General features: G+C 45.0%; 1 protein-coding gene and 1 non-coding gene across 2 annotated transcripts; both read right to left on the minus strand.

Moving 5' to 3' along the window:
• Nucleotides 1-7,827: 7,827 nt before the first annotated feature.
• Nucleotides 7,828-60,557, minus strand: KIF20B (kinesin family member 20B). The gene is made up of 34 exons (XM_056849617.1): nt 60,411-60,557; nt 59,092-59,178; nt 58,885-59,004; nt 57,153-57,291; nt 55,853-56,041; nt 54,546-54,596; nt 53,848-54,021; nt 51,511-51,622; nt 50,184-50,252; nt 49,933-50,079; nt 48,708-48,870; nt 46,863-47,180; nt 44,349-44,488; nt 42,730-42,883; nt 41,643-41,865; nt 39,503-39,564; nt 39,245-39,364; nt 37,418-37,574; nt 32,423-33,551; nt 30,327-30,465; nt 29,530-29,652; nt 28,041-28,098; nt 25,587-25,712; nt 25,211-25,350; nt 23,493-23,648; nt 21,697-21,864; nt 20,838-21,002; nt 18,601-18,702; nt 16,939-17,139; nt 15,571-15,639; nt 13,808-13,882; nt 12,831-12,978; nt 10,445-10,587; nt 7,828-7,906 (listed from the first exon to the last, which is right to left on the minus strand). Exons 1-34 carry the CDS (start codon nt 60,555-60,557, stop codon nt 7,838-7,840), a joined length of 5,583 nt encoding a protein of 1,860 aa, XP_056705595.1. The 3' UTR covers nt 7,828-7,837.
• A 3,526-nt stretch (nt 60,558-64,083) lies between these two features.
• Nucleotides 64,084-64,152, minus strand: TRNAT-UGU (transfer RNA threonine (anticodon UGU)). Its single transcript has one exon. It is a non-coding gene; the product is annotated as a tRNA-Thr (tRNA).
• Between the last annotated feature and the right edge of the window lie 7,937 nt (nt 64,153-72,089).

The raw sequence follows: 72,089 nt of genomic DNA on the forward strand, positions 1-72,089 counted from the left end.
GGATTTTCTCACCACGATGGTGGGTTGAAGCTCTCCTTAGGCGCGGCAACTGGAGTGCAGGATGGCCTTTCCCATCTGGGTCTTCCTTCTCGCCTGCAGGTCTAAGGCGTAGTGCTTGATGAAGGTCTCTGCTGAAGACCATGTGGCAGTTCTGCAGATCTCCAGCAAGGGAATGCCATTGAGGAACACAGCTGAAGATGCTTGTGCCCTGGTCAAATGGCCTTCAGAGTTAACAGGCAAGGGGGACCTGCTAGCTCATAGCACCTATTTATGGTGAGGACTAACCACCTGGAAAACGTCTGGGAGGGTTGCTTTCTTCCCTTTGTTTGGAACAGAGTAGTTCACAAACAAGGCTGAATCCTTCCTGAACTCTTTGGATCTCTCCAAATAAAATAATTGGGCCTGTCTAATATTGAGGGTGTGCAACATCCTCTATCTGATGTTGGTGTAGCAGGGATACCAGCAAAATACTTTGCCCCTCTTCCGCACTACTCATTAGAACTGTCTGGCTGAGCTTTCCATCTTGTGATGGAACTTCTTCAACAAGGCCCCGTTAGCGTTAAAACAGAAGATGATGCGGATTACTGAGACTTCTTTGCTAGGCATTTCACAGATAATAGATTTGGTTTGACCCAGATGCCACCGCGCATCTACAGAACAATCTCAGTATGCTATCAGCTCCCAGTTTAGCCACAATTGCTGGAATAAATCTCAGCTAATGAGGTCTGAGGCTGTGGACAAATTGTTCAGAGAAGCACAACCTAACGCTTTTGTGCTTGATCTTTGCCTTTTACAACTTACTGCATCTAGTCAGATAGGATTGTGTGGCTGGGCCCGGGAAGCAATGACCACTTCACTGAAGGAACTGTTCCTGGCCCTCCACAATTTGGACAGTTGGTTGGTAGTGTAAACATCCCCTGCTGGGCTTATGTGCTTAAGGGGACAGCATTTAGGCAACTTTCTTGGGTAATTATCCAGACCCATTTCTATCTACTTGTCAGCCTTGTTCTGAAATGGAAACTGCTTTGAAGAAGAGGAAGAAGAAGAGTTGGTTTTTATATGTCAACTTTCTCTACCACTTAAGGAATAATCAAACCAGCTTACAAGCACCTTCCCTTCCCCTTCCCACAACAGACATCCTGTGAGGTAGGTGGGGCTGAGTTTGGAGAGAACTGTGACTAGCTCAAGGTCACCCAGCTCATGTGGAAGAGTGGGGAATCAAACCCGGTTCTCCAGATTACAGTCCACCACTCCAAACCACTGCTCTTAACCACTACACCACACTGGCTCTTCCTAATAATCTTTGGTCTTCCTAATAATCAGAAAGAGCCCTGGGGAGTGTGGCTTTGTTGATTCTCTTAGCTCTCTCAGTAACTGTTGATACCATTGAATATAGTTTCCTTCTGGACCAGCTGGCAGATTAGGCAATCAGGGGTACCAAGCTGAGGTCTACTGGGCTACTGCGTGTACGTTCCTCGGGACTTGTGCTATGAGGTGTTGCGGAGCTGTATCTTGTTCCCCCTGCTGATTAACTTCAGCACTGGAAACTGAGAGGCCATCAAGCGATCTAGAGTGTGGAGGCAAAAATGGGCTGAATGAGGCCGCTATCAACAATATAGCCAATCAGGAACTCTACATCTTGGAGAGTGTTTTAAGATCTGTGCCTACGTATGAAGAAGGTTCAGGTTTCAAGCCACCTTTAGTCAGCATGCCAGCTATCCATGTTCTGATCACATTCAAGTCACCTTAATGCACTCTTTGTAGAAATGTCTTGGTATGTTGCTCGAAAGCTTCAATCAGTTTAAAATGCAGCAGTGAGACCTTGAGCCAGCCCAACCTTTAGGGTGTATGTCTTGCCAGTTCTGAAAAACTGTGATTTGTTTCCAGCCACTGTACTGATTCTTGCCTTTAAATTCCTAAACTGTCCAAGACCACTGTGCTTGACAGACTTCCGGTTCCCCTATGAGCCAGCAATTAGAATCTGTTACAGATCTTCAGTGAGAAAGTGACCATCAGCAATCGGGCCTTTTCCACAGTAATCAATCAACTTTGAAACTTCCTCGCCCAACTATTTGTTGGGTACCAACCCAGGACAGTGAGTCCCACTCCTACCTAAACATTGGTGTATTTGTCTTGCTCCTGTTTTAGCTTTACTGCTGATTTACTGTTTTATTGTTGACTCTGCCATTTTTGGGCATATGTTTATGATGCTTCTGCTGATAAAGGGAAGTGGCTACCTGATAGTTGATGCTTTGGGGGGCGTTCCACAGCTTTAAAACTTGACCAACCACATCTGCCTTCCATCAGGAGCTGTTAACCTACTGCCACTGAAAGGATTGGTTTGGAAGGAGGTCAATATATTTCAAGCTTTATTCCTCCTGAGTATTCCTCCTGCATTAGTATTGAGGGTAATGGCTAGATTTTGCTGTTTAGTGAGGAGGATATCTTTAACTAAAATTGTCTTTGTGGGTGTTTAAGGTTTTGCTGGAGTTTGTGGGTTGGATTTTTTTTTAATGAGCAGTTTTCTTTTTATTTAACTGTAAGTTTTATATAATTTTTGATAGTTTCCTTTAGGTCTTCAGGGATAAGAAAAGTAAAGTTTTTTTTAAATACATATAGTAAAGGAACAGCATGGCCTACAACACACCTATGCACCCCTGCCCAACAACAGAAATCTCATTTATTTGCCCTTTGCACAGTTCTGCATGAGTATGTTCATATGTTCAGCTTAAAAAAAAAAAAGAATCCTCACCACCAGTATCAATGGGAAGGAAGACCCATGGACAGGAAATGTGCAGAGAACACAAGGGCACTGAAAGTGTGACATGATATACATGGCGAACCAGACAGAATTGCAGCTATATAGCCATATTCCTAAGCAACATCCAGCAGTTTAGCCCCAACCTCCATTAGCAGCTACAAGGCCTACACAGCCCTGTAGGGGGCATTTCTAATACTTCATGGGCTACCTAAGGTGACTGACAGAATATTTGTTGACAATGATGTTAGGGGACAGTCTCTATAGACACGTGGTTACGCTGATGCTTTATTAACAATCTCACACTCTTTTTATAGTTTTACATTTACAGCTTTAGGTTCTCTCCTTTTCACGGACAAAGTCAGCTTTCAAGCAGTGATTCCTCTCTTTAAGAGGGAGAATTCACAAAAGCAACAGAACAGCATTTGAAGGGCAAGATTGCAGTCTGGCCACTTGAAAGGGAGTTTTTGCCAAAACAGCTCCCAGTCTTTACAACAGCATCCATTCGTATTTTACAATAGCACCCCATGAACACACTTTCAACTAAGCTTGTATGTAATTTTACAATTTCTGGCCTGCTTTAAGGCCAGAAGCTGTGGAAATTGGACTAGCCTTTTAAAATAACCCATGGTCTTATATTTTAATGCTTTTGTTTAGATACTACAACATTTGCTTTTCCTGACTCAGGTTTAGGGACAAAACTACCCCTCCAAAAATAATTGATGTTTTTAAAAAGTGTTAAAGTGCCATCTAGTGGCTCATCCTTACTTACATTTGCAAAGTTTAACGGAACAGGTGGCTGTGGATGCACTTTTTGTGCAAGCATGTTGTAGAGGTAATGTTCTCTACATTTTGCTTAGCTGTATAACTTTACTTTGAGGTCATGCTCCCAGGACATCAGCTCTGAATGTTTAGCTCAGGCAAGGGTTATGCACAATGTTGAATTGGCTGGAAAAACATGACGTCACTAACCCACCTCTCCCCCTAAAAGATGAATAAAGGGAGACAGCATACATTTAAATTAAATACACATATAGGGCACTTCAAAAATAAAGACAGAACTTGCTGGAAGCGTGGAGAATGGGGCAAACTATTTCTGAATCAGCATTCAATTTGCTCACCTGCAGAGAGCCAGCGTGGTGTAGTGGTTAAGAGCAGTGGACTGTAATCTGGAGAACCGGGTTGGTTTTCCCACTCCTACACATGAAGCCAGCTGGGTGACCTTGGGCTAATCACAGTTCTCTCTGAACTCGCTCAGCCCCACCTACCTCACAAGATGTCTGTTGTGGGGAGGGGAAGGTGATTGTACGGTTTGATCCTTCCTTAAGTGGTAGAGAAAGTCGGCATATAAAAACCAACTCTTCTTCTTCTTCTGAATGTCTATCAAATGTACTGCAGAAGTGGGAAAAGCAGTCTGAGCTGTGGGAGAGAAAGCGTGACAGCACCTCCCCCTTGGTTTCTGTGCGCCTAAAGACATCCTCCTCTGCCGACCAATGTCTTTACACTCGCATCCAAATGTGTGTGTTCTAGCACACTAGGGTGATTGAGGGAGTCTGTATTGGATACAGGGCTATAAGTCTATGCAGGTATGATATGTGGGCAGAAATCAGGCACCACCACTAAATCATATGAAGCCAAGCAAATAAGCAGCAGGCAAGACAGCTGAGAAGGGACAAAACCCGCTGCTCCCAAGAAACGCACACTTGTCAACCATGGTTCCCTATCCCTACCCACTTAGAATGGCTGCTATTCGTGTCTCATGAAAAAAAAATAGGAAAATTGTCCCTGGCCCCTACTTGCACTGGACACTGGAGAAGGAGGAGCCTGTACCAAGGCCTTATTCTACTCTGGCTGCAGGAACAGGATTCAGGGTGGAGATGAGTAGAAGATGGGGCAGGCTTGAACCTGGAGGGCAGCTTAAACTATGCACCAAGGCTGTTAAGGCCAGCTTTATGATTAAGATAAAACTTGAATCCTAGGCCGAGCCCAATAATGGCTGTCTTCTACAGTGCCCCAAGGCCTAAAAGTGCCAGTGAGTCTTTCTACATTTCAGCACTAGAAGAGCACACAGACAAGCCCCAAGAGACAAGAAGTCAATCGAGGAGGAGCAGGTAAACAAGCATACTCTTCCAAGGGAAGACTTGCCTCATGTAAATATGTTTGACCCGACTGTGACAAGCCCTTTTTTTCCTATTGAGGGGACGCACACAGCCTCCTAAGATTTTTGGGATCTAAGTTTGTTTTGAACTATACACCTTCCCCTCAGTTTTCAGATATTCTTCAAGTGTACGGCTCAAGGTTGGCTCAGCCTTCCATCCTTCTGACGCCGGTAAAATGAGTACCCAGCTTGCTGGGGGTAAAGTGTAGCTGACTGGGGAAGGCACTGGCAAACCACCCCCTAAACATAGTCTGCCTAGTAAACGTCGGGATGTGACGTCACCCCACGGGTCAGGAATGACCCAGTGCTTGCACAGGGGACTACTTTTACAGGCAGCAAGTGTATAGGCTTTGGGTTCGCTGCTGTGAGGAACGCTTTGCGGTGCACAGGGAGATTGTTGAGATCACCGAGGCTGGATTAATATATAAACAGCTAAGAAGAATTGTTTATTTACAGGCTGGTTTTAAAGGAACAAACCAGCAGCACAGGTCTCCAGGTAGACCTGACTGAGGCACAAAAATTGAAACCGGTGATGACTTCTGAGAGTAGTTAAAACTTTTCTACCACGCTTTCAGGCACAAACAGACTTTTTATTAGGGTTGCCAGGTCCCTCTTTGCCACTGGTGGGAGGTTTTGGGACGGAACCAGAGGAGGGCAGGGTTTGGGGAGGGACTTCAATGCCATAGAGCCCAATTGCCAAAGCGGCCATTTTCTCCAGGTGAACTGATCTGTCGGCTGGAGATCAGTTGTAATAGCGGGAGATCTTCAGCTAGTACCTGGAGGTTGGCAACCCTACTTTTTATGGACTAGCCACTGGGTTGGATCCTCTCTCACACACAGGATTCCACAAGATAGAAGCCTACCCTTTCCCTGAGTCAGACTAAATGGTACAAGGTCTGCTCACCACCAGAGATATGCCTAACAATCGAGCTAAACCGCTCGGCCGCACTGCTAGGCAGAGCTGCCCTTCATTCTGTCTGATCTTTTCCTTGAACCAGGCCTGAGCAGTCCCTGCTCTCTCCCTGAGGTAGAACTCAACTCTCTCTTCTCCTCCTGTATCCCCTTCAGCATCTCTTCCCCCTTCACAAAGGTGATTGGACACTAGAGCAGCACTCCGATGGGCTCATCTGAGTGGTTGATTTTCCCTTCAGGGGCAGGACAGCCTCCTGCCCGTCACGCCAGCCCTCTAGCTCTTCTATACGGTGCTCGGGCCACTAGAAGATACAAAGAGCACACATTTTGGGGTTGGCTTAGGGCCTTCCCTATATAGGGAGAATTAATGTAGCGAGACTTTCGAAGTGCTTAATTTCATTCCCTGCTGGTTGCACAAATGTGCATTAGCGCAGCCATTAAAGTAAATATATACGGTTCAAATTTAGCCTGGGAACACTCATTAGTTTGCTTTTCTTTCAAAGTAGAGATTGTCCCAGGGAGAAACCAAAGCATTAGAATTCAGGGCAGAACAGCTCTAACCCGACTGAAGAGTTCTCGGGGAATTTTAGGTTTTTATTCCATATTTGAAAAGGCAGCAGACACAGCTGGAAACGCTAACCTATATCATCATTGTGACAAGCCAATTTGCAGCAGGGATCTATGGGGAGGGGCTGTGGCTTAGTGGTAGAGCATCTGCTTGGCATGCAGAAGGTCCCAGGTTCAATCCCTGGTATCCCCAGTTAAAGGGACTAGGCAAGTAGGTGAAGTGAAAGACCTCTGCCTGAGACCATAGAGAGCCGCTGCTGGTCTGAGTAGACAATACTGACAATACAAAGTCAGACAATACTGACTTTGATGGACCAAGGGTCTGATTCAGTATAAGGTAGCTTCATGTGTGTGTTCATGTATACACCTACAGCAATATACAGTGCATAGTTTGTGGTGAATCATACAGTTGGAAGGGACCACCAGGGTCATCTAGTCCAACCCACTGTTCAATGCAGGAAATTCACAACTACCTCCCACACACCCCGTGACCCATACTCCATGCCCAGAAGATGGCCAAGATGCCCTCCTTCTCATGATCCGCCTAAGGTCATAGAATCAGCACTGCTGACAGATGGCCATCTGGCCTCTGCTTGAAAACCTCCAGGGAAGGAGAGCCCACCACCTCCCAAGGAAGACTGTTCCACTGAGGAATCGCTCTAACTGTTAGGAAGTTCTTTCTAATGTTTAGATGGAAACTCTTTTGATTTAATTTCAACCCGATGGTTCTGGTCCGAACTTCTGGGACAACAGAACACAACTTGGCGACAGCCCTTCAAGTACTTAAGATGGTTCTTGCAGTAGTCATGGCCACTTACAACGTGGGGCGGGGAGAGATGAGTTTCTTTACCCACACAGAAGAGGAGAATATGGGTACCAATTCCCTGGAACTGCCGGTGCCTAACGCCAAGATCCATGTAAGACCATAACCATTGCTTGGCCTCACTTTGGCACCCAGGAATTCCCCTGGCATAGCTTGCAGGTTCGAAAGCCCAGCACCACAGTCCTAAGATCTAGAAACTTTCTTTTTAAAAGCGACGCAACAAACAATTGCTCTGTTGAACTCTTTACCGCAATAAACTTTAAAATAAGAATGGGCACAATTGTAGTCATGTATTATTGTAGCTGTGTGTTGTAGCTATGTATTATTGCCTCCGCACAAAAAAATCTCATATAATTCTAGCCTGAAAGCAAAGTGGTACAAAGTAATACATTTAATCTCTCTTCCAGTTTAGTACACTGCAGTGCAATAAAGAAAATCTACAGAGGAATTTTGGGGACATGAAACAGAGGGAACAAAGCCTACTATATACATGCAGTTGAGAGCAGTTTCCAATACACACTCGCATTCATCCACTTTGGAAGAGCTATGTTCCGGAATTCTACCGCCAAGGCTTTAAATTAGACACATGATTCTGCGGAGTGAGCGTGTGGAGCGGAACTCATGTTTTCTTTGTTCGGAGCCGCCGCTTGATGATTTCATGATCGCTTTCCTTTTGATCCATAACAATCTGTAAAGGAATTTACAGAAGTTCTCTTATTTCAGTCCAACATTCAATTTAACAAAAAGACATTTCATCTTTTTTTGCTACTCGGGCTTTCAACGCTGCTTACAAAAACACACTTGAACAAAGTGGGTGTAAGTCTCAACGTGGGCAGGCTCTGAATGTGTATCCGGCATCCTAGGAAAGAATCCACTCGCACTAGACCCAATAATTATTACTAGAGTGCACCAAGCCAACACAGTCTGGGGTCACTTGCCAACACTACCTTGCTGGCAGGGCAGAGAGCAAGCCTCCCCCCCAAGTATCTGCCTCCTGGAACAAACTGGTAGCAGAACAGATAACACATGGTTTGAAAGGCAGAGTTGCTCCTGGCAACAGCATCTTTCCATGGACTTGAAGTGAAGGCTGCTTGAATCTTCATAAGAATGGACTGGGTAGAACTGACCCCTCCACACACACAACCCCTCACCAACAACACTGACATTTCTTGCCATCTGTCTCAGTGATGGTGGTCCAATTTCTGCAAAGAGTTATACTCGCTGTGTAGTCACCCTAGAACTGGTGCTCATTGCTTGTTGAAACAAAAGGCACTGTCCAAAATGGTCTTGAGGTCCCCAGATTCGACCCTAGTTCATCCTAAATAGAATGGCCTCTTCACTCATAGGATCAAACTCAACAAGATGGAGATCACAGATCTTGGTCTTAAAAAAAATCCAAGTTACTGCCACTTGGGATTCCTAGAGAGAGCCAGCGTGGTGTAGTGGTTAAGAGTGGTGGCTAGGAATGGTAGATTATAATCGGAGAACCAGGTTTGATTCCCCACTCCTCCACAGGAGCGGCGGACTCTAATCTGGTGAACCAGGTTGGTTTCCCTGCTGCTATACATGAAGCCAGCTGGGTGACCTTGGGCTAGTCACAGATCTCTTAGAGCTCTCTCAGCCCCACCTACCTCACAGGGTGTCTGTTGTGGGGAGGGGAAGGGAAGGTGATTGTAAACTGGTCTGAATCTTCCTTAAGTGGTAGAGAAAGTTGGCATATAAAAACTAACTCTTCTTCTTATATTCTGATCAAGGTCTATGCATGGAGAGGAAAGGAATTTTAACCAACCCTACACATAGATTTGCTAATGGAAGCCCCCAGAACTATTCATTAGCTTTTTGGAAAAAACAAAACAAAAAACATGGGCACATTTTTTTCTTTCAAAGGACTAATGCATGCATATACATACCTGGGCTAATTTCAATTAATGTGGCTGTCCATGAATATCCCCAATCAAAAAACCAAAACAAAACAGGGGGCCACACCACGTATGTAATTTTCACAAGATAAACAGAGGTCCTGGATCTGTTTCATCTAGTTTAGAACCTTAAGCATCCCAAGAAACTGCTACTGTGCTCCAAAGAAAGCAATGATCTTGAATGGTTCTCATCAAATCATACTGAAACCAATTATTACTCCACACTCTGCTCACTTGGGCAGGCCAGCAGCCTCTGCTCATAACTAACTGCTTAGATTGGCTACTGTTTCACCATGTCCAACGATGAAATTGTTTCTGCACATCAAGACGGTTGCACCTGTCAGCTCAACACTCTAAAGACAAAGAGCTGGCTGTCATATCATGGCTCAGGATAAAGCTGAGGAACATCTACTGTACCCTCATAGAAATTCTTCATTGGGAACACACATTACCCTGATACAGCTGTTGTTTTTTCTTTAAGGGACAGTGGAGACAGGAAGAAGAGAACCTTATTTCATACTGCAATCACTGTCCTTTTATTCTAACTTAACCCAACTAGACTGAGTCAGCAGGTTCAATATATACAGCTTCATGTAACAAGAAATCTTAGAGAATGCATGCAGTGTAGAAAAAAAAAGCAATAGCTTCCTCCTGTCACATAATAATAGAAGAAAAACAGAAAAAGAAGAAAAGAAAAAAGAAGAAAAAATAATAGTTAATAATAGAATTGTAGATGGGCAGCAGATTCAGGACAGGGGGAAAGAAAGGTTGTATTTCTTCATCCAAAGACTAACTGGCTTGTGGAATTCACTAGGACAGGATGGTGTGATGGCCACTAGTTTAGCTGGGTTTAAAAAGTGATTAGACAAATTCATGGAGGACAGGCCCCTCAATGATTACCACCCACAATGACTAAATGGCGCTTCCGTGTTTAGAGGCAGAAACCCACTAAATCCCAGTGCTGGGGAACGACAGGGAGAACCTTTGGCCTCTGTGCCCTGTTTGTAGGTCTTCTGGGGGGCATCTGGTTGGCCACTGTCAGGAACACAATGCTGGGCTGGAAGCACCACTGCCAGTTCCAGCATGGCTGCTTTTATGCAGAAAGCAATTAAGACAATGGACAAGATGGACTGAGAATCACTGCGCTACACACCACCTTGGGCAGGCAAAGATAAGGCAGGATAGAAATATTTTAAATAATTCAGTTTAAATTAAATAGTTTTCACAATGCTGGAGCTTTAGAGTTGCTCCTACCTCTCCACCAAGATCTGTACTTTTAAAAGGGTTAGCCTCACAAAGTCACTTACCACATGACCAGAAAACTCCATTGGGGAAGAAATGTCTGTATTATACAGCCTTCGCTTGGCTCGCTTTGGCTTGAGACCGTTTTCTTTAACAGATTCCTCCTCTGTAGATTTGGGAAGCTTGATTGTTGCCATCAATTTCTTGGCTGGAAGACACATTTTCAAAAACTTTTTAACACTTTTGTACAAACATACTAAGGTGGCAATAAGCACTCAGCACTATTTATACTGCATGTTTATCTAAACGCTCCTTTAAAAAGGAGCTGCTCAGAAAAATTGTGCTGCAGAAGTCTCCCCCACCACACCACCCCCCAAGGCCTTGGCTCAAGCCCATTTTAAAACCAGTTCTTTCCAAAACTGGAAGGTGTACAGCGAAAAATGGGCTTAAGCCTAGACACTCCCCATCCTGCCCCCTTTATGCTAGGGCCAGTAGTGCCAGTGGCTGCTGTAGCCCCAGACCAGGAGGTAGGGCTGTTTCTCCTGTCCCTACTCTGCACTGAATAAAGGTTGAATGCATCATCAATAAGGATACCCACTTACTCTCCAGCCTCAATTTATTTATTCATTTTATTCAATCTTATATCCCGCCCTCCCCAGCAGAGCAGAGCTCAGGGCGGCTTCCACATCATAATCAACAAATTCCGTAAAATTCAAGTAAAATCATGTCAAAACCGCGCTTATAAAAGAAACCAGTCCCATAAGCATAATCAATAGAACATCCACAGTCAATGTATGAGACAGCACTCCCATAGTAGCATATAAGCCGCAGCAGGGCCTGTGAGCAGTCAGGGCCCCCCCCCCCCACACACACACACATAGTTCTCCCATAATACTAGAACACGGGGTCATCTGCTAAAGCTGGAGGGTGAGAGATTCAAAACAGATAAAAGGAAACATTTTTTCACACAACGCATAGTTAAATTGTGGAACTCCCTGCCCCAGGATGTGGTGATGGCTGCCAGCTTGGAGGGCTTTAAGAGGGAAGTGGACATGTTCATGGAGGAAAGGGGTATTCATGGCTATTAGTTGGAATGGATGCTGGTCATGCTGCATACCTGTTCTCTCTAGTATCAGAGGAGCATGCCTATTATTTTGGGTGCGGTGGAACACGGGCAGGATGGTGCTGCTGCAGTCGTCTTGTTTGTGGCTTCCTAGAGGCACCTGATTGGCCACTGTGTGAGCAGACTGCTGGACTTGATGGGCCTTGGTCTGATCGAGCAGGGCCTTTCTTATGTTCTTAATAAGTTCTGATGGAGATGTCGATGGGTGGGGAGCAGGGAGGCCAGCATTGGTGGAAACCCGTAGCTGGCCTCAACCATAGGCCTGGCAGAAGAGCTCTGTCTTGCAGGTCCTGCAGGACCTTAGGGATTTCCACAGGGCCCTGGTCTCATTAGAGAGACTATTCCACCAGGCAGGAGCCAGGGTGGAAAGAGCCCTGGCTCTGGTCAAGGCCAGCTGGACACTCTTTGGGCTGGGGACCATCAGCAGATTATTATTTGACGAACGTAATGTTCTTGCGGGGGGGGGGGGTCGCTCGCCCCACACCCCTAATCACTTTTCAAAATATTTTGACACATAGAAGTAGGGTTGCCAGGTCCCTCCTTTCCTCTGGCGGGAAATTTTGAGGTTGGGGATTGCAGCTCAAGGCCACAAGCAACGCTATCCTGTCACTTCTGGTTTATTTCTAGAAGCACCACAGCACAACGGGACGATTTACCTTTTTCCTTTTATTTCAGGCTCATCTGACCAAGGTCTTGAGCACAACGTGCACAGGAGGGACAGGGGTTTGAGTGGTAAATCATCCTGTTGTGCTGCGGTGCTTCCGGAAGTAAACCGGAAGTGATGGGATCGCATTGCTTGCGGCCACCCACACACGTGACCCTTGCTGTCAGGCAGCAGATGGATTGGCAGGCGATTGCCTGCATAGAAGGCTTGTAGAAGAAGCGAGGCAGTCTTATCTGCTCTGCTGCTTGGGGAAAGTAAAAAATAGCGCAAGATCTCCTCCTGCAGTCTCTTAGCTTCACTTCACCAGCAGAAACTAGAAAAATCCCTCCCGCTCCGCCTCGGCACTTGCAAGAAGGCCCAAGTGAAAGGCAGCTGCTGTCAGCCTTGGATAAAGATAAGCAGAGGAGACGACCCCTGACCTCCCCCAAATCACAATGCCACGTGCTCAATGGAGGTGTACTGCTGTAAGGCTACAGCCCCTTCCAAGAAATTTTGCAGCTACTTAGTCATTTCATTATCGCTAGCCGACAAACATTCGAGGGAACGGAAAGTCCACCACAAGCTTATTTCAAACCACCATTTATCATTGTTCAAACAGGAGCTACAGAGACATTTTTATAATCGGCTAGTATTTGAGGCGCTGATTTTCAGTTTCATTGTTTACCTTTGGACTGAATGACTGTAGGAGAGCTCTGCAAGAAAGAGCCAAGTTTGTGCAAGGATCCGCCATTGTTTCCAGGCCACGGTACACCTCCAACAAAATGCTTATTTCTCAGGGAATAATTTTTCTTAAGAGACGGATCAGGAACCATCTGAAAGAACATAACAAGTTAAAACACCACTTTGGATATTCAGTTTATAAGCAACCATTTGCTATGAATTGCCATTCTTTTGCCATCATCCTACATTATTGTAAAGCCTTTGTAATTAAAAAAAAAAAGTTGTGTGTAATGTAAACCAGAAAGCCTTTTCGGCACCCCTTAAGAAGCTACAGCTGCATTTCTCCTGGCAAATGTAAAAGGCGTTTCTTGTGTTCTATTGGAGTAGATACTGCATTAAAACTAATGTTCTACTATTGAAAGATGTGGCATAATCTGACACACACACACACACACCCTGCTCTAACATGAGAGCAGCCCCCACACTAATGCCTTCAAAGGGTGTGAAGGGCACAGATGGGTTATATTGAGAGGTATCACTTCAGGCAGTAACCATATAATCTCGGGAAATTTGTGTAGCCATAATGACTTGGAAAGTGCAACTATGAACATTGGAGCAAGTGCTTGTTGGATAAAAGCAGCAATCTAGACACTGGGATGTTCAGTCTCTCTCCCCTTCTTTTTGGCCAGGAAGATGCAAAGAAAAGAGTCCAGCTCTGGAGTAGATCACTATGTCCACCATCTCTACAGGCAGAGAAACCCAGATCTCAAGAGAAAGGATGAAGCTTCTCATTCCAGCCCAGCCCTTCCTTATACCCTTAGCTGCTTGACTTTGATGGTGTCAGAGGGGAAACGTGGTACTGTTGCTAGGTGGTTGTCTAGGGAAATGCTGCTACAGATACAGCTCTCTTCTTCTCAAAGACACACAGATGTAGGCAGATTATTGCAACACTCTCAGTGAAGGGTCTATGAACACACAAACCTTTTTCTTTTGTCTGCTGGATGAGCCATTTGCTGGGGATTCCGCATTCTTCTCGTTTTTATTCTTCACATCCTCCTTAAAAACAGGAGACCGTGTTCAGCTTCCAACAAGGGCTGACAGGCTGGCTTGTTAGTTATTAATTTTTCTCACCCAAAAATGGACTATTATTAGAAGCTGAATCAACGGCAACGTCCAAACATTCAGGAGCTATTAGACAACACAGCTGAAACTGCAGACGTGCAAAAAACATCCTCTAGTGAAATGGAAACTGATAAATGGCCGTTAATTTTGCCACCGCTATTTTTATTTCTTTACTATTCCATCTGTATAGCCCATTTGCCCAAGAAACACTTAGTTTTCTCAGTTACAGTGTTAAGCTGGTAGCAGTCTAACACTAAGCATGTGATATTTTAGGACATTTGGATGCAACATTTGTTTTTGGGGTGTATTTTTTTTTTGTACAAGAAGCCAAACTGATAGAATTGCTCTATCCAGCTTGGCTCCAACAGGCACTTCCCTTTTTAACCCATACCTTCTCAAGATTAGTCAATACATACTAGATATGTCGTAACCATTAAGAGACCATCATGTCTATGCCTTTCCTCTATATATTTGATTAAAGTTGGTAGGCCACAGGGATTTTAGTTTAACTGCACACAACTGAAAAGGGGTGCACTCCTACCCAATATGAACATACATGCCAAATGAAACCATGAGAAGGTTTTGAAATTGGTCACACCTAATGAATTTTAATAAGCCATGATACCAAGACTAAAAAACCCTGTGTTCATCTTGGGGTGAGTAATGTGTGGTATAGTGGTTAAGAGCGGTGATTTGGAGCGGTGGACTCTGATCTGGAGAACTGGGTTGGATTCTCCACTCCTCCACATGAGTGGTGGACACTAATCTGGTGAACTGGGTTGGTTCCCCCACTTCTACACATGAAGCCAGCTGGGTGACCTTGGGCTAGCCATAGCTCTCTTAGAGCTCTCTCAGCCCCACCTACCTCACAGGGTGTCTGTTGTGGGGAGGGGAAGGGAAGGTAATTGTAAGCCGGTTTGATTCTTCCTTAAGTGGTAGACAAAGTTGGCATATAACAACCAACTCTTCTTCTTCTCAGCTTATCTCACTTTGTCATGTGGTGTACATCCTGTACTTTAAGTATGAACTAGTACGAGTCTGAGTTTTAAAAGAGACCACCAATCCATTTACTACAAAGCAAGAGGCATGGGCGGGGGGGGAGAGAGAGAGAAGTTTAGGATGCTGTCACTGTAATTATGTAAAATCTAATTGCCTGCCACAGCTTCCACATCTGGGCTTTGAAAGCACCATCTCCAAAGACTTCATTACAGCCCCAAATTCAGTGTTCTGTTCTTCACGTTTGCAAAACAGGTAGCTGCGGGAAATCTGGCCTCACTCAGTGGAATTCATTTTAAGGTAAATAAACTCACACTGAAGCCTAGAGTAATTCACAGTTGCCTTAACCAACATCCTAGATTAATAACTGGCTAATTTTAATTGTTGCGCAGTTTCACTTATTAGGAGCACTGAGCTAGGATTGAAATAGCACATGGTATAAACATAGAGGTAAAGAGAGAGGCAAATGAAGGAGCAACTCTATGAGTTATTTCTATTGAAGTTCAGCCTTTCTAGTGATGTGACCTAAATCTACTACTAGATTAAATATGGATTCTGTTAAGTACTCTATGTTATCTATATTTCTACAGTAGTGAGAATGTCATAAAGTGCAAAAGATTCAGTACCTGACCAACACCATCAGAAGTGCCCTTATTTCTAAATTTGCATTTCCGGAGACTTGACAATATATTGTTCTTGAATAAAATAGTGGAAGAGACAGGTTATGGTTTCAATGAACCCACCTTCTCCAAGGATTAATGTGAAATAATGAATTCCAGTTCAAATGGTTCTTTTCTGCAAGTGTGATCCTCTTTATGTATAATATCGGGTGAAAAAACTGCTCTTCGTTATCCTTAAATACTACATATAATAATGATAAGTGACCCTCTCCCAGACTGGGCAATACTCCAATTCAAGAGGACAAAATCTGCCCCAGAAGCTCATGATTTCAAACAGCATCCTTCCAAAAGGTTGCAACCAGGTGGCAGGTCAAATCTTGGCTCCAAATCTGTCATTCTCTGGGGGGGGGGGGGGAAACTGCCCTCCACAATTTATAGTACAACCCCAATCAGAGTTGCACCTTTCTAAGCAGACTGATTACAAATAGTCAGAATAGTAAGTGATATGAAAATAGAGGTAAAGAGGCAAATGAAGGAGCAACTCTACAACATAGTCAGAAAGGTATAACTCTGCTTAGGGCTTGCACTGTCAGTCACCAAGTGCCTTTTCCGGATACAAAAGAACCAACACATTAAAAAAAAATGTATACCCTGCCTCTCCCCTTACTCCTGGTCTAGCGGTGGCTTGACAACTATCTCTCATGAATTGCCACTTCTGCAATCAGTATTAAGTGTCTTAAAGAGAATAATTTGGACTTACAGGTTGAATATCCCTTATCCGCACTGCTTGGGACCAGAAGTGGGCCATATTTCGCATCTTTCTGTATTTTGGAATATTTTTGCATATACATAATGAGGTATCTTGGGGATAAGCCCCAAGTCTAAACATGAAATTTATTTATGTTTTCTATATACTTTATACACATAGCCAGAATATAATTTTAAACAATATTTTTAATAATTTTGTGTACATTGAACCATCAATGGCGCTGCTGAGGGCTTGTGAGTAATGCCTGCTTGCCAGCTCAAAAGGTCCGGTTTTCAGATCAGTCTGGATATTGGATGTCCAGATAAGGGAAACTCAACCTGTACTATAAATTTAAAAGACAGGAAAATAACATATCCTCCCACATCCAGGTAAGATCCAATAAACATTGTACAAATGTTATGTTAATATAGGCAAGACATGTTTTGCAGCATCCTGCCTGTCCAAGTAATAGAGAGATCAAAGACAGCACAGCATGACAGACCAGTTGGGGAGACCCCTAGGCAATTTCTCTCTCGATGGTTCTCTCTTTTATATGTCGTGCTATCTACAGTTGTGTACAAACAAGGTAACAGCGCTTGTTTATAGCCTTTTTCAGATTTTAATACCTCATCCATTGTGCTGCTCTTTCTTTTCCTTGCCTTGGGCACTTTTATAGTCACGGAGGAAGGACTGCCTTGATGTTTCACTTCCATCTTGTTGGGTTGTAAAGGTGTAAAATGAATCTCCATTTCAGGCTTTGGAAAGCGGCTGGTTTTGTCATTCTCTGAAGACACCTCACAAGAATCTAGAATGATTTCTGACTGGTCCTGTGATTCGAATAAAAAGAGGGTAAAGATGGACAAATTGGGGCCTTGTACAAAATCACAGAGGAACAGGTAAGAAATTTTAAACTTTCTCCACAACCCTGCCCTACCATCCCTGGCATTATAAGCTGTTAAACATTTCAGCTGACCGAAGAACCCCCAACATTCTGGTGCCCTCAACAATGTAAGGTTTCCTAGAGGCAACGAGCATGAGATCAAGCCTCATCAGGTTGTTTATGAATGGCTTTGCTTCTGCATACCTTGTAAGCCCATCAAGTATGCAGAAAATCCCTACCATACCAATGAGTGACCCCATTTTGCTGCTCAATTAAATAGGCACCTAGCTATGAAGTTTGCTATTAAGGGAATGATGCGGGGGGGGGGGGGGAGGGAACAGCAAAATTGTAGAATGCAAGACAAAAGAGTTTTCCCATCAAAGTTTCTGGTAAAGTATCTTGCCACTCACTAGCCATTGCTTAAAAATATCATATAGGGAACCGGGTCTTGATAGCCTAAGAATAAGGCAGTTATTTTCAAGTTTCCTTTCTCCCCAAAGGGAACCAAATAAATAATTATTGTTGCTGGAAGAACGTGCATACAGGAGATGGCAGCTTCTGGTCTTTGAAATCGAAACAATTGACAAAGTTTAGGAGGTAGAACAGTCCACAAGCAAACAAGAAGGGTTTCTGCTACTGAAATATCAGCTAGGTTCAAATGGAAGACCTGAACAGCATTAAGTACTGCAAAATCCAATGTGTTTCCCCAAACTTCCCAGTTCTACCAGGCAACAGTTTCTGCTTTATCCTTTTCAGTACCTGGGGTAAAAAACATAAGGAAGGCCATGCTGGATCAGACCAAGGTCCATCAAGTCCAGCAGTCTGTTCACACAGTGGCCAACCAGGTGCCTCTAGGAAGCCCACAAACAAGACAACTTCAGCAGCACCATCCTGCCTGAGTTCCACAGCACCTAATATAATAGGCATGCTCCTCCGATCCTGGAGAAAATAGGTATGCATCTTGACTAGTATCCATTTTTACTAGTAGCCATGGATAACCCTATCCTCCATGAACATGTCCACTCCGCTCTTAAAGCCCTCCAAGCTAGCAGCCATCACCACATCCTGGGGCAGGGAGTTCAACAATTTAACTATGTGTTGTGTGAAGAAATACTTCCTTTTATCTGTTTTGAATCTCTCACCCTCCAGCTTCAGCAGATGACCCCGTGTTCTAGTATTATGAGGGAGAAAAGCTTCTCCCTGTCCATTCTCTCCATACCATGCATAATATTATAGACCTCCGAGTCTCCCCTTAACTGCCTTCTTTCCAAGCTAAACAGCCCTAAGCGTTTTAAGTGGTTTAATTTGCTGCCATTCACCCAAGAGCTAAAGGTGTTTATTCAGGAAAGGGTGTCGTTATTCCGCTGTCAGATTTTATAAGCGGTTCCTTTCCAGCACGGAAACCTACCTGAATATCTTCTACTGAAGATGCCCTGCTAGAACTCCATAGCCGTAAATCGGTGTCCCCAACATGGCTGCAATTTACTGGTTCAGTTTGCTTTTCTTTACGCTGCAAAAGGAATCAAACAATATTTATACAGTTCAAATGCATTTTGATGCAGTAAGCTCCCGGTCATGGTAGAAAAAAGTGCTCTCATTTGCACTCCATCCTTCAGGAAGGAGCGGGCTGTGAAAACATGCAACCTGGCTTTCTCTGTCAGGGCACCCACAGCTTTCTGGACCCGCCACGGATGGTTTTTCAATACTCAGTGCTGGCTCAACAAAAGGCATTAACTAGAGAGAAGGTGCCATTAATTTTGTGACTACTTTGACTTAAATGTAGATTTAGCATGATCTGCCCAGGTTGTATTGTTGGTTTATGCTGGTTTGATTTGTAAGACTTTTTTTTTGGTAAGCACTCAGAGTAGCAAGCTTTGGATAGAAGAGTATGGCTGATAAAAGCTTAAAACAAGATGTGGTCAACTGCTCCTAGTTAATGTTAGTAGCTCAAAGTATTTCAAGCACCCGCAATTTTACCCAACAATGCTCAGGACAGGAGACCCAGGACAATATTTTAAAAAACTTTGCTTTGCACTCAAAGAAACTTGAGAAAACTCATGGACAGCCCTAAACTCTAGGATGTAGCCACCATGCAGTTAAATGTAGCCAGCTGACGTTGTGGTAGAACAGACTGCCCCATGTTAACAAGTTCGCATTGGGGTGGGGGGGATGAATTCCGAGCCTGCCCATCTGCAAAGGTCCAATAACTAAATCTTGCAAGGCAAGATCAGAGCCACTAGGATACAGTCTGTACTGTCCACAAAGACCCTTCCCTAAACTCTTGTAATGAGAGGAAATGGAGGAAATGCATAAAACAGTCCCCCCCCTCTCCGTCCACTGTATCTGAAAAGCCTCCCCCATGGACAGGGTGTCATTGCCTGCGAGGGAGAAGAACCTCTGTGCTTTCCGGGTAAGTCTGGTGGCAAAGAGATCTATTTGGAATATAGAGTCCAAATACTTGTCCTGGATGGACCACTTGTGGTTCTTATGGAATGTCCTGCTGAAGTGGTCCGCTGAAGTGTTCTGTACCCCTACGATATGGAAGGCCCAGAGTGAGATCCTGTTCTCCAGGGCCACTCTTTAAACCTTCTGGGCCTCTCTGCTCCCTTGCTTGTTTAGATACTAGACCGCAGACATGTTGGGGTTACCGCATTTTGTATTCCCAGCGATGTATTAAGAGTTTGAAAATGTTGTAAAAAACATCGCTTTAAAAGGGTTTTGGGATACCACGACTTATAAATGGTTGGAAGACGTCTTCACAGCTAAAGGGGCCAAACAAAGTGCGAACAGTATTTTTTATAACATTTTCAAACTCTTAATACATCGCTGGGAATACAAGTGCGGTAACCCCAGTTGTCTGATTGGATTAAAACTCTGGACCCCCACAACGTATCTGCAAAGGAGGTAAGGGTATATCTTATTGCACACAGTTCAAGCAAGTTAATAGGCAGACCCCTCGCATAACTGTCCCAAAGGCCCTGCACAGAAAGAGTCCGATGAGCACCCCAACCCTGGAGGGAAGCATCAGTTGCAACGGTATTATCTGGGACCCGAAAGCTAAACGGGATACCGGACAAGAGACTACGGCCAACAAGCCACCAAGACAAGGACCATATAATGGTCCGGGGGACCAAGAAAAGGTGGTATTGTGGTAAAACCCAGGGATCAAATTTTCTGATGAACCAGAACTCACGAACCAACGTGACTCGAAGAAAGAAAAACACACTGAAAAGCAACAACTTCCAACTCTAAACAAAGTGCATGCTAGAACACGTCCAATTGTGTCAGCGGCAGAGAAGGAACTGAGGAGGAGGGGGTGCATCTCTCTGGAGCATGTGACAGTTTAGGAAGGAAGCCGTCCCATTTGCTGTGGAGGACAGGAGTGCCCCCTCTGCGGGCTAGAAATTGCCATCCAGTGGCAGGCTGAGCGCAGGCACAGTACCAATGTGGGGCTGCATTGAAGACCAAAGATTAATGATTGATACAAGAGCCTCTTTGTAAGATTGTGTGTAATTATTCAAGAAGTGGTTTATATAATGTGTTGGATTCAATTGATAATCGGCACTAATCAGGCCTCAGGCTGAGCTGTGTTCTGACAGAAGGCCCACCCGTTCCAAGTATTATTGTTAAAATCCCGAAGGTTACCGCTTTACAGCCATGGAGATCTTCCACTTTACGTTGCTCAGCTTCTACTGGTATGGGTAACATCGTGATTTTAGAGTTTACGCAACAACTTTGCTTCAGTTCCTTGATAATGTTGTCTCTCTCAGCCAACTGCCTTCTAATTTCCTTTAGGGCAGTTTCATGATCCTTAACAACAACAAAAATTAAACATTTTAGCTATAACAGTTTGAATGGATTAGTAAAACACAAAACTTTGAGAGTATCAATACAAAAAATCTGTTAGATTTGTATAACCTAGGTAAAATTAACGGAGTTACTGGGGAAAAAAATCAATGTGGAAGTTCGCCTTAAAGAAATTAAGATCCTGAAGGCACATGCCAAAAGAAATGGCACATGACTGCTCCATTTGGTTAGGTCTGTCAAGAGCAACGAAGAACTACAAACCCAGCCCATACTCTCCTCATGAATCACCAGTCACAAAAACCATGCCAGGTTCTTACTGGAACTTCGGTCACAGCTGCAGCAATCTTGTTAAAAACCCAGGGAATGTACAAAGCAAAATGTTTTAGCTGCCTAGCCTACGTTCGACCATCTAGTCTTTGAGGGCGACAGGTCATTTACCTGGGAAAATTTAATTTTTTAAATTTAAAACCTTGCTGGCTGCCTTTCTACTCAAATAGGTCCCCCAAGGTGGCGAACGTCAAAATGTTTCAACATTTAAAATAAAGCAGATCTAGAATAAGAAGTAACATCATTTATTTTGTGACTAAGAATGTGTCTACCGCCCAAAAAGCACAATAGGCAGAATAATTCTGTCTGAGGCGAAATCCATACCAAAAAAGCCTGTAGAGGGGGGGGGGGGGAACCCAAGTACACGGACCTGTGTGGAGGTTTTCAGGGCTGTCTTTTTCAGCTCTTCTATTTCGGCATCCTTTTGTGCGTTGCTAGAAATCAGGGAGCTAAGCTCAAGTTCCAAAGCTGCCACGAGCTGATCTCTCTCAGCGCGCCATTTTTGAAGGTCGTTTTCTTTTTCTGCCACAAGCGTTTCCTGAAGCGAGGACAAGAGAACATAAGGCATGGAGGCGGTCTTGGTTACCTCAATGAATCGGGGTTTCAGTGGGAAATTCAAACCAGCCCAAGCTGGACCAGTCTGAACTAAGAACCTATTAGTAGAAAATGCCAATGTGGGCTTTAGTGCTAATGCAACTCGATTCTTTGTATTAATCCTTATTCTGAGTGTCAAGTGGACTCTGTTTGCATGGACACATGTGTAGGTGCATGTGTCCCCTTGACCACAAACAGTAATGGAGTTCCTTGAAGGAAAGGTGGAATATAAATGTCATAAATAAAGTCATGGTTCAGTTAAACAAGTAATTTGGAAAGACAGTCAACTACAGTCATTTCATGCGAAGCCCGCTCTAAGTTTGCCTTGCTTGGCAAATTCCCTGAAGAGTCAGCTGAGTTCGGGGGTTACCGCACTTTGTATTCCCAGCGATGTATTAAGAGTTTGAAAATGTTGTAAAAAACATCGCTTTAAAAGGGTTTTGGGATACCACGACTTATAAATGGTTGGAAGACATCTTCACAGCTAAAGAGGCCAAACAAAGAGCGCACAGTATTTTTTATAATGCTTTCAAACTCTTAATACATCGCTGGGAATACATAGAAAGTACGAACAGTATTTTTTATAACATTTTCAAACTCTTAATACATTGCTGGGAATACAAGTGCGGTAACAGCCTTCTTGGCAAAGAAGCTCCTATTGGGAGAAATTCCACAGCTTTTGTTCCAAACTACCAAGTTCTGCGCTGTTGCTATTAAAATACGCAGAACTTTGCTAGAGAAAGACTGTTAAAATACTCCACAATTTTATAAATCTTAAGGAGATAATTTTAACTATGTGTTGCTTTTATTGACCTTATATTTTTATTTATATAAGCAAATTGTAATACCACTGCACAGTGCTATTAAAGGTAAAGGTCTCCTGTGTAAGCGCCGGGATGGGGTGACATCACATCCCGACGTTTCCAAGGCAGACTTTGTTTACAGGGTGGTTTGCCAGTGCCTTCCCCAGTCATCTTCCCTTTAACCCCAGCAAGCTGGGTACTCATTTTACAGACTTCGGAAGGATGGAAGGCTGAGTCAACCTTGAGCCGGCTACCTGAAACCAACTTCCGTCGGGATCGAACTCAGGTCGTGAACAGAGCTTTTGACTGCAGTACTGCAGTTTACCCCTCTGCGCCATGGGACTCTTGTGTGTGTGTGTAAAGTGCCTTCAAGTTGCAGCCGATTTATGGCGACCCCTTTTGGGGTTTTCATGGCAAGAGACTAACAGAGGTGGTTTGCCAGTGCCTTCCTCTGCAGAGCAACCCTGGTATTCCTTGGTGGTCTCACATCCAAATACTAACCAGGGCTGACCCTGCTTAGCTTCTGAGATCTGACGAGATCTTACAGCGCTATTAAGTCTAGACAATTTGACGTATTTGATGTACTAACATTTGATTGGTCAATTGACTGTATTAATAAATTCCAATTCTGATCCAGTCATTTCACACTATGAAAAACAAGCAGGAAGGAACTGGAATGCCGCAAGAGCCTGCATGGATTTTGCAGGCTTAAACTATTACACTGAAAATACGTTCTGGCGCTGTGCGAATCTGACCATTTAGTACTCACCGCTTCTACCAGCTGCTTCGCATGGTGTTCTCGATCTCCAGCAAATCTCTTCATCTCTCGGTTACGATGAATCTCCGCTTCCTTTGCTTGGGTTATGAGGACCATTTTATCTGCCAACCACTTTTTGCGATCTGTTTGATGTTTTTCTTCACACTCCTGTTTTTAAAACAAATCAGAACTGCACCCAGTCTTCTGGGGGACCTTGGAAGGCTCTCAAAAAGTTAGGTTTTCGCTGTCACAGACTTCAGGAAGAACACGTCATTCTTTTCTATAAAATTGCATCAGTCTATCAAAGGCATTAAACACTCCCAAGATGTTTCTAAAGACGACAGAATCCTTTGTCATTCAACTATAGACTATCCATTAGATGGCTTTGTCATTCGCAACAATACTGTTTTGAACCCATTCCTGTCACAAAAGGCAAAACAAGCTGCAGCTTCATTTAGTGTACCCAAGGTCCTCAGTACTTCACTGTTCCATCAAAGCTAGGAATTAATCACCAGTGGCTGGATTACTTTGAACTTCCATTGAGCTTTCCTGCCAGCCCAACTGGTGGGGATGAATTCATGGCTATACCACACCCTTCAAATATGCAGAGATGGGTATTTTGCTCTGGCAAAGATTAAGCTGACTTTCCAATCATAGAAAGACACAAGGTTTCATACAGCCAAGCCCAGAGAGATGAATTATGACCTTTAGGGATTAAAACAGCAATGGTACACAGTTACTCCTGGTACCTAGATGCTTGTGCAATCGCTTCAAGAAAGGCAGACTCAAACCAGTGATGGGTCGGTCATGTTCCTTCCTCACCTAAGAACCAAGCAGTTAAGCCTTCCATCCTTCCGAGGTCGGTAAAATGAGTACCCAGCTTGCTGGGGGTAAAGGGAAGATGACTGGGGAAGGCACTGGCAAACCACCCCATAAACATAGTCTGCCTAGTAAATGTCGGGATGTGACGTCACCCCATGGGTCAGGAATGACCCGGTGCTTGCACAGGGGACCCTTACCTTTTACCTTTAAGACTTCACTTATATTTTGTGCTGCTTCTCAGCCCGATTCTGTTCCTATTCCAGTTATTCTCTGTTATCCTTGAAGAAATTTCTCTTTGATAACAGGATACTGTGCAAGTGGTGTCAACAAACAATTGACCTTGGATACCACCTTTCATGAACATAGTGATCCTTTCCATTAGCTCTTCTTATAGAACTAAGAAGGCTGCAAGTTCAGGCCAATACATAACCTAAGAAGAGGTGAGGAGCTGAGGGGCTCAACAATACCAGGGAGCAACTAGGAAGTAGGTCCTAACCAGCACTAGAGGCAACAGGAAGAATACAGGTTTCGAGACATGTGCATTTATAGCCAAAAGCGCAAGCTGGACACACTTCTGAATGCTTTACTATATGGTACACTACTCCACTAGAATATGGCACAAACAGTCCAAGTTACTATGATGGGTCCAAGTCAGACATGTCCATGGAAAAGCGTAACGTATTCAACGTGAATAATACTGTTTCGACCATCTAATCCTGGCAGTAATTTTGGCTCCATCACTGAAGAAAATAAACCCCAATAAAGTAGAGCTTCTACCGGTCCCTACATATTTTAAAGGCAGCCAATTACTGCCAAGGGTCACCATATAAGCAGGTTTCGTTCCACAAGCTTGGAACAAAGCTGCCTCCAGTCCTTAAAGATAAGTTTGGCTTCTTGTTGCACGTTACCTTCAGTTTCTCTTGCAATCTCTCCAGGTCTTCACTAGGCGACTTGGCGGTTGTTTCACATTCTGCATTTGTGCGTTGTTGCCCAGAAGCACTTCTCTGCTCCTCTAGCTCGTGGTACTTCTTTTTCCATCCTTCCAGCTCTACGTTTTTAAGAGGTTGAAAGAAACTGCGTGAGCTTCATTATTAGAGACTGCAGGCATTCGTGGAGTTTGCTACTGACATGTCACTGATGTGACGGAAAGGTCCAGAAACGTGGAGCCAAAATAAATGTGAACAATTTCAAATGGCTTTTTGTTGATACTGCTTAGAAAAAAAAGTTAATGAGCCTTGCATTTATTTTTTAAAATGGAATTCATTTGTCTTCCTCATAACTTACCAGCCACTAATCTTTCCATGTCTGCTGTCCTAGCCTCAAGGGCTTGATCTTGTGCTGACTGAGTCTGTTCTTGCTCCTCTAAAGTCAGTTTCATATATTCAATGATCTTCTCCTTGGAACAGAGATCTAAAGATTTAAGAGTACACCTTCTTACTAGTATCTTTTCTCATACTGCTTCTCTAAGGCGTAAAAAGGTGCTCCTCTCAGTCAAGGCAAGGCTTTTTTTACATTAGTGCACAAAGAACCGCCGCTTGTATTTGCTTTGAGTTAGTCTTTTGGGGGGCAAACCCTTTGCTTCATTTCATGCTATGGGTGGACAACAGCACAGCAGAAGCACCCAGGCTGAACATTACCCAGTCAGAAAGGCAGAATCCCTCTCGGATTGCCCCCATTTCCATTCATGTCTTATTTTAAGAGCCAAAACGCACAGTCCTTAAATATAAGTTTGGCTTCTTCCTTTTCTCTTCCCCCCATTGTCCCTTTTCTTTAATTCCTCCTCTGCTGCTTCCCTCTTTTCCCATCCTTCCTCTTTCCCTCGTGGTGTTCCCATATCCCCGTGTCCTCCGTCCCCATCCTTTCTCCCTACCCCCACCCTGAACTGAGTGACACTGAAAATGGGCACTGATGCATGAGCACCTTAAAATAAAGCCCTCCCTAAGGTGGAGTAGTTTGGGTGCCAGCAGGATAGGATTAGTTCAGATGTTATTTTAGATTGTGCTAACTTGTATTATACTTGTATTTTCTTTATTACACTTTCTACTTATATGATGATGAAGAAGAGTTGGTTTTTATATGCCGACTTTCTCTACCACTTAAGGAAGAATCAAACCAGCTTACAATCACCTTCCCTTCCCCACAACAGACACCCTGTGAGGTAGGTGGGGCTGAGAGAGTGTGACTAGCCCAAGGTACCCAGCTGGCTTCGGGTGCTGGAGTGGGGAAACAAATCCAGTTCACCAGATTAGCCTCCGCCGCTCATGTGGAGGAATGGGGAATCAAACCTGGTTCTCCAGATCAGACTCCACCACTCCAAACCACCGCTCTTAACCACTACACCATGCTGGTGTAGTGTTAGCCCTCATGAGCCCGGCTCACCAGGGTACAAATAAAATTTATTATTGTTGTTGTTGCGCATTGTTGCAGGCGAAGCCCTGGACCAGGGCTGGGGTGCTAGAGAAGGAGAATGTGAACTCCCTCCCACCACAAACATTTTGCCAATTGCAGGTGTCCCCCCAAATTGGTTTTACTCCTCTAGGAAAAAACAGCAACACAATATTGGGTTTTTTTTCTTTTTGCCGATACCATGATTTAGAAACATGGTGGGGTTCAATTGGGGAAACATCACTGAGTTTACGACAGGGAGGTAGCTAACCTGACCTCTCTTGTGCTGCAAGCCAGATGTTGATATTGTTGGCCAAGCAGTGACATTTGGAGAGGGATCTGCTGTTTTAAAGTTTTCGTGGCGTGACTAGGGGAGGGCTAGGTGGATTTTTTAGGTGGTTTTTTTTATAATGTATACATGAACACATGAAGCTGCCTTATACTGAATCAGACCTTTGGTCCATCAAAGTCAGTATTGTCTACTCAGACCGGCAGCGGCTCTCCATCCTTGTTGGAAGGACAAGATCTACAGTTGACAAAAACAGCCCTTTATCTTCAAATACACTGCCTCCAGCAGGCTCTATAGCGAGGCGGCATAGGAACCATCCAAAGAAATGCATAAAACGGTTAATGAAATTTTGACGACACAATCTTCACAAATCTTTTAGCAGCTACTGCAACTACAGGGCGGTACATGAAAATCTTTTATCGAGGCTGCTAAAACCAGAGCTCCTTTTTTTTTTCCCAGTTGATGACAATAAAGACAGGGAGTAAAAATTTCTCCCTATCGCACAAGAATTGCTTGAACGGTCCCCTCCCTTTTTTTGCTAATCCTATGCTAACTTGAGTTGGAATAAGTCCTCGTTATCCCAATGGGACATGCTTCTGAGTAACCGTGCTCAGGTCTGTGCTGCAGATCATGCAGGGTTTTTTAAATTCCTTCTTTATTAGGACAGTCAAGAGCTGCCCCCACCCCATCTCGACAGTTCACTGGAGTGAGCACTGACCGCTAGCCCCTCCTCAACTCAGTCTTGCCTTCTGCCTTGCAGTGGAATGGTGCACAGGCCATCAGTCCTCATCCAGTACGAAAGCCTCACTCTGCTTGTAACGGATGCTGCAAACGTTTGGAACATTCTCCGGTCAAACAAGCATGCCTTGAAATAGGCAAACCTGTTCAACATTTATTTAGCAACAGTTTTTTTAAAAAAATTATCAAACTTTAACCCATGTAATATGGTTTACGATCCTCATCAGCAATACCAATTCAACAAGCACCTGACATTAACCAAGCTTATGCTGTGCTTTAGTAAGACATGGGGGGGGGGGGGGAAACAACCCTTGGCCATCACATACCTTCACACGCCTTCTGGTATTGCTGTAAAATATCCTCCAGTTTCTTGTTAACTTCTTCCTAATTTGGAAAGGTGGGGGGGGGGGGAGGAGAGGAAGGGTAGTCACAGGTGAGATCCAAAGATAAAGCTTCATTAGACAGCGACCACTTAAACAGCAAGCCCGCTGCTCTATGACAGATTTCTTTTCAGTAGGCACCTGAAGGGGTAAGTTCCAGCCAAATATTTTGAGTGTGGAGTTTGCAGTTAGGTCTTCTCAGTGGGAGAATGTTAAGGAAAAGCTTCAACAATTCCCTCTCCCTACACACTCTTTTGGACTATAGCGTAACACTGGCTTGATCTGCACTCAGGATAGTAAGATGCAGCAACCACTGGTAACAGAGCAGCAGTTTTTGGCAGAATGTATCAATATGCCAGGTAGAAACCCAGCAAAGAGCTGCATCTATATGATTACTGAAAAAATTCACAAAGATGTTGCTAGATCCTGACTATTTCTTCCTAGACTTATTTGGGGCACACACGTGATAAAATATCTTTTTAACCATGGTCTTTTATGCACATGTGTGTACCAATTAGGCTGGCCAGGTTACCTGCTTTGGTGGGCAACCTCCCAACATTGATCTGCATCCCCCGCCACTGCTCAGTAAATTGGTGGAGGGGAGAATGGAAGGGGCAAAATGTTAATTTCCGCAGCAACTGGAAGTGACATCATCATGTTGTGGGACACTCTAGGATTCACACCCCCAGAAAAACACCCTCTATAGCAGAGGTTACCAAACTTTTTGAGTCATGGAGCACGTTTCAGGAGAGAAATTAGTTACAGAGCGCTAATTTTCACCTAGCACCTATATACTAAACGACAGTAGTATTTTTCTTTCCAATCTCTTCACGGAGCACTAGGAGATGCTTCGCAGAGCACCAAGCGCTCCTTGGAGCAGTTTGGGAACCTCTGCTCTATAGTATCATAGAGTTTCAGGTGAATGTTAGAGAGACCCGGGATGTGGCGGCATTACTTCCAGTTATGCCGCTGGAAGTGACACCGCAGCATCTCAGGATGCCGCTTGTGTAAGTCCCGGAACCTCAGTCTCCCGGAGGTGGCCAACCAAGGGCTGGCAATCCTAGTGCAAATGTCAGTGCAAATACTTGTGCATTTAAAATGCATGATAGTATAGTCCTAAACTGAGGTATACTCTTCTGATTCCACTGAAGTCAATGGGTTTAACTGTGCTTAGGACTGCACTGGGGGGGGGGGAGTTATTAACTTCCAGTGTTATCCTTGCCAATCCTTAGAGGCCATTGCAATCACCTCCACTGCAGATGGGGGAAGGGACAGAGCTGAGTAGTGGCTTCCCTATTCATGGTGCGACTTGAACCGCAGACTTCCTAGCTCATATCCTTATCTACTATACTATGCCAGCAATTTGGATTTTGCGATTACCTTGAGAACTACCTGTATAACAACAAGGAGCTGCACTACAGATATTTCATGATACCTTCTTAAAATGCTGGATCGTTCGTTGCTTGATTTCTAGTTCCTCAGCCAGCTGGATTTTAGATTTTTCAAGTTCACCCACTCTATTCCGCAGTAATTTCTCTTCAGCGCGCATAGTGCACACCTATAAAAACAGAGGCACGTAAGGCAACCCCAGAGAATACTAAGTGAAAATAGTATAAATGCTTTATTATGCTTCCCCCCAAAAAAATACACGTTTGAAAGCATGCTTTCAGGCCTATGCTGATAGCAAATCACACAATTCCAATTTAGCCGGTACGCGCAGCAGTTTTGTGCGCTGCAGAACAGGACAAAGTGTATCCAAGTACGTCAGGACGCTACCGTTTGAAAACCCCAGCACACTTGGAAGACTGTTCCCAGGTTTTTGAGAGGCAAGACTAAATGGACTATTAGACACTAGGCCATAAAAAAAAACTCAAGGAGAAAGAACTATTAGATGAGCCAGATAAAGACCTCCACACATTAGGTTGCATGCAATGTAAAGTTTCTGCTAACAGGAGGGAGAAGGAAATTTTTGTCAGTTCCCCCCTCCTGTTGCTGACCTGCAACTCCCCGCCCCTCCAGTAGCAGCATATGAGGGTTATTTCAGGTCATGGTAGGAAGCTAGGAAGTCCTGCACCATTGATGGAAACATCAGTTTACACAACTAACCCATACGTCATCTGCAGTGGCAGCTACCCCAAGCTGCTAAGAAAGGAAATGGGGGCGGAGTAGGGAGGAAAGAACAGAAGACTTGCATACAGACTGAAGGACGGCCAAACAGCCATCCTTACAAACCTCTCTCTGAACTTGCTCAATCTGTTTTTTGGCATCAGCCAGCTTCTCTTTCAGGTCTGCGTATTCTTCTTCTTTCTGCTTGATTTCTGCTTGCAGACGGGAAGAAACGGCAGTGCTTTCCAGGAGATCTTCCTTCAACCTGGAAAAGGGAAAATATAACCTAAAGGAATTGGTAACAAAGACCGATCAAGTCTCTTTTTGGAGACGCTGCATGCTGTTCAACTTGGTTCCTGACCCTTACCAGCAAGGCCCCAGCAAGTATCATCCACAGAAAATGGCCGGAGAGCCAGCATGGTATAGTAGGATTAAGAGTAGTGGACTCTAATCTGAAGAACCGGGTTTGATTCCCCACTCCTCCACATGAGTGGCAGACTCTAATCTGGAAAACCTGGTTGGTTTCCCCATTCCTACACATGCAGCCAGCTGGGTAACCTTGGGCCAGTCACAGCTCTCTCAGCCTCATCTACCTCACAAGGTGCCTGTTGTGAGGAGGGGAAGGTGATTGTAAACCACTTGGCAACTCTTTAAAGGCAGAGAAAAGTGGGATATAAAACCCAACTCTTATTTCCAGGATCAGCAGGCCGAAACTGGTAGAAGCATCTGCTTGGTATGCAGAAGGTCCCAGGTTCAATCCCTGGCATCTCCAGTTAAAGGGACTAGGCAAGCAGGGGATGTGAAAGACCTCTGCCTGAGACCCTGGAGAGCTGCTGCCGGTCTGAGTAGACAATACTGACTTTGATGGGCCATGGGTCTGATTCAGTATAAGGCAGCTTCATGTGTTCATGAGTTTATTGTCACCACCCTGCCTTTAGAAACCCACTGAAATGGCACTCACTAAGTGACAGAAAAAAAAGATGAGTCTGCACATTCTCGCCACTCAGAAAAGGCTCCAATTATATGCCTACCAAAGAATAAAGAGTGAAAAATGTTTTCTCTACCACTTAAGGAAGAATCAAACAGGCTTACAATCACCTTCCCTTCCCCTCCCCACAACACACACCCTGTGAGGTAGATAGGGCTGAGAGTTCTGAGAGAGCTGTGACTAGCCCAAGGTCACCCAGCTGGCTTCATGTGTAGGAGTGGAGAAACCAACCCGGTTCACCAGATTAGCGTCCACCACTCATGTGGAAGAGTGGCGAATCAAACCCAGTTCTCCAGATCAGAGTCCACTGCTCCAAACCACCACTCTTAACCACTTCACCACGCTGGCTCAAAAAGCAGCAAATTCTGTAAGGGTTTTGTAATCCAGCAGGTGAAACTTTGAAGACCACTACTTTAATAGCTACATAGCAGCCTCTAAGTGTTGGAATATGGGGCACATGTTGAAACTGTGGGGCCCACTCAGGAGGGTGCACGAAACCACTTTCTATTTACTCATTCAAGCCCATTAGAATGAAACAAAAAAGAAAACCCCAATATAGCAAACACAGAAATTTAAAAACCAAAAACTATTTCTAAAGCTTTATTCTGCAAAATATTCTTAAACAATAAATGCGGTTTGATCCTATGGTTAATTTCTTTGAAGAATCAAGTCCAGCAGTGTTTGGAGGGACTTCCTGCAGTGGTGCTCTTCCTGAAGAAGAATATGCCGTTGAATCACAACCAACTCATGGCAACCCTATTTACAGGCCATTGTAGGCGAGAAGCAGAGGTGGTTTGCCATTGCCTTCCTCTGCACAGCAACCCTGTCTTCCTTGGTGGTCTCCTTTCCAAGTACTAACCATGGCCAACCCTGCTTAGCTCCCAACCTCCGATAAGCCCAAGCTAAGCTGGGCTCTTCCAGCTGCTAGAGCTGGCTGCAAATTCATAGCAATTTCCTTGGAAAAGGCACAAGGAGAAAACCTGAAGGCACGCCATTATTCATATTGTATTTCTCGGTCACTCTGTGCCTGGAGATGCCACAAGTATAAACATACCAGTTGACAATTATATGTTTAATGTAAACACACAGACAATACATCTGGACAATACGTCCCCAGCCCAACTAATTGAAGTTAAATGGGCAATCCAATAAGTCACCAAGAAACACAAGCCAAATTTCATTGTAGAGTTGATGCTCGTATCTGTATATGGCTGGGGAAAAGGGGGTTACTTACTGCACCATAGCTTGCTTGGATTCCTCTTCCTGCTTTTCCAGAAGTTCAATAGTAATCAACTTCTCCTGAACTTCTTCCTTGAGCTGCAGTTCCTGATTGCTTAAGCTTTCGACTTTAGATTCCGAAACGGCAAGTTTCCCCTGCAGGGCACGCACCCCCCTTTCTGCAACTAAAACAGCAGCGTCTCTCTCTTTGAGTGCTTGTTCCAAAGCAGATATGTTGACCTCTTTTGCTTGACACTGTTCCAAGAGGCTGTCAAGGTTTTTTATTTTCTCAAGGTAGTCAAGAACTTTCTTCTCCTCTGCCCTGTATTTCTCAGAAGAGAGGGCATTTTCCTCTCGCAGATCCTTTAAGCAATCGAGGAGGCGCTCTTCTTCCTTTAAGGATGCTTCTACTTGACAGGTAGCCTCGCTCATCTGGGACTTCAGCCGAGACTTCTCTTCTTCAGCATCTGCGGTCCTCCTCTGCAGTTGCTCTGCTTGCCGTTGGAGGTCTGCGATCTGACTGCTCTTCTGAGAAGAAGCATGAATGATTTGCTTGCTCATTTCCCAGATGCTTTCGATACTGCAGTGAAATGAGCTTCTTCGACCCAGGCGGACATGAATTTCTTCACGCCCCTCTTTTGAAAGCTCTCCCCTCTCCTTCCGATTTGACAAGTCAGCCTCTGCTGAGGGGCCATCTGAACCTAAGCTGCTTAGCTCGCCTATTTTTACCTCAACTGCTTTTACTTTTGATAGTTTTTCTGCAGTCATTTGGCTCACAGTCTCTAGTTTTTCAAGCAGCATCTGTATCTTTTCCTCTTGTTCCTTATTTAGAGATTTCAGGGCAACTAACTCAGACGTTATTTCCTCGCTGTTGGCCTGCTGTTGGTGGAGTTCTTGTCTCAAGCCAGAAGCTTGTTCCTCCGAAGAAGAAAGTGCCTGGGACAAGCTAGCTACTTCTCTAGCCAAGCCCTCGCTCTTGCTTCTTTCTTTTTCTAACTGCTCTCCAAGTGCAGCCAAGTGAACCTCTAGCATTTTGGCCTTTTGTTCGAGTTCCACCATTTCTCTCTCTTCCTTGATAAAACATGGCCGAATTTCTTCAGGTTGCTTTGTCCCTACGCCGTCTTTAGAACGGTCACTAACAGAGCCTACAAATGTTTATTAAAAAAATAGTTACTTGGATTGAGCCAAGGCAATATTTATTGTTTACACCAAGCAAAAACTTCTCAAAGGATCTCTGAGGAAGATGTGAGATTACTTTAATAAGAATTATGTTAATTTGGAAACAAATATGTATGATCACATCTGCAGCCTCTTTTTAAAAAATTGTAAGCTTTTTTAGCTCAAACTTTGGATCAAGTGAAGCCAGCCAACTTGCCTTGGGACATCTAAGAAGTGTGAGCACTGTCCGTGAGCAAGGTTTTAGGTGAGCTTCTTTTACTGTTCACCCGGGGCAAAGCACCTCTTGTGGATTGAATAGCCTATGCCAAGGTACCCAGACCTTGTAAGCCATGGTTACACATCTAGAGAAGCCATTCTTGACTGGTGGTTGCTTCAGTTTAAGGAACAGCAGCCTGAAAGTGCCAAATATGAGTAGGAAGTAAGAAGTGTCCAATTCCAGAAGGAGCCTGATAAACCAAGGATGCATCGATGTGCAATCTTTACCCATCTGGATGCTTCACACACAACTGCTTTTTCAGGGCAAGAAGAAAATGTGGAAGTGATCCAGTTGCTGCTAAATCCAGCACAGATTCAGCCTTATACAAGGCAGCGCAGACTTCAGAAGACCAGTGATCCAACTCAGCTACTGCTAGTTTTGATAGCTGTTCCACTCTCCAAGAGAGTGATAAGTGATCAAAAGGAGAATAAATGGAGGAAGCAGAGGCACATTTCCTCCAGTCTCCTGAATGCATTCTTTTAAGAAGTGCTGCTTATTAGCAGGTGGGTGGAAAAAATACCGTTAAATAGCAGGGGGATCTAAACAGATATAGAATGCTTATTTATGCAAAATGTGCTCTAGAATCAATTTCTCAGTGAAATTTGAAAGCTGCTTTAGATATAGTCTCAGTGACCATAAGCGATGTAGGTATCTTTTCAACTCAGTACAGAGTATCCAGTATATAGGTTACTGTTATAGTTTATTCACATATGATTTCTCGGTGAAAGGGAATATCTGATCAAAGAGATCTATTCCAGTTCCTGGAATGTTTTTCGTACCACCATTCTTCCAATAGCAAACTTCACTGTTGAGTATGCTCTTTATATTATTTGGGCCTTCCAATCCCAAAGACCCTACCAGCATACTACAAATCCCTGACAGAACCCAAATACAGAATCTTACTTTCAAAAGCCAGATTAAATGCCCTGCCTTTAGGGGAACTAACAGGTAGATTCAAAGGGATACCCTTTTCCAAGAGGCTTTGCGACTGCAAATCAGGGGAGCTAGTTACCATCTGGCACTTTTTCATCAAGTGTAAAAAGTATAATGCGGCTCGAGAAAAATGGATTTCTATCTACATTCAAAAATGGAGACTTATAGAAAAACAGGAGCTTGTAGTCAACCTACTACTAGCCACTGACCCAAACGTGACTTTGGCCATTGCAATATTTCTATCCATGGCATTAAATAATACTCCTAAATTTTAAATTGTACAATTATGTATATTTATAACAATGTTTTATGGAAGTTGTAAATGTAATTTTTATACTTGAGTTGGTATATTTAATAATTATGTTATTTCCTAAAGTACCATTTTCCTGTGCTCACGACTGATCGGTCTCTGAACATTAAATGATACTGTTGAGTATTATTTTTTTAATATTAATTTATACCCTGCCTTTGTCCCCAATGTGGTGTATATTCTTCTCTTCCATTTTATCCTCACAGCAACCCTGTAAGGTAGGCTGGGATGAGAGTGTGTCACCAGACCAAGGTCACCCAGCAAGCTTCCATGGCAGAGGAGGGACCTGATTCTGTATCTCCCAGATCCTAGCCTGGCACACTAACCACTACACCATAACAGCGAACACAAAGGCAGCAAAATGGGCCCAGTTGTAGATAAGGTTGTGATTCTGGCACACTCCCCCAAACAAGTTTAAGAGAGGCAAAAACCAGTACTGAATAGCTGTTGCAAGCTGACTGCCGCTGAGTCAGTTACATATAGCTGGAAAGAGGAAGAGATGGGAAAAACTGGCCTGCTCAACTTAAAATATCCTGGCATATGTGGGCTCCAGGGAGAATCTCTCAGCTGCCTACACACACACCCTCAACCACAGGCCCTTACTTCATTGCTAATTTTATTTGACCATTACAAGGGCCAATTTAGTATAACAAAGTAGCAAAGAACAGTCCCAGAGGTAGGGGAAGAGAAAATATATAGATATAGATAGATATAGACACACACACACATATTGCTCTGGACAATAAGGAGGAACATTTTCCCAGGTGAAGGCCCTTACTGGGACATCCTCCTTGCTGTATAGTTTTCCCATTAAGGAAGAAGAAAAACAAAAACAGCTTTCTAAAGTAAACCAAAACCTTTATTCCAGTGGAGCTACCAATATTCCATCTACACACCCACGCCAACCATGCCCTGGCCAAGCACCAAGCTGTTCCAGATATTGTCCTTCTTACAGGAACACTGAAGATACCTGTCAAGAAGTTGAGGTCTCTCAATTTCTTGGATTGTATTATTTCTTTTGGTTCAGGCCTAGAAGCCTATGAATTCTGTGTTGTTGGGATTTTAGACCAGCAAAATAAGTTTCCTTTTGAAAACTCCCTCTCCTTCTGTAGAGGGAGTAAGGTAAGCCCCAGCTGGTGCTCGTTAAAGCCTTCTCTCCCCTTTCTGGAATGCAAGGCCGTACATTGCCATAGTAACTAATCGGTCAGCCATCATGACGATGTTCAGGTGCCGGGAGTTCTGCAAACTTCATCACCTGAACACCTTTTAGTGAGTCAGCATTCTGACCAAACGATTAATTACCAGCTAATTGCTTTCATTTTCTCAATTGGCCTCTATGAGCTCATCCCTTTGAGAAAAGGGATATAAGGACAAACCAGCCCTAAGCAAACTATGCACGCTTTGGGGTAAAGCAGGAGAGCCGTGCTGGCGGCTTCAGAACCCATTTGATTTTGGCCCTTGAGGGGGAAACTCTGGTCAAGCTGACCTGCTTGGAGAAAACTTTGGACAACCTTTTGAAACTTTTGAATGCTGGAAGCATCTTTGAAACTTCGTAACTATAAATCTGATGCAAGAAACCTTTGCCAATCCTTTTGAATCAAGAAAGCTTTTGAATGTATTAGTTAGCTATGCTAAATAGTTTATTATTTTATTGCCTATCACTTCATGAAACCCTTTTTCTTTCCTGTAAACCAGTATAAACCTTATAAATAAATTGTTAGCCTTTAAATGGATTGTGTCTTTTGATTTTGGGATTCCAAGCCTAAATACTAAGTGCCTTGTGTGAGTGTAAAAATCACCTACCAGAAACCTAAGACAGTTTTGGGAAGTGTGAACAGTCCTAGCTAGGCCTCACCCTGGCAGGAAAAGTGTTACACTGAATTTGGAGCTTGGCTGGAGGTACCCTGGACTCCTTGCCTGGAGGCTCACCCTTTGGACCCCAGGGTTGGTGGGAGCTATCCATTAAACTTGGGGTGAAAGCCTGGAGTTTAATGTTTTGTCCCTTTTGGGAAACTTTTGACTAAACCAAAGCAGCTCCAGCTGGTGGAGGCTGGTTGGAGCTCTTTGACAATACCATATTTTACACTTGTTCCACAATAGAAATATAACAAGCAGAAAGAAAAACTGGGTTTCTAAGAACAAACGTTTATTTTGACTTTAAAAAATAAAAGCAATTCAGCATTCATGCAATATGCATAAACATATCCAGTTTGAAAGCTGGCTGTATTCTCCTTGGCCATTAACGATTATGTTGCTATTTTGTGTTAACTCTCATCAACAAGTAACTTTTGACCTCAGAAGTCTCTTTGCATCTGTAGAACAGGAAGGAATACCTTGCTTTGCAGGTGGGCCTTCTTCGTCCCTTTCCAAATATCGTTTCCTCCCAGTATCCAGATGTTTCTCTAGTGACTCACTAGAATAGGCGCAGTTTGCTTTCTTGTTCTGATTCTCCTGTTCCATTTGTTGTTTAATAGTAGTGATTGTGTTCTCCTGTTTTAAAGTTATAGAGGAAACTCTTTTAGACATCTGTGCTTTTCAAGTTTTAAGTATTCCTCCTAGGCAAGTAAGTAGCTGGCTTAATAAAGCGAAAGAATTGCTTAGGAACTGTGAATTCCCTACCAAGATGCTTTATTTAATTTCTTAGGACTACTCAGCCACCTCTAAGAGCATACCCGCAGTGCTAGATCAGACCAGAGGCCCATTTAGCCAAGCAGCCTCGCCCACCCCATATAATAGCCAGCATGTACATGAGGACACAAAGTTCATGAGGACATGAAGAAGAGTTGGTTTTTATACACCGACTTTCTCTACCACTTAAGGAAGAATCAAACTGGCTTACAATCACGTTCCCTTCCCTCCCCACAACAGACACCCTGTGAGTTAGGTGAAGCTGAGAGAGCTTTAAGAGAGCTGTGACTAGCCCAAGGCCACTCAGCTGGCTTCATGTGTAGGAGTGGGGGAAACCAACCCAGCTCATGTGGAGGAGTAGGGAATCAAACCAGGTGCTCCAGATCAAAGTCCACTGCTCCAAACCACTGCTCTTAACCACTACACCATGCTGAACTAAGCTGCTGTGGCTCCCCATTGGGGAGAAAGACGAGGTATAAATGAATAAGCAAACATTTAGGATAGAATCCAAAGACGACATCAGTGTATACTGTAGATCTGGGGGAGCTTTATTTATTATTTATTTTTAGACTTATATCCCACTCTATATCTCGGCCAAGGCTGGGCTCAGAGCAGCTAACAGCCATTAACATCATACAATAATCAAACAATATTGTATAAAATATAAAATAATTTATTTACAGTTAAAACTATCAATGCTCCACTCTCAAGTCCAATTGTCACCCGTTCTTTGGCGCACAGGGCTGTGGCCAACCCGGGAAGAACAGCGAGGGTCCCTTATCAAATAGCCCAAATGTAAATATTACTTAAGAGTGGTGGTTTGGAGCAGTGGCCTCTAATCTGGAGAACCGGGTTTGATTCCCCACTTCTCCACATGAGCGGCGGACGCTAATCTGGTGAACCGGGTTGGTTTCCCCACTCCTACACATGAAGCCAGCTGGGTGACCTTGGGCTAGTCACCCTATCTCAGCCCCACCTACCTCACAGGGTGTCTGCTGTAAGCCGGTTTGATTCTTCCTTAAGTGGGAGAGAAAGTCAGCATACAAAAACCAACTCCTATTCTTAAGAGTGGTGGACTATAATCTGGAAAACCGGATTTGATTCCCCACTCCTCCACATGAAGCCAGCTGGGTGACCTTGGGCTAGTCACAGTTCTCTTAGAGCTCTCTCAGCCTCACCTGCCTCACAGGATATCTGTTGTGGGGAGGGGAAGGGAAGGTGATCGTAAGCCAGTTTGATTCTTAAGTGGGAGAGAAAGTTGGCATATAAAAACCAACTCTTCTTCCTTCATTCTCATCTCCATTTTAGCCTCAGAACAGCCCTGAGGTAGCTTAGGCTGAGAATGTGTAATTGGCCCAAAGTCACTGAGCAAGCTTCTATGGCAGAGTGGGGGTTCAAACTTGGCATTCCCAGATCCTAGTCAGATGCTTACCATTACTCCACACTGGCACAAATGTTGAGCACAGGGTCTGGTTTTTCGAGCTGCCATTACTGTTTCAGATTAAGAGATTTTTTAAAAATCAAAAACTTACAGAGTCATGTATGATAGTTTCCAGATGAACTATCAGATCTTTCATCTTGCTTATTTCACTATCCTTTTGCTCCACAATTTGCGTTAGCTCTTGTATTCGTGTATTTTGTAGAACCATTTTCTTCAAGAAAAGGAGAAAAATTTAATATGTGCCATGGTTATTCAAAAACTCACAATGTGAAAGAAGTGACACATTTTCCCAAGAGGAGCACAGTGTGTAGTAAACACTGGTGTTGAATCCTCATACATGCTCATTTACCTCAGTAGCCTCTTGAAGAACTTGAGCAGATTCACTCATCTTATTCTCTTGCATTTTCATCTCTGTAAGTTAAGTTGTACATATTAGCAGCCATTAAAGGAAGAATCGCTCAAGCCTGCTTAGCGTCACAGTAGACTCTGAACCAAAGCTGTGTTTGCTACTGTCATCGTTGCCTAGTCTACCTCAACCACAGTGCTAAAACTCTGCAACAAGAGACCGATAAGCTATCACAAAACAGAATAAGTTAACTCTGGACTTGTGTACGTTTTCTAGATAGACACAGGACCATGTGTCTTTCGAAAAGAAATGTATTGGAGTCAATGAGAAGCAATCCCTCTTCTTAGCAACAGGTCAAGACCTCTGCAAGATTCCCAGCAGACTGGAACTGCCCCATAGCGCTACGGACTGCTCATCCGGCTGCGAACTGAGTAGTAGGATCAGAGTCCACTGCTCTTAACCACACCACCATGCTGGCTGGATATGGACTGTTGAGGCTGCTAATGAACACACTGCCTTCAGGGCTTTTTCTTTGTATTAATGCTTATTTTTATTATGTTTATCTACACCTGGCCATGTCATCTCATTTCATACAATCATAGCGTTGGAAGGGGCCATACAGTTTATCTAGGCCAGGGATGGGGAACCTCAGGCCCGGGGGCCGTATGCGGCCCCCGAGGACATTTTTTGTGGCCCTCAGGAGCTCCGGGGCCCTGCCGCAGAGGTGCAGCATAGGGCAGCCCTCCCTGAGAGTGTTCCTGGGGCCACGGCTTGCAGGGGCACTGTGGCACCCTTTGGACCGCCTCTTGCCAACTGACGGCTGTTGGTCGGCGAGAGGAGGGGGAGGGACACTTCCCCCAAGGCTGCACCCTATAGCCGCAGCGTGCAGGAACACCGGGGCACACTGTAAGCCCCTCTTGCTGCCTGTCGGCTGTTGAGCAGTGAGAGGGAGGGGGGAAAGAGGCCCATGGCTACCGGTGGCAGAGCATGCACGCAGGAGCCGATCGGGCTTCAGGGGGCTTTTTGTGGACTCTGGGAGGGAGGGCATGGTGCCTGGGGCCAGGTCGCGGGGGCCAGCAGGTGTGTGTGTGTGTGTGGGGGGGGGGGGGGAAGGCTTTTCTCTCTCCCTCTTTTTCTGTCTCTTTGTCTCCCTCCGCCTTTTTCTTTCTCCCCCTCTTTCCATTTCTTTCTCCCTCTCTCCCTTTTCCTCTTTCTCTTTTTTCCTTTCTCCCTCCCTTGCCGATCGACCATGGGCTGCGCCCCCCTGACACCTCGTTTGCTCGGGCCCACCACTGGCTGCCCTTCCACCTGGGAGGGGGGAGGACTGGGGCACCCTCCAGGCCTTCTCTGCATGGCCTCCCCTGGGGTTGCCAACCTCCAGGTAGTGGCCAGAGACCTGGCAACCCTAGCCTCTCCACCCCCCCACCGGGAGATCTACACCTGGTATGGCCCCCGAATGATGTTATAAATGTGCAAATGGCCCTTGGCAGGAAAAAGGTTCCCCACCCCTGATCTAGGCCAACAACCTGCTCAATGCAGGATTTACTGGATAGTCCTCCACCCCCACCCCCCGGTTTATAGGACCTTTACTGGTCACTCTGTATTCTATGTTTAATTGGCATTGTTACGTCTGCTCATTTTGACCAGACATTAAACCTTCCACAACATGGTGTTTTACTGAGGGAGGGCTTGTTTCCCATCAATACTGCACAATGAAAGCTACTACAGAAGCTCTAGGAGCAGGCTATTAAAAAAATTGCAAAAGATCAGCTACTTAATTAAAAGCCCAGATAAGAAGAAATGTTTTGACCTGGGGCCTTAAAGAAAGTAGGGTAAGTTCCAGGTGAACATCAAGTTGGGGAGAGCGTATCAGAAGGGAGGTGACACCACTGAAAAGGCCCTGCTCTCTGGCCAACACCCGCCTCACCTCTGCAGGCAAGGGCACAGAAAGCAGGGCTTGTGAGGAGAATCTTAACTGACCCTTTTCTCAGCTTGTGAAAGACCCCTCAGTTTCAAAAGTACAGTGACAGAAGGAGCTAGCTCAAGAATCTAAAGTCCCCTTTGCCGTGTGTAACTGGCCATATAATTCTTTAGCTCCCAAAGTTTTGTCTATACCTGTTCTAAGCCTTCCCACCATACCTACCTTCAGTCCTGTCCAAGAGCTCCTTCTGGACTTTGGATAACTCAGCTGTGACATTAGACAGTTGCTTTTCCAGTCGCTCAATATTTTGCGGGGGGTCTTCCAAAGCATTAAGTACCCCAAACGCGGTTTTTGCCTGCTGTTTAATATCAGAGACATTATGTTGCAGTGATTCAAACAGGCAGAGAAAATCGGCAGAACTTCCCGGATCTCTAGCTGCATCTCCCTTTTTGCAAGACACACAAAAGAGGAAAGAGGAACAGACACAAAGTGGTCACAAAGAGCTATGGGAGAAGCCTCAGTTGTTACCAGAAAGTTCCCCCAATATCACACCAAGGCATCGCTGGAGCCTTCCTGCCATATTTATTAACATCTATAAGCAAAAAAAAAAAAAAAAAAAAGTGGAAGTGAAAGAGTGAAGAAAGGAGACTGTTAGTCCAACCAACCCAGCTCATCCATCCCAGTCAGTTTACCACAACGCAAGAGCAGATTCTTGTATTAAAGGGCTCTCTGTACTTGCATCATCTTGACATTTAACAACAGGTAAGCCTTCACCACCTGGTAAGAGATTAGTGTTTTTCCTTGGACAGGGGAAGAAGAATAAGAGTTGGCTTTTATATGCCGACTTTCTCTACCACTTAAGAATCAAACGGGCTTACGATCACCTTCCCTTTCCCTCCCTACAACAAACACCCTATGAGGTAGGTGGGGCTGAGAGAGCTGTGACTAGCCCAAGGTCACCCGGATGGCTTCAATTGGAGGAGTTGGGAAACGAATCCAGTTCACCAGATTAGCCTCCACCGCTCATGTGGGGGAGTGGGGAATCAAACCCGGTTCTCCAGATCAGAGTATACCGCTCCAAACCACCGCTCTTAACCACTACACCATGCTGGGAAAGCTACATGAAGTGCCGAAGTAAGAGATTACTTATCAGTCTAACACTATCAGCAGCACAATGGCAAGGCCTAAATTAGTTGGTACAACGCAACCCTTGTAAACAATCATATCAATCAACAGGTTCCCCAAGGAAGCACAGAAGCTGGCCTTTAGAAACACGCTTACAGAGGGTTAAGGATGGAAAAGAGTTTACCTGAAGTCCATCCTGCTCATCAGAGAGCGGCTCTTCCGTCACCCCTGCTCTAGCATTCCCCAGGGGCACACATTCCTTCACAAGGTCCTTATAAATCTGCATCCGTCCCTCCCAGTTGTCCTCGATCAGCTCTTGCTTACGGGCAGCCAGAGCCCTAAGTTTAACAAGAGAGAATTGTGTCATGACTTTCTCCTGGACGCATATAGCCATTTTCAAAGTCACAAGGAATTTGCCTTCATATGTAAGCAGAGTTGGGAAGGCCTCGAAAAAACCCAGAAAAAGGGAGGGAGGACTATTTTTTGTTGTTAGTTTTCAAGGATTTCTCTTCCATTTTTCTAATGGAAAAACTGAGAAATTTGGGGGGAAACACTGAAAAGCTATGAAATACAAATATAAAAGGCTCAGCAGATAGTTGCTTTGGGGTCAAATTATGTCATGTTACGCTAAGTTACATTATCTCGCCAAGTAAGATCATTTTGATTATGTAGTGCTTGCTGTACTTATTGTGCATTAATATCCATCTAGATAGATGTATTACATATTTTGTAATGACAAATGTACTAAGATGGCACAGGACACAGCCATTTGCACCTTTCTTGTGCTTCATTATCAGATATACTTGCCAAGTTACATGTAAAAAAATGAAGCGTTTATCATACATTTAGGCCATTTCCACACAGGTTATTTGCCCCAGATTCAATGGTGCTGGTAAGTGAAGATTTTTCTGATTCCCCACAGCATTGTGGTGCATTTGTGCACCCTCCCAGGGTTTCCCTAGCTTTTCTCCCATCTTTCCCAAACCTGCTTTACTGCAAAATTTTGGGAAGGAGCACAGCAAAGCCTGATGGCTGCAGTGTATGCAGGAAAGTTTGGATTTCCCCTGCCCCTGAAACAGCCAATTCCTTTCCCAGCCATCTGGGGGATTTCTAAAACTAGCACAGGGAGGGGCCGTGGCTCAGTGGTAGAGCATCTGCTTAGCATGCAGAAGGTCCCAGGTTCAATCCCCAGCATCTCCAATTAAGGGGACCAGGCAAGTAGGTGATGTGAAAGACCCCTGCCTGAAACCCTGGAGAGCCACTGCCAGCCTGAGGAGACAATACTGACTTTGAGGGACCAAGGGTCTGATTCAGTATAAGGCAGCTTCATGTGTGTTCATCTGAATATTATACCAATATATCATTGTAACAATATGTATAACAAGTTCTCTAAATTCCCAGCTTTCTCTTTTTTTTAAAAAAAAAAAAGTCAGCCTCTATCAGTATTTGTTGCAGGGATATATGTTGTTACTTTTCATAATGACTGGTGAAAGAGGCTTTAGTTTCCAGAAAGTGAGGAACAAAAGAACAGTAGCAACGTCTGAAAAGGCTCCAGAAAGTATGAGCTTAGTATTTCAGTTATTTACATTAGGTGATGACCAAAATTGTTACGCCAGTCCCCACTTGTACAACTTAAAATCAGTTTCAGGTATTTGTATTAAAAATATAATGGATGGACACAATGGATGGACCTTCATTCCCTTGGCCTTCGGTATGTAGTTCACCCTACAGCAGACTCCCAAGATTTGCATCTATACGGTCAGTAAACAAAGAAACACGCCAGAAACAGAACGGCAGCCTTACTTGTGGTTTCTTTCATTGTCAGCAAAATATCGAGCGCACTTCTGTGTGACTTCGTCACGGATTCTTAGCTCCATAAATAGCTTCTCCTTTCTTTCACTAATCAGTTTGTTTTTCAGATCCTCTATTATATTGAGAAGCCTCTAGAAGAATGAGCAAAATAAGTGGAGTCAGTGTGTGGAAAATATTTTCAGGTGTGCGGTACTGCAGCCCATTAGGTGCATTTAAGAACACTTCTGCAGGCAGCACCAAAACAGATGGCGCCTCATGTTTTTGTTTCTTGTGAATAAGATACCAATAAAGTAGGTAGTTTATACAATAAAACCCAGGAAGGCTTACCATATCTTGAGGAGATAGAGAAGAGTTGGTTTTTATATGCCGACTTTCTCTACCACTTAAGGAAGAATCTAACCAGCTTCCCTTCCTCTCCCCACAACAGACACCCTGTGAGGCAGGTGGGGCTGAGAGAGCTCTAAGAGAGCTGTGACTAGCCCAAGGTCACCCAGCTGGCTTCATGTGCAGGAGTGGGAAAACCAACCCGCTTCACCAGATTAGAGACCGTCACTCATGCGGAGGAGTGGGGAATCAAACCCGGTTCTCCAGATTACAGTCCACTGCTCCAAACTACCGCTCTTAACCACTACACCACGCTGGCATGGAACGAGTCACTAGAACAGGCGAATGAACCCTGTCTGTTACTGGTATTTTACAACATGTCAGATCTGCAAGATGTTTATCCGAAGCACTGCTGAACTTTTAAGAAATTCTGCACAAGGTCCTCATGTGACAGCAGTGCTCATGCACAGAAAAGACAGCATATAGCAAGTCTCAGCTTCTCCCTCACCTCAGTTTGTACTGGGAGTGTGTGTGTGTGTGTGTGACGGACAAGGGCTTAATCTGCAGCAAGCTCAAAGAAAACAAGAGTGGGCAAAGCCAAAAAGCAGACACTGAACTCTGAGGGAGAGAAAGGATTCGAAGTTTGGTAGCCAGCCTGAGAAGAGGCCGAGACAGATTCTGAGCTTGGTAGAGAGGCTGAGAAGCATAACTGTACTCTGTGGACCTAAGGGGTTCTGTAAAGCCTAAACTAGTAGAACACACAACCTGTGGAGTGACAGGAGTGAGACCTGGGCGAAATAGGGCCCATCCTCAGGTCACAAAGGGGAATTAGTCTCTGGGGCAGAGCTATTCTGGTTGCAGGGTGGTGTGGAGGATTACTGCCAACTGGTGTGGGGTAGTCAGTGAGAACTGGAAGAGGGATTTTTGGATATTTCCCCATACTTCTGGAAGTTCTCTGAGGAGAAAGGGTTTCAAAGACCCTTCACTCCTGTTAGCCAGGCTGGGAACAGAGTCTGACACTGAACCTGTGAAGAGTTCTGAGGGACAGAACTAAGCTTGAAAACTAAGAACTGAAGGAAGTTAACTTGAGAAACATCTAAGCTAAAGACAATCTGAGTAACCTCTGAACTAAGCTCTCTCTCTCTGAAGCAATCTTGTGTAAATACGTGACTTTTGAGTTTTCCCTCCAATTCTGCCTTTCCCTTAAAATCCAGCTTGCGAGTTCTGTTTAATAAAATTCCCTGTTCTGTTTGTTAAAGTTAAGAAGCCTCTTGTGTCAAATTTCTCTCTGAGGTAAATACAGGTGTGGGACTAGAGAAGAAAAATAATTGCCTCACAATACACTCAGGCTAACGCTTTCCCTCAGCATATTCTCTCAGCTGAGAGAGTGGGATATTAAAGAGGGTATAAAGAGCGGGTGCGTCACATGAGACAGACACCCACCATTCCCTGTAGGAGCCGGGCACAATGTGTGTGAGGGGGGGTTGTAGCTAGGGAGATAAAACAAATGCTTTGCGACCAAAGTCCCAGGATCGGTCCCTGACATCTCCAGTGGCAGCAGTTCTCACACAGGTGGCGATCAGGGTTTTCTCTGCCCAAAATGATGGAAAAGTCAGTACTGGGCAACCTTCAAACAAAAGACAGAGCTCCATATTGCTCTGCATATGGGTGCATTCTGACCATTATCAGTAACCCAGTTGTGATAAAAAATTTTAAAAGACACACACACACACACACACACACACACAAAATACTCTGCAATCACAACAGACTTAGGCTTCAGTTTAAGTTTCCTTAGACAGCAATTGGGGGGGAAAAACTCTAAATAGTTTTCCAATCTGAAGTAGTAGCGTATCACACGTTGCATTCATGTTTCACCCCCTTGCCTGTCAAGTTTCTATTTTCAGTATAGCCTGTGTCCTGCCTTGCTAACTTTGTAGCGTAATTCATGCTACATACAAACCTTCTCAATCTACTTCGAGCACGAGGAAGCAGGCTGCTACCCCACTAAACAGTGCAATTTTACGCAGAATTACTCCAACCTAATCTCATTAATTTCAGCGAGTTTGGGCTGGACTAACTCCGCATAGGATTGCACTGTTAACTAGTTAATTGTTAAAACGTTCTGCATTTCCAGCTCTAGAACCAACACAGCTCCTCCTCTGGCACAACAATATATACCAGATATTTTTCTTTCCCAATGATCACTTCATCATCATCTTCATCGGCTGCCTGGCTTGATGTCTCTTCCACTCCCTCGGACTCTGTCCCCTTGAGAATGTTATCCTCAGCACAGTGTATTTCATGCACCCCACTGCTGTCAGCAGCCAATTCTTCTTCGTCTTCAATCACATCTTCCAGAGTCCTCTCCCAAAGTACAGTTTCTCTTTTAAGAGGAACACACACATCGGCTTCAGCATCAGTTTTTAGCTCTTCTCTGATGGACGTCTGGTCATGTGTTTGTTCTTGGGGAGAATTTGAAGAGTCGAGGACGACAACCTGTTCAGTAAGGAAGTTAATATGCTATGTTAAAAGCCACAGTTGGAGAAGATCACAATGGGTAGCTGTGTCGGTCTGTCAATAGCGGTACTACAAAGAAACCAGCACTGATGGCCAAGCACATTAATATAACAATTGCCAAAAAATAGATTCTTATGATTGTACTATTTATAATTTCTATAAAAGAAGTGTTTCTATATATACAGGTGTCTCACAGTTTCAAACAGTGCACAATAATACCATGCCATTCATTTGAACAAGAGAAGCACACTCCTCGTGTTTGGAATAGGCATCTTGCCTAACAGCCACGCGAGGATTTCTTTCTGATTTTGATGAAACCTGCATTGGTGAAATGGGTAGGATCGCGGAAGCCCATTTCATGGAATCCAGTGCCATCTTTGGTGCACATAACTGACTACATGAATATATGAACGAATCCTGACTACGCTGCATGGAGTTCCATGAGCCAAAAAAAACCCGGGTAGTATGTAAACGCAATAGATAAAATACAAAATACGATTATGATTTTTTTACTATATTTTTCCCCTTAAAGCAATTTTTGGGGGTGAGGAGACAAAACACAACAGGGGTGTATTGGAGCTTTATTCCCCCCTTTACAGCAGCAAGGATCATCCTCCACAACAAAAATGGCAGAAGGTTCGGATTAGGCAAAAGAAAGGGCTTTATGGCATTTACCACAAAATGTGGCAACGGCTACTAGCATTAAACAAAGGGGTATCCTCCATGAGTCCATCACTAACTAAAAGAAACATTCATGTTCAAGAGGAGGATAACTGTCAAATACTGGGGTTTGGAGGCAAGCAAGGGATTGTTATCCCCACCATGTCCAATTTGCCAGTTACCAAAGGAATCTTGGCTGGCCACTGCTTGGAACGGAATGCTGGACTATATGAACCTTGGAGTTACCTAATAGTGTAGAGCAGGGGTGTCGAACTCCATTGTTACGATGGCTGGATAGGATATAAATGTTACTTGGTCGGGGCCGGCCATGCCTCGCCAGCCCAGATCGAGAGTGAGGGGGAGGGCTAGCTGCCTCATCTATGTTGCTGGACGGATAAGGGCTCTCAAGGGGCCAGATTTGGGCCCCGGGCCTTATGTGTGACATCCCTGGTGTAGAGGCTTAGGATGACATATTGCTATTCCCATTCTACTTTGACTTCTGATGTCGAACTAAAATAAAGCAACAGTTGGCCTCAAAAGCAATTTAAAAATTCAAACAGAATGGGCAACAAACTATCTGACTAGGCCATTAATACTTCAATACCCATATTAAAAATGTACGGTAATTCTGGATAAGTAAAAATATGAATTCTGCAGAATTTACTACAAAGTTAACATCAATCTGGTTCATAGTGCACATTCTTGTACTTGAAACACCAAACAAGGGCAATGGCAAGCCACCTGGGCAACAGCTATTTGCAAATCTCACACAGGCCAAATAAATAGGGTGTTTTGTGTGTTTTTTTGCCGCTAAGGACATCTGGCAATTTATCTGACTGCACTTACTTTTTGAGCAATTGCCGAAAACTTCAGCACATTAAGGGTCTCATCATACGCAGCGGTACTCGGGCTGACGTTGACTATCATGCATACTTTCCCTTTACCGTTGAAGAAGCCTTGGAAGAAGTGAGTTAGCTTACTTTCACGAAAGGGGATGTGCTGCTGCAACCTGGAATTGAACATCACAACGTCATCGCCATTGCAACTCACTTTAAAGGGCATCTCTTCAGGCAGATAAGGCATTAGTTTGTTTCAATTGGCACGACCCGCATTAAGAGCTCTGCGGCGATTTATACAATCCACAGCAGCAAGTTTGCAGCTGGCCTGTCACGTGCCTGCTGCGTAAACCTTGGAGGGCAGAACAGGAGTTTGCAGAGAGATGGGAGAATGCGACAGGGAGCTACTTGAGGACCCCCATGTGTCTGTGGACTCAGTTTCCCTTGGCCAGGCCACCCAAGCAATGTACATGCAGCCGATTTGCACTGCACGATGTGTGCATTGGTGCTCAAGTAATGGCACCCAAACAGATTTTTTATTGTAGGCTAGCTTGGTGTTCGGCATTAAAAAAAGAAACTGTTGTGTGTGTGTGTGTGCTTCATGATCAAGCAAACTTAAATGTAGTTGGGGAAGGGAGACGCCACATCCTGACGTTTACTAGGCAGACTGTGTTTATGGGATGGTTTGCCATTGCCTTCCCCAGTCAACTACACTTTACCCCCAGCAAGCTGGGTACTCATTTGTACTTATTAAACACATTGTCAGAGCAAACATTTTGCAGGACTATAATTCATACCTTTGACTAAAATTATCAACAAGATTAAAAAAACCTGGAAACTGCTAGGTAGATTTTTAAATCGGCCAAGCATCCCGTGACAGATGGATGGCAGAAGAATATGTTCAATTTAGTACTGTTTCATTGCAGAGGCACGTTGGACCTTTAAACATAAGCAGGGAAAAACTCTTTGGAAGCTTAAGGGATCATCTGAAAAGATACCTGCTGCCCTTTTACAGCATACCCTCACAATCTCTGCAAGTTATGAATGGGAGAGATACAGGCAGTGGATTAAGCAGCCTGTGGAGAAATAATACAATCTCAAACCATTATCAGTAGGACACACTAAAACTATGCCCACATCTTCCTTCTTCCATCCCACAAACAGCATTCTGCCCTTCGCAAGTGGCTAGACAGCCTTCTACCAAGGTCTCTGAGGTCCTCTCCTCTAGCACTTACTTAGACTGCTGACTGGTCTTGAGGGCATTGATGCATTTGCCCAGAATAAGCAACGACGCATTAATATTCCCACTCTCTTTCAGTCTCTCTCCTTCATTGTGGGTTCTGGTGCAGCGTTCTGAGCCAGCCAAGTCACACAGAAATAGCCTGAAGGTAGACAAAAGCCCCACAGAGCGCGGGAATTTTAAGCTGGCCTTTGTTAAGCTTCGAAGAAACAAGAACAAGACTTATCTCAACGCAAGATGACTTACTCACTGACTCGCACAACATGAGTTGCATTGGAATCTATTTTAAGCATTTTCACAGTGAATATGCTGTGGCTGAAAAGGGGAAAAAAGAACATAAAGCCAGGGTCAGAAACATTGAACTTTACTAAAAAAAACACATTGTTGCAGCCTAACATTGATTAAAGAATTAAAAATTCCAGTCTCAGGAAGCCTTGGCATATGTCATAGGCTATGCTCACCTTGGTTCTAACAAGCAGTGACTAAAAATCTATCGCAAAATACATATTCCCCCCTCCCCAATGCATCATCATCACCTTTATTAGGCATTTACATCAGCACACAATAAACAGAATTGCGAAAACGGTTAAAACAGGTTACATTAAAATGACATTACTTAGAAGTACGAACAAACTGCTCGTGAATCCTTTGTGCAAACAGGAGAAAACTAGCTACTTGTTGGGTCACAGAGCGGTTTCTAGCAGATAAAAGGTACATCACCGACTGCTGATCTGAGAGACTCTGATCACTGGGCAGCAGGGGTTTAATATAGGTATTCCTCGGCCTCATGTAAAGCTACCCTCCCCAATGCAAAGAACCCCATGGCGCAGAGAGGTAAGCTGCAGTACTGCAGCCCAAGCTCTGCTCACGCCCTGAGTTCGATCCCGACAGAAATCAGTTTCAGGTAGCCGGCTCAAGGTTGACTCAGCCATCCATCCTTCCGAGGTCGGTAAAATGAGCACCCAGCTTGCTGGGGGTTAAGTGTAGATAACTGGGGAAGGCATTGGCAAACCACCCTATAAACATAGTCTGCCTAGTAAAAGTTGGGATGTGACGTCACCCCACGGGTCAGTAATCACCCGGTGCTTGCACAGGGGACTATCTTTACCTTTAATAAGCTGACAATGAATTTTAGGCTTATTCTCTCCCCTGCTATAAAAGCAAGCTTTTTTGTAAATATTGAAGAACACACTGGGAAATTTAAGCAGTAACATCTGAAAGTTTCATATTATCAAAGGTCCTATACTGCTAACTCTAAGTAGATGTGAATAATAATTATTGTACTCTCAAGACACCCACCACCAAGTTCTAGGGCACTGGCTTTAACAAGTCTGACTTTGATAAATTCAGAGTAGAAACCAAACAATCCCTGAAACCAAATAATCCCTGTTACCATTGTCACTTTGTTTTGCTAAACAGAAGTCCAGTGGCACCGTAAAGACTAGTAACCTTTATCTCAGTATGAGCTTTCATGACTCACAGCTCACTCACTCCTGGGTATGTATTTTCTAGCAAGCCTATTCTACTATGAACCTCTCCTCCCACTTTCCCCCCCCCACCCCTCATTTCTTACCTCCTACTGGAGTTGGCGTTCAGTTTTGTAGAAGCAAAACTCTGATTCTTGAGGCCTAGCTTCACGAGTTTAAAGGCTTCTTTGGCATTTGAAACCTGAATCCACTGTAGATCTTGAGGAAACATTGAATGTCAATGAAGCATCAAATAGAAGTATCGCATACGCATAACAGAAAATGATGAGTCCGCAGAATAAGAAGGTACACTTGCAATTAAAGTGATGCTTTACACGCTGCCCGGGCTAAGTTATGGCAACATGTCACTAGTTCATAAACTCTCCCCCTCCAAACTTTTAGTTTGTTCATTCCCCACTCCCATGGCAGGCAGTTTGTGTGAATTAGTGTGATTGCCCTGGTCACATTATAATGTTAATGCACACAGGAGCACAAACCCAAACAATGCTTCATATCCCTGCTATATTCACGGTTTCAAGCGTGGACTGCTTCCCAAATGTAACATTCACATATTTGCAAAATGTATAGCCATCTCTTTTAAGAGCAGGTGGACTAAAAACCAAAATGTATTACAGAATAGCTTGGGTGAAGCAATACTGATGCTTCATCTCCTAGATGGCAGAAATGCTTTTGGCTTCATCTCCTAGATGGAAGAAATGCTTTTGGCTAACAGAATACATGACTGGCCCTTAATACCGCAGGTATCTTTATCCAGTTTAGAAGACACATGATAAAAACAAGAATCAAAGTTGCAGCTGATAGTAAAGGTAAGAATACAGACAGGGACAGTAGATATAGTTGTTTATCCTATTCTGAAAAAAGCAGTTTGGGGGAAGGAAGAGGGTAGAGACTAAATAATGTACAGGTTGAGTACCCCTTATCCGGACATTCACTATCCAGACTGATCTGAAAACCGGACCTTTTGAGCCGGCATGCAGGCATTACTCACAGGCCCCTCAGGAGTGCCACTGATGGTTCAGTGTACACAAAATTATTTAAAATATTGTTCAAAATTACATTCAGGCTATGTGTATAAAGCATATATAAAACATAAATGAATTTCATGTTTAGACTTGGGTCCCATCCCCAAGATATATCATTATGTATATGCAAGAATTCCCCAAAAAATAAAAAATATGGAAAGATCTGAAATACAGACCACTTCTGGCCCCAAGCAGTCTGGATAAGGGATACTGTCAAGGAAATGTGCTCCCCATAGTTTCTTGCTGCCTGGTTTCCTGGTTCAGGCTTTTGGCCTGTTTATTCTATGATATCAAACTGTGGGCAGTTGCAGCTGTGGGAACATTCTCACTTCTAAAGAGATAACCCAGCTGCAACACATTTTACAACATCCTTCCACCAAGGCAATAAACTGCTTTCAGTTAAGCCCTTATTCTGTCACAGGGAGGCCCAGATGAGATACCGGTATGTTACTGCTGGCATTTCTCACCTCCGGAACTCTGATGCTTGGTTTGGTCAAAGTTTTGACATATCATTAATCAACTGGTTATTAGAATCCTGGGGACCTCATTGGGCCTTGAGCTCACCCCATCGAGACCTCTGAGGATAAATATAGCCCACCCTGACCTATAGGGTGTGGTGGTCTGGGCATGCGGAGAGCATGTCCGACACCATCATCCAGCCATCTGATTCCTTGGGCAGGGATATGCCAAATGGAACTCTTGGAACACTTTTTGAATGCTGAACTGATGTACATCATCACTTTTGGAACGGGTAATGTTTTTGTAACTTGCTAAGCTTTGCCAAACTCTTGAACCTAAGAATCCTACTGTGAATTTAGCTGCTTAAAAGCTTTGTTATTTTGAATTGCTTGGGCTTCACAAATCCTTTTGAATTCTGTAACGAGCACAAACCTTTTGAATAAATCCATAAAATCCACTTTTAGTTGTGGTTTCTGACTTCACTGGCTTCAAGTCCTAAATCTAAGTGCCTTGTTGTTTGGGGTCAGCCTACCAAACCCAAACCCTTTGCTTTTGTAGTTTCCCCTTGCCGGGCTTCCTACCCTGCAAGGTGAACATTACGTGTTAATTTGGCACCAGCAAGCAGGGGCTGCCCTTATCTTCTGCCTGGGGCTAAACTGGTTGAATAAAGGCTGGTGGCAGACTACTGGCTTTGCTCAGGGGATTCCTGAGATCAGTGTTTTGTTTAAAAGTGTCTCTTTGGCCACCTTAAGAGAGAACGCAGGAGCGGAAGCTCCTGCGTTTTCCTCTACAGATACTCAACCTGTACTTCCTTTAGATCGCAAGGCTAAATTTCTTTTTTGAAGAGCGAATAAAGCCTGCTTTCCCCGTCCTTGGTAAAGCTCCCGTTTCCAGCCTCTGATTTAAGGACCACTAAGACCTTCAACAGAAAACGCTCATTACCTTTGACATACGAACAGCCTTTTATGTCCTGTGCGAGGCGCAGCATCTTTCTCCTCCTATCGTTGGTCATTGGGAGCAGCAAGTCATAAATGCATTCATTGTAAATTTCACAAAACGACACCCAGACAGAGAACGTGGCACCACTCTCCTCATCCCTGCTGGGTTGCTCCACTTCTGACAGCGTGGGGAGGAACCCATAAAAGAAGGTGAATTACATGGACATTTTATGGAAGCAAACCATTCCAGGCAATATCATGTGAAATACTGTTCTCGGCAGTGCCCCTTAGTTCTAAGATAATCTCCTTGCAACACTTCCCATATTATAAGATAACAAAAGCCATGCTGGATCAGACCGAGGCCCATCAAATCCAGCAGTCCATTCACACAGTGGCCAACCAGGTGCCTCTAGGAAGCCCACAAACAAAACGACTGCAGCAGCATTATCCTGCCTGTGTTTCACAGAACCTAATAGGCATGCTTCTCTGATACTGTAGAGAATAGGTATGCATTATGACTAGTATTCATTTTGACTAGTATCCATGGATATCTTCAATTAACATGGCCACTCCCCTCTTAAAGCCTTCCAAGTTGGCAGCCATCACTACATCCTGGGGCAGGGGTTTCCACAATTTAACTATGCAATTTAATTAGCATGTGTGAAATCTATGCACCCTGACCCCTTCAGATACAGAACTTACCTTCAGAATTATCAGCAGTTCTGTTATTTCGATTGGTGCCATTTTGATGATCTCCCTGACAATTAAGAAAGGAACAGAACCTGGGTAATTAAATATTCTACAGAGAGATGTAAAATATCATTTTTTATATTACACCATTAGATGTTTATGATGCGCTACTAGAAAATTACTATTAACATTGAAATTTGCTACCATTACTGCAGAAACTACCAAATGGTAACCACATTAGAATGCTTTAGCAAAAAATATGCGTCCTGTGCTATCTTGTAGAGCATATTAAGAAATACGTTGCTGTAGGCCAGAGAACATTTCATACATTTGACAAAGCTTCTCCTAGGTACCACTAAAAAAAGGAACATTCAGAAGCCAGCAAGAGAGTGAGTAATGCAAGATCTGTGACAGAGCATCCTGTCACCTTTCAGCAGCATCAACAACATGCATTCAGATTGCAATATCCTGCTTTTCTCCCCAGTGTGGTCTCAAAGTTGCTTATAATATCATTCTCCCCTCCTCCATTTTACAACACTGTGAAGGGGCTGAGGCTCAGTTTGTAGACCATCTGCTTAGCATGCAGAAGGAACATAAGAAAGGTCATGCTGGATCAGATCAAGGTCCATCAAGTCCAGCAGTCTGTTCACACAGTGGCCAACCAGGTTCTCTAGGAAGCCCACAAACATGACAATCGCAGCAAAATTGTCTGCCTGTGTTCCAAAGAACCTAATATGATAGGCATGCTCCTCTGGTACTGGAGAGAATAAACTGATATGTTAAAAGCCCGATATAGTCAGCCAGATCTAAAGTCTTACACCATAGTTGCCCTTTCCAGATTTAAAAAAAAAACCTTCATGTACTTTCCCATTTTTCATTTTGATAAGTAGTCACACCGTGATCCAAGTTGGTTTCTGAGCATGTATCCAACCAGGTTCTCCAGCACCAGAAAGCCGTCATCAATAGAAATATTTCTCATTTATGCCTCACATTTCCCCCTTAAGCTCATGGAAGCTTACAAGCATTATTTAAAGCATTTTTCACTGTAAGAGTTTCTTCTTAGCAAGGCAAAGGTACTTTGCAGAATGGAGCTGCCTTTTTAGTATACATGTAGGATTATTAAGTCTCATTACACTTCAGAGTGTTGTCTTTGGTCCTCAAAGCTAAAAAGAAAAGACTAGCTAAAAAGCAGTGAATGGCTGTTATTCTACTTTTGATTCCAATGAATTGGCTTAGTGTTCCGGCCTCTCTCTGATGGAATTTTGTCAATATTTTTGAGCTCATTTAGGCTGAGTGTTTAGTAAGTTCTGTAAGGTGACATACCTCTTTCACAAGACGGAGCAGCGAGTTCTTGAGAAGCATTTCTTCTCTCACTTCTTCTTCACCCAGCTTTCTATGTTCTTGGCATCGATGGGGCTTGAAGTCCATCTTGGAATACAATTTGCCTGGGATGTTTCTAAACAACATATCCAGCGCCCTTGGGAGAATGCCCATGCTATCTTCTGTGCCTACCATGTTCAACAGAAGATTTAACAGGACTTTGAATGTTCTTTTGGAGCCAAACAGTTATGGAAAGGCAAAAGATTCTCCATTCAAAATGCACCTGGAACTAAAACCATGCTTTTAATATGAATAGGTGGATTTAACTGACTGCATGATCAGGGTGAATTGCCATTTGTACTGGTAAGGAGCTAGCAAGTTGACAGAAAGCTCTGTGTTCCTGACTGATTGTCATACAAGACTTCTATTAGCCACATTACAAAGGCGACCCATTTGCTGTCATGGGGAACAGAATTAGCCCTTCCAACATGCATCGCAACAACGAAGGACACAAGGGCTGGCCCCAAGAAAGGCAGTCTCCTTCCCCAGCCAAAAAGAAACAGAGAGGATGGAACACATCTCTCACTCTCTCTCTCACACACACAGAGAACAAAGCCTACCAATGCCAACTGATTTCAGCCACATTTACATCATTACAACGTCTATGTGGTCCAGACCACTGTCACACTGCAAACATTGTTAAGAGATAACATTCTTAGACCAGTCAAAGCAATTAAGTTCCTTCCCATTTCAGCATCTTCCCTCTCCCACATCAGCACTGCCAGTCCCAGAAAGTAATGTTTTGACTGGTTGACCTGGGTCCTCTTTACAGGAGAATTACACATACACCCCGATTAGAAAAATAAATCTGTTCTAATCCTTTTCTGGAAGACCTCAATGGTTCTGAGGACCAAACTATTTACAATTTCATACAAAGCCTTTGCCCTTCAAGACCTAACAAAGTCACTTGCAGGAAACCTTTTGGACACTGTTAGGGCTTTTTTCCCAGTACTTGAGAAATTTCACATTATGTTAACTTAAGTAATTCTTATGGCGGATCGCCTAATGAGGTCATGCTTGAAACGCCACACTCCAATACATGGTCTTAGTTCCATTTCACTTGCAACGCTTACTCAGACGAGAAATAAAGTAACCAAAGGCATTAAAAAAGTTATACTCATCACAAACAAAAAAAATCTCCAGGTTTAAAGTGGTAGCTTGAATGACAAAAACAGCCACAGCAAATAAAGTACAAATCGAACTAGCATCTTCCAAGCAGTCACAAGGGTTCAGCTGTACCTTGATAAGTATATGTCTTCCCTGCATTTGTGACCCCGTAGGTGAACACCAGGCGACTGTGTCCCCTCAGGAAATCTTGCACCGGCTGCTTCACGGTGCCTTCAAAGAACTCCTCTTGAGTGGTTTCAGGGCCAAAAACCTAATAAATTGACAAGAGGATTTTATGGAATAGTTGTTTTTTTTTAATGGCTTAGAGCCCCATGGTGCAGAAAGGTAAGCTGCAGTACTGTATTCAAAGCTCTGCTCATGACCTGGGTTTGATCCCAACAGGAGCCAGGTTGACTCAGCCTTCCATCCTTCCAAGGTCAGTTAAATGAGTACCCAGCATGCCGGGGGTAAAGTATAAACGACTGGGGAAAACAATGGCAAAACTTCCCGTAAACATAGCCTGCCTGGCAAGCGTTGTGATGTGACGTCACTCCATAGAAGAGTTGGTTTTTATATGCCAACTTTCTCTACCTTTTAAGGAGAATCAAACCAGCTTACAATCGCCTTCCCTTCCTCTCCCCACAACAGGCACCTTGTGACGTAGGTGAGTCTGAGAGAGCTTGACAAGAACTGTGACTAACCCAAGGTCACCCAGCTGGCTTCATGTGTATGAGTGGGGAAACCAGACCGGTTCACCAGATTAGCATCCGCCGCTCATGTGGAGGAGTGGGGAAATCAAACCTAGTTCTCCAGATTAGAATACACCGCTCTTAACCAATACACCACAATGACCTGATGCTCGCACAGGGGATGACCTTTATCTTTATGGAGACTATGGGCTACCGTATTTTTCGCTCCATAAGACGCACTTTTTTCCTCCTCAAAAGTGAGGGAAAATGTCCGTGCGTCTTATGGAGCAAATTCTGGCTCAGCGCGTGCGCGTCGGGACGGCGCGAGCCAGCGTTCCCTGCCCCAACGGCCAGCTGGGGGGCAGGCGGGGCCGCACAGAGCGAACCGGCGCATGCGCCCAGCCAGCTCTGTGCGGCCCCACCCGCCTCCCAGCTGGCCGTCGGGGCAGGGAATGCCGGCTCGCGCCGTCCCGACGCACACGCACCCAGCCGGCTCTGTGTGCCCTGTCCGCCTCCCAGCTGGCCGTCGGGGCGGGGAACGCCGGCTCGCGCCGTCCAGACGCACACGCGCCCAGCCGGCTCTGTGCGCCCCGCCAGCTGGGAGGCGGGCAGGGCCGCACAGAGCCGGCTGGCCGCGTGCGCTGGCTCGCTCTGTGCGGCCCCGCCTGCCTCCCAGCTGGCCGTCGGGGCAGGGAACGCCAGCTCATGCCGTCCCGACGCACATGTGCCCAGCCGGCATTCGCTCCATAATCAAGTTTTTAGAGGAGGAAAACAAGATTTTTTCTTGTTTTCCTCCTCTAAAAACTAGGTGCGTCTTATGGAAAGGTGCGTCCTATGGAGCAAAAAATACGGTAATTGTTACTCCATTTAGAAAGCTATTTTAAAAATATTATTCTTATTCAAACTTCCCTTCAAGGAGGCTTACAGGGCTGCCCACCTTCCCACTTTATCCTCAGAGCAATCCTGTGAGGTATACCAGGCTGAGATATGATTGCCCAAATGTTACCTAGCAAGCTTAATGGTAGAGTGTACTCCTTGTCCTGGTTCAGCATTCTAATCACTGTAACACACTGACTCGGGTTCTCATGTCTTAAACTTTTCAGATTGCACATAAAACCAGCCAGAAATAGTTAAACTGTGCCCATATTGCATACACTGGCAATGCTCTTATTTACCTGCGAAAAAGTGAATTTCTGCACCATCTGTCCCAAGTTTTTTTCACTAAGCCGAAATACCATAGAGCTCTTGGGGGCTTTTAGTATAATGCTTGTCAAGTCAAGAACAGAAATACAGCCCTGTAAAAAGAAAATTGTGCTTTAACCCAGCAGATGGCATACCTTTAAATTTCATCAAACATTTAAAAGCAGTTTCATTAAACACACCTGAGACTCAGTCTCTTCTTTCAATTGCATAAGGGGCCTAATGCGAAGGCAAACATAAATACGTTCTCTGGATGCCAAACTCTCTCTCTAAAATACAAAAACAAACAAACAACCCTTTAGTAGTCAAGGTAAAAGAACGTTCTTTGCATGCCATGGTCCGACCACTGTCTTTAGTTTCAAAAAAGATCTTATTTTTCCAGCCAACCATTTCTTCCTCACACTTTACTTCTTAACAGTGCAGAGGCTGATAACCTTGTTCACCTGCCCAGTGATTCATACTATGGGCCATCCTAATGACAAGTCTGCAAATGCTATTTCTGAAAAGCATGACCGATGGAAATCTGTCAGCCGCATTTTTCATACTATCAGCCGCATTTTTCATACTATGAGTATCCACAATGGAATTACCATTTCTTTCTATCCATTGTTATTTTGCCCTTCCTCCAAAGTGCTCATGATGAGATTCCCTCCCCCTTTTGTCCTTACACAACTTTGTTCAGTTGAGAGAAGATGATCGGCCCAGATCAAACAGTGTGATTCACAGAGTGGGGACTGGAATCTACCATCGAATGTGGGGGGGCGGGGGGAGAAACAGCACTGGACAAAGGCCCCTCTCCTCCACCCCCCAAAGGTAGGAAGAAGAGTTGGTTTTTATATGCCAACTTTCTCTACCGCTAAAGAAGCAAACCGGCTTACAATCACTTTCCCTCCTCACAACACACCCTGTGAGGTAGGTGGGGCTGAGAGAGCTCTAAGAGAGCTGTGATTAGCCCAAGGTCACCCAGCTGGCTTCATGTGGAGTGGGGAAACCCAGTTCACCAGATTAGGGTTCGCTGCTCATGTGGAGGAGTGGGGAATCAAATCAGGTTCTCCAGATCAGAGTCCACTGCTCCAAACCACTGCTCTTAACCACTACACCATGCTGGCTAGGATAACTTTCCCAGGCAGCCCTGAGCAAGAGTTGCCTGGCCAAGCTGGGCTAGGCCTTCTTCCTCACACTCGCCTCTCTTTTTAAGCACTTGGGGGCACCCTGGTGGCCATAATGGCCAATCCACCCCTGTTTGAATCAGGGCTTCCCAGACACCAGTCAAACACTGATCACTGCATCACACTGGCTTTCTATCTCATAAGAACATAAGAAAAGCCATGCTGGATCAGACCGAGGTCCATCAAGTCCAGCAGTCTGATCACACAGTGGCCAACCAGGTGTCCCTAGGAAGCCCACAAACAAAAGGTTCATTTCAGTTTGTTAAGTCGATATAAACTGGAACTGTGAGATTTTAAAAACATGCAGAATAATGCAGCCCGAGTTATCTTACCTGGCTTATATCAGAGATGCAGGAAAAGTCTTCATAGAGACTTCTCTTAATGTCAGTAGCATCCAACCAGCCAATTCTTGGAGACACCTCAACCGACTTAACAAAGGATGGCCTGGAAATCACTGGCTTATTCAAATCTGCCTCCATCCTATTTTTAAACAGGGGAATACTTTGCTTGAATCCAATGCCCAATTGAAATACGGACTGAACCTAGTTGTTATGCGAACATTTGAGTCAGAGGCTATACTTGCAATGCAATATGTTTTTCATACTTACCATTTGCCCGCTTTAGAAGGGCAACCTCCTGGCAGTCTGACTCTCCCACCCACACTTGCGCCCAGACTCATGGGAGAAATGTGAGGAGCAGAAGCGATGTCATGCAACACATAGACATTACTTCCAAGCGAAAACACAGACACCATGTCAGCACATCAGATTATATTCTGGAGTTCCCTCTACGGAATTCCAGGGTGTTTTCCCACAGCAGGGGTTTTACCTGGATGTGAAATCAACATGTTGGGTGACATCATTCCTTGCCTGGCCTCTGAAGTGTCACATGAACACATCAACACATGAAGCTGCCTTATACTGAATCAGACCCTTGGTCCATCCAAGTCAGTACTGTCTACTCTGACTGGCAGTGGCTCTCCAGGGTCTCAGGCAGAGGTCTTTTACATCACCTACTTGCCTAGTCCCTTTAACTGGAGATGCCGGGGATGGGACCTGGCACTTCCTGCATGCCAAGCAGATGCTCTACCACTGAGCCACAGCCCCTCCCAAGGTGATTTGGGTTGCCAGGTGATAGCTTGGAAACCCAAATATCTTTAGTAATTTATTTTATTTATTTATACCCCACCTTTCTCCCTAATGGGGACCCAAAGTGGCTTACATCATTCACCTTGCTAGCCCATAGCAAGTAGATGTGGAAGCTTTAGAAGAGCAGTCAAACTTCCCACATTTTAAACCAAAGCTCACAAAGCAAACAAAGACCAGTGTTAAAATAAAACCTACTACTCTCTAATAGTCGTATATAACTCTGCAAAGTTTCAGATCCACCTTTCCACAATTCCACACTCAAAACACACAAAAAATGCTTTGAAATCAACTAAATCTGCAAGCATAAGAAGTAGATTACATCCACCTCCAAAATAACTGAAGGCAATTTCCCAAAAGTATACTTCACCTATAACTACATTATTGTAACTTTATCTTGTCAATCCAAAATTGGCTTTACTAAGGAGATTCTTTAAGGTGTGGAAATACATAAGCAGTACCACAGAATGACTTTTAAGGGCAACAGAATTGCAGTTACCTGATCAGATTCCCTAATTAATATGGTGAGCGTATGTTTAAGTACGCAAGGACAGGGTTAGGCTATATGAAAGGAAACTTACTTGCACATAAATATACATAGCACGAGCAGAAAGGGGAACACCTGGTCATGAACACAGCTAAAGCACGAGCCTACGCATCTTATTTCCAAATAAGAGGAAACTATTTCAGGAAATAAACCCCACAAGAAATTCTGCAAGGTATTCAGCAGTTTGCATACAAAACAAATCTTATTTCCAAATAAGAAGAAACTTTGAAGGCTTTCACGGTCAGAGTTCATTGGTTCTTGTAGGTTATCCGGGCTGTGTGACCATGGTCTTGGTATTTTCTTTCCTGACGTTTCGCCAGCAGCTGTGGCAGGCATCTTCAGAGGAGTAACACTTAAGGACAGTGTCTCTCACCTTGGAGACACTGTCCTTCAGTGTTACTCCTCTGGAGATGCCTGCCACAGCTGCTGGCGAAACGTCAGGAAAGAAAATACCAAGACCACAGTCACACAGCCCGGATAACCTATAAGAACCAAGAAGAAACTACTTCAGGAAATAAACCACACAATAAATTCAGCAAGGTATTCAGCAGTTAACATACAAAACAAATGCAATTTATTTCCAAGCAAAACGTATTATTCAAAGCACCCCTTAAGACCTAAAAAGGTTAAATACCATGTTTTACATTATTGCACCTTTACTAAAACAACTTCAAACTGACAAAGCCACTCTTGTTTCCATTCCAAGTGAACATATTCACAGCTTGCTCTTGTCTTCTTTCCCATTAAGTGTGAAAAGAAGGAATCATTACTTACTTTTCAATACTCAGTAGTACATCCACATCAACAAGTCACCCAACAAGGGGCCGATGTCAGCTTCAAACTTCAGCAGGATGCCAGTCTCCTCCTTGATAAGAAGGCTGCAAGCCCAGCATCCTTTGCCACACCAGCTTTACTGGAGTCACCTAGCAATGAAATGAAGGGGCTGTCCCACCTAGCAGAGATTGGACAGGGTCAGTCTCTTCAGGGTAGCTTCTTGTGGAAACACAAGGTGTCGCTGAAAAGGATTTACCTCTGTAGCCACAAAAGAGTTTGCTCAGAATTGCCAAGAATCACAGAATTGGAAGGGACCACCAAGGTCATCAAGTCCAACCCCCTGCACAATGCAGGACATTCACAAATACCTGCCCCCCACACACCCCTAGTGACCAGAAGATGGCCAAGATGCCCTCCCTCTCATCTGCCTAAGGTCACAGAATCAGCATTGCTGACAGATGACCATCTAACCTTTTCTTAAAAACCTCCATGGAAGGAGAGCTTACCACCTCCTGAGGAAGCCTGTTCCACTAAGGAACCGCTCTGTTAGAAAATTCTTCCTAATGTCTAGACAGAAACTCTTTTGATTTAATTTCAACCAGTTGGTTCTGTCCGACCTTCTTGGGCAACAGAAAACAACTCCGCACCAAGAGAAGAAGAGTTGGTTTTTATATGCCAAATTTCTCTACCACTTAAGGGAGAATCAAACCGGCTTACAATCACCTTCCCTTCCCAACAACAGACACCCTGCGAGGTAGGTGAGGCTGAGAGAGTGTGACTAGCCCAAGGTCACCCAGCTGGCTTCATGTATAGGAGTGGGGAAACAAATCCAGTTCACCAGAGTAGCCTCCGCCGCTCATGTGGAGGAGTGGGGAATCAAACCCGGTTCTCCAGATCAAAGTCCACCGCTCCAAACCGCCGCTCTTCACCACTACACTACTCTGGCTCTCTAAGAGGCAAGGTTCTCGTTGGCATGACCTGCTTTTCTCCTTTCTGGCCATATCAGATTTTTCCTTATAATTGAGGGAATATTTTTTCCCAGCTGTGTATTATTTATATTCATCCTTCATGTGGGTTCACTCCTGGTAAGATCAAAAGTCTCCTCCAATCTCACCTGAAATCATCAGTCTCATCATGTAGTCAGGAGGAAAGGCAGGGTTTACAAAGCCTTAATCCTTTTTCCCTGGCTTAACCTTTTCTGCTTCCTCCGCTTTACATCAATTATATGGTGTGTAAACCCAGGACAACTAGGGTTGCCAACCTCCCCTAGGGTTGCCAACCTCCAGGTACTTTTCAATTGTGACCGGCAGGGGAAGGCTGTTGCCTCCAATTCAGTTGATGCCTTGATAAAGATTATTGAAACTTTACCCAATAAATAAAGTTGGCATGGCATGAACACATACATGAACACATGAAGCTGCCTTATACTGAATCAGACCCTTGATCCATCAGTCAGTATTGTCTACTCAGACCGGCAGCGGCACTCCAGGCTCTCGGGCAGAGGTCTTTCACATCACCTACTTGCCTGGTCCCTTTAACTGGAGATGCCGGGGATTGAACCTGGGACCTTCTGCATACAAAGCAGAGGCTCTACCACTGAGCCACAGCATAGATTGTAAGGGCAAGTAATGCTCATAGAAAAATTGGCAATTACGCCAGATTTGGAAAAATTGCAAGGGCATATTATGCCTGTATATTCAGATATGTAAATCTGTATGTATGTGTGTATGAGATAACCCATATGACTGTAAGTTTGTATGAAGTATATACAACATCCAGTAAAAGCAAATAAGGTTTAGTTGTAAATTTTGTTCATTATTTTGGTATTTTTCCATACGGAACACAGCAATAACCTCTAGGTACTAGCTGGAGATCTCCCACTATTACAACTGATCCCCAGCCAATAGAGATCAGTTCACCTGGAGAAAATGGCCACTTTGGCAATTGGACTCCATGGCATTGAAGTCCCTCCCCAACCCTGCCCTCCTTAAGCTCCGCCCCAAAAATCTCCAGGTACTTCCCAACCTGGAGCTTGCAACCCTATAGACCCACCTGTAACCACATTTCTGCGTCCCAAGAAGTGGCAGACATACCCAAGGGCCTCCTCGTCTATCCCATACCTGGGACCCCATAATCAGACTCCCACAAAGGGTTACCAACCTCCAGGTACTAGCTGGAGATCTCCCGCTATTAAAACTGGTCTCCAGCCGGGAGGAAATGGCCACTTTGGCAACTGGACTCTATGGCACTGAAGTCCCTCCCCAAACCCCAGACTCCGCCCCCCAAAACCTCCCGCTGGTGGCAAAGAGCGCCCTGGCAACCCTACTCCCACGACCACCCCACAACAGCCAAAGCACCTCCTTAGATTGTGACACTTCCCTTGCTGAAGCACTGGGGGGGGGCGTCCCTTTCTTGCTCACAGACAGCCGGCTAACCTAAAACAACTTCTCACCCATGATGATAAACTACTTAACAGGAACATGGACTCTGGCACCAAGGCCTGCAACAAACCAAGGTGCCAACTTTGCCCTCATATAGATTCTGGGAACATCTCTGGACCCACCAATGTCAGCCATACTATCTCAGGTTCATACTCCTGCTCATCTTCTAATGTGATTTATGCCATCACATGCCAGCAATGCCCTTCCACAATCTACACTGGACAAACAGGTCAGTCTTTTAGACAAAGATTAAATGGACATAAGTCTGACATCAGAAACCACAATATTCAAAAACCAGTGGGAGAACATTTCAACCTTCCAGGACATTCTGTTGCAGATTTAAGAGTAGCAGTTCTCTTACAAAGGAATTTCAAAGGGAGATTGGAAAGAGAAACTGCTGAATTGCTGTTGATATTCAAACTAAAGCCAATGCATTTACCTGGGCTGAATAAAGACCTTGCATTCATGGCTCATGACCAATGCTGATCTCTCCACAGCTGTCTCTCCCCTGGACATCACAGGCTCTTCTGCACACCACACCTAATCCCATCATGCCTGCTATTCACATTTACATACTGTGAACATTTACATACTAATGCTTGTCTGAATTCACTCTCCTCTACTTAAAGACAGATGGATTCACATTCTAAGCTGTATCTGAAGAAGTGAGCTGCGGCTCACGAAAGCTCATACCCTACCAGAAAATATTTTTGTTAGTCTTTAAGGTGCTACTGGACTCTTGCCCTTTCCTACACCTCCTTAGGCATGACTATACCATGGTACAGTCCCAGCGGGGAGCTCTTTCTACTGCTTCCCCCACCCATCCCTCCACATAAACAGACGAGGTGAGCGGCGTCCTCCCTGCTTCGGCCAAGGCTGCCCAGAAAAAAATACAAAAAGGGGAGCCCCCCACCAGGCCCGACACACCTCAGACCACAAGGTACAACCGCAGGTAAGGGGGTGGGTGAAGCAGACCCACATGCTCGCTAATATGACAGGCCCGCGCCTCTGGTACTGGAGAGAATAAGCATGCATCGTGGTTAGTATCCATTTTTATTAGTAGCCAGGAATACCCCTCTCCTCCATGAACAGGCCCACTCACCGAAATCCCAACGCCACGCTTGGCTCGGCCCGAAAACCGACCACAGCGCCGCAGTTAATACGCAACCCCGAAGGCGACCAGAGCCGCGGGCTTGTTTTCAAATCCAACCAATAGGAGGCGCGCTGGACCGCGAGGCTCATGGGATCGCGCCGCAGGGCCGGCTGGGAAAGGTAGTTCTCACGGCAGGCGCGGCTCTAGCCCCAAGAACTTTAGAGAAGTTTCTTTCCATTCGGCCAGCGGCGAGGGATGGTCTGCTCGGAAGTAATTTGCTCAATGGGAGAGACGCTCCAAAGAAACCGAAATACTTTGCATTCTTGTTCTGGGGGAGTAGAAAAGCAAAGAGTCCAGTCGCACCTTAAAGACTAACAAAAATATTTTCTGGTAGGGCATGAGCTTTCGTGAGCCACAGCTCACTTCTTCAGATGCACTGGCAGGCACACTCAAAGCTGCAAGAGTCCAGTAGCACCTTAAAGACTAACAAAAATATTTTCTGGCAGGGGGTGAGCTTTTGTGAGCCACAGCTCACTTCTTCAGATCTGATTCTTCAGAAAAGGGCAAGAGTCCAGTAGCACCTTAAAGACTAACAAAAATATTTTCTGACAGGGCATGAGCTTTCGTGAGCCACAGCTCACTTCTTCAGATACTTCTTCAGAAAGCTCATACCCTACCAGAAAATATTTTTGTTAGTCTTTAAGGTGCGACTGGACTCTTGCCCTTTTCTACTACTGCAGACAGACTAACATGGCTCCCCACTGTGAATTGTTCTGGGGGAATCAGTTCTGTTGTTAGTTTGTTTTTAAAGTGCACAGGCAGCGCGAGAACAAATACCTGCCTCTGCCGTCTACAAGTTACCTAAAAGCAATGCTCTTGGTAGGGTTGCCAGCTCCGGGTTGGGAAATACCTGGATATTTGGGGGGCGGAACCTGAGGAGAGTGGGGTGAGGGGAGGGGCTTCAGTGCCATAGAGTCCAATTGCTAGGGTTGCCAGTAGTAGAAAAGAGCAAGAGTCCAGTAGCACGTTAAAGACTCAAAAATATTTTCTGGCAGAGTATGAGCTTTCGTGAGCCACAGCTCACTTCTTCAGATATCTGAAGTGAGCTGTGGCTCACGAAAGCTCATACCCTGCCAGAAAATATTTTTGTTAGTCTTTAACGTGCTACTGGACTCTTGCTCTTTTCTACTACTGCAGACAGACTAACACAGCTACCCACTAGGGTTGCCAGGTTCTTCTTCACCCACCAGCGGGAGGTTTTTGGGACGGAGCCTGAGGAGGGTGGGGTTTGGGGAGGGGACTTCAATGCCACAGAGTCCAATTGCCAAAGCGGCCATTTTCTCCAGGTGAACTGATCTCTATCGGCTGGAGATCAGTTGTAATAGCAGATCTCCAGCTAGTACCTGGAGGTTGGCAACCTTACCAAATGCCAAAGCAGCCATACTATTTTGTATAATTTTGGAGTAGCTACTATTAGATTAACGCCTTGTAACCTCTGTTGCTTTGCACATTTTTTGTCTGTCTTCTATCAGAGGTTTCTCCCCCTTCTTTTTTTCAGTTAAAAAGAGGAACATTCTGCACATGTAGCCATTCTGAGCCCTGCATAAGCAGCTGCCCCGGCTAAACGTCCATCTTATGCACAGCTAATAAGAAAACAGGACTCTCTTGTCTTTCTTTGCGGCTGATCCCTTGCTTGGTCACATGCAGAAATTCAATCCATTTAAACTGTTCGGGGAATGTTGGGTAGGCAGGCAGACTACAAATCCTAGCGGACTCCGCTGTCAATGCTGGTAGCCTACTACCTGGGACTGAAAAGGAAGAAGACACACATGGGTATAGTTTGTCACTAGGGTTGCCAACCTCCAGGTGGTTAGCAAACAAAAGCAGCACAAATTAGCTAGACACCACAATTATGAAGTAGTGGTATTTAATTTCATAACCACCGCTGATACTGTATAGGCAAAAACAACTGATACTGGTTATAGCCTTCAATATACAACGCCAAAAATAAGGCTATGTCTTTTTACAATCAAGTAACAGCATTAGAAGTAAGTCCATTAAAGGGGGTACAACACCTCCCTTTCTTCCAAGGTATACTTCTTGAGAATAGTTTCTGTTGAATTACTACTCTTGAATTACTACTCTCAAGAAGCATACCTCTGGAAGAAAGGGAGGTGTTGTACCCCCTTTAATGGACTTCTAACGCTGTTACTTGATTGTAAAAAGGCATAGCCTTATTTTTGGCGTTGTATATTGAAGGCTATAACCAGTATCAGTTGTTTTTGCCTATACAGTATCAGTGGTGGTTATGAAATTAAATACCACTACTTCATAATTGTGGTGTCTAGCTAATTTGTGCTGCTTTTGGTTTGCTAAGTATCGTACAGCACGCTAACCTTTGTTTGCCAAACCTCCAGGTGGTAGCTCTCCTAGGATTACAACTGATGTCCAGGTGAAAGAGATCATTTTCCCTGGGCTGTTTAGGAGGAGGGACTCTATTGCATTATACCCTGTTCAGGTCCCTTCCCTCTCGAAGCCCCACCCTCCTCAGGCACCAGACTCTCCAGGTATTTCCCAACCTAGAGCTGGTAACCCTATTTCTTACTTCTCCACCAGGGAGTGTCAGCCGTTTGCACAGGGTGGACTGTATTGCAAAATGTTGATATTGGCATGTCTGCTCCTAGACAGCAAGGCAGAGAGGAGGGCAGAACCCCTCTGGCAGACGCTATGACACTAACAAGGGATCATCAGGCCATTTCTCTTGAGACACGATTATTCAATAGCTGAACGGGCAGACACTGTGCAAAGGCGACTGGAGGGGTGACCGGATCTAGGACAGGCTCGCATGGCATGTTTGTGAACTCGTTTTCTGCTCATGGAAGGAGGTGGCGTGGATTGGTACAAGCGGGACACCTGAGGCCGCTGGTGCCTTGGAAATGTGGCTTGTGGGCTTCCCCCCTTCCCAATCTAGCAGCGACGCTACAATCCCATGGCTGTATGGATCTGCTCATCCTCGGCAGAGCATGTGGGGCTGAGGAGCGGAATATGCAACTGTGACGGATAAGGAGTTAATCTGCAGCAAGAGCTGACAGACCAAGAGTGGGCAGAGTCAGAGAGCTGACACCCTGAGCTCTGAGAGACAGAAAAGCATTCGAAGCTTGGGACCCAGCCTGGATAGAAGGCTGTGAAAGTAGACGAAGCTTGGGACCCAGCCAGAGAAGGCTGTGATAGATTGGAAGCTCGGTAGCGAGACGGAGCGGAAGCCAGACTGTACGCTGTGAACCTGAGGGGTTCTGTTAAAGCCGAAGCTATTGACACACACAACCTGTGGTAGTGACAGGAGTGAGAATTGGGTTAGAGGGGGCCCATTTTCAGGTCACGAAGGGGAATTAGTCTCTGAGGTAGAGCTATTCCGGTAGCAGGGAGGTGTGGAGGATTACAGCCACTGGTGTGGGGTAACCAGGGAGAGAACTGGAAGAGGGATTTTGGATATTTTCCCAAACTTCTGAGTTCTCTGAGGAGGGAAAGGAACTCAGACTTCCTTCGCTCCTGTGAGCTGGGCTGGGGACAGAGTCTGAGAGTCTGAATCTGAGTAAGCGTGAAACTAAGAACTGAAGGAACTTGAGTGAAGAAAACATCTAAGCTATCTCTGAAGTAATCTTATGTAGATAAACCTGACTTTGAGTTTTCCCTCCAAATTCTGCCTTTTCCTTGAAAATCAGAGAATAAAAGGTGGTAGAGGGAATAAAAGGTGGTAGAGAGAATAAATGGTGGTAGAGAGGGGAAATACTTCACCTGATCCAGAAGAGGGGGGTGTCCGAGGTTCCGTGCGGCTAAAGGAGGGGGAAGGAGTAGGGATGCCTGTGGCTCAACCAGCGAGGCTGGAGAGCTGTGTGGTCTGGCATTGCTACCCAGAGTGACAGCAAGTGTGGGAGGGAGAGAGATAGCTGATGAATGTGCTTTGGCTTCTCCAATTATACCTTTCTGGGGGTGGGGGTTAATTAGATTACCCCCCTCGTGGTTCCCTGCGTAAACAAAGACCTTAATGGTCAGCTGAGCGGGTGGGTTAATGGGCAATTTAGATGAGCAACTTTTTGACTGCACATTCAGGGAGGGTCAGGAGACATTGGTTGATAGGATTATTGGGCTGGTACAAAGACGCAAACAGCTGCATCCAGGCGAGGCATTTTTGCAATGCTGGAGGTGCGATCTTCTTGGAGCTGATATCTCGGAGGCTTCCGATGAGCCATTAATCATGCAGATGGGTGGGGGGGCAAGGACTGCGTGCGTGCCTGGTTGTCTCTTGAGAAATGACAGCTTGTTGGAGACTGGGTCAGAGAAAATGGATTCCCTCTGGTTCTTTCTCGCTAGTATGGGAGCCTCTGTCCATAGTGTCTGGGCTTGACTTCTGTCTGGAGTGGCGGGGACACGTGTCTCCAGGTAACACAGCCCGGGAGATGGCACCCACTGGCTTACACCAACCTACGTCCCCTTGGAGTGCTGAGTCCCCTATGGGTGCTGAGTCAATATGGGTGTCATGGGTCAGCCTGCTGGGGCTTCCTCAGATGAGGAAGACCTTGAAACTGGAGGCTATGAAAGAGAAGAGCAGCCACAGGCAGACGGGTCCTCCCCATGTCTGCAGCCGCCTAGCACAGAAGACTCACCTGTGTCAGAGGTCCAGCCACAGGCAGTGCCACCAGAGAACACCCCCCCCCCCGAGCCACTGGAGCAGAGGTGCAGGAGACTCAGGGCACAGCCACATGAGCGAAGAAGGAGAGCTGGATTGGAGGTCCAGCAAGGAGCACTCTCTGTTGATAAGATTAATGAGCTTGACTAGGTAGGAGTGCTGAGATGGGATAACAAGAAACAGCTGGTTCCCCCCAGGCCTACTTAAGTCATCAAGTAGGCTTGGCTGTTGTGCAAGCAACTTGTCCCCAACCTCCTTGTGTATCGGCCTTGTCTCCCTGCTATACTTTGGATTCCTGGTATCTTGACTTCTTGGACTGATCCTGACTTACCGTATATACTCGCGTATAAGCCGAGTTTTTCAGCCCCAAAAAAGGGCTGAAAAAGCCGAACTCGGCTTATACGCGGGTCAATACGGTAGGGGAGGGGAGGAGGGAGGAGGGAACTTACTGCCGCCGCCGCCGGCCCCACGCCGCTTCCTGCTGCCAAGAGCGGCCTGGGGCGGCCTCCTGCAGCTGCAGGGAGGCTGCCCCGGCCCTCGCCCGCCCCCGCCGCCGCTGCTGGCGGCCGAGGGCGGCCTGGGGCAGCTGCCCCGGCCCTCGCCAGGCCTCGCCGCCGCTGCTGGCGGCCGAGGGCGGCCTGGGGCGGCTGCCCCGGCCCTCGCCCGCCCTCGCCGCCGCTGCTGGCGGCCGAGGGCGGCCTGGGGCGGCTGCAGGGAGGCTGCCCCGGCCCTCGCCCGGTTGTGTCGCCGCCGCCGCCAGGCCCGCGCCGCTTGCTGCCGGGAGCCCAGGTAAGTCTGCGGGAGGGGGAGGGGTTATAAGCCGACCCTCGGCTTATACGCGGGTCGGCTTATACACGGGTATATATGGTACTTCTTGGACTGTCCTTGCCTGTGTTGATATCTTGGACTCTTCCTGAACTGTGAATGACCTTGGACTGCTTCCCAGACTATGCTTCTGGCCCGCACTCCTTGCCTGCAACACGACAGCAGGGTGGCAGGGAGTCCAGGGAAGGCAGACGCGATGGCTGCTCAACTTACCCGCGTGTGCCCACAGAGAGGGCTCGGCGTGCCAAGTCCGGCATACGTGCCATAGGTTCGCCAACACGGCCCTATGGTTTTGACAGACTGGAGTTAACTCTTCTTATGGTTAGGATTGCAGTGTTAAGTTACTAATTTTCACCCTAGTGAAGAGGATATCTGCAATTTCTGTCCTAAGCACCAAGCTTACTTGGGTTGCCTCTGTATGTTTTATTTGCGGGTCCCTCTTCACCACCTGCGGGTGGTTTTGGGGGCGGAGCCTGAGGAGAGCAGAATCTGGGGAGGG

The sequence above is a fragment of the Euleptes europaea genome, chromosome 5 (assembly GCF_029931775.1).
Source record: "Euleptes europaea isolate rEulEur1 chromosome 5, rEulEur1.hap1, whole genome shotgun sequence".
Taxonomy (NCBI): domain Eukaryota; kingdom Metazoa; phylum Chordata; class Lepidosauria; order Squamata; family Sphaerodactylidae; genus Euleptes; species Euleptes europaea.

Bases quoted from the DNA above. Each gene is read 5' to 3' on its own strand.
- KIF20B (XM_056849617.1), bottom strand. From the start codon at position 60,557: ATGGAGGCAGATTTGAATAAGCCAGTGATTTCCAGGCCATCCTTTGTT. The intron at 54,597-55,852 runs GTCACCTTACAG...ATTGTCAGGGAG, and splicing joins CCGTCTTGTGAAAGAGGTAT to ATCATCAAAATGGCACCAAT. The intron at 7,907-10,444 runs GTAAGTGACTTT...ATTCCTTTACAG, and splicing joins TGGAGTTTTCTGGTCATGTG to ATTGTTATGGATCAAAAGGA.